The 59,367-nt window shown below is 31.9% G+C and overlaps 9 protein-coding genes across 11 annotated transcripts; 4 read left to right on the top strand and 5 right to left on the bottom strand.

Moving 5' to 3' along the window:
* Nucleotides 1-365: 365 nt before the first annotated feature.
* LOC115709273 (uncharacterized) lies at nucleotides 366-2,567 on the bottom strand. Its single transcript, XM_030637334.2, has 6 exons — nucleotides 2,273-2,567; nucleotides 2,117-2,170; nucleotides 1,582-1,662; nucleotides 1,412-1,481; nucleotides 1,198-1,286; nucleotides 366-748 (listed from the first exon to the last, which is right to left on the bottom strand). The coding sequence occupies exons 1-6, from the start codon at nucleotides 2,477-2,479 to the stop codon at nucleotides 614-616; spliced, it is 636 nt and encodes a 211-aa protein (XP_030493194.2). The 5' UTR covers nucleotides 2,480-2,567; the 3' UTR covers nucleotides 366-613.
* Nucleotides 2,568-4,756: 2,189 nt separating this feature from the next.
* On the top strand, nucleotides 4,757-7,811 carry LOC115709255 (organic cation/carnitine transporter 7). Its single transcript, XM_030637311.2, has 3 exons — nucleotides 4,757-5,376; nucleotides 6,445-7,230; nucleotides 7,324-7,811. Exons 1-3 carry the CDS (start codon nucleotides 4,825-4,827, stop codon nucleotides 7,576-7,578), a joined length of 1,593 nt encoding a protein of 530 aa, XP_030493171.2. The 5' UTR covers nucleotides 4,757-4,824; the 3' UTR covers nucleotides 7,579-7,811.
* Nucleotides 7,812-8,286: 475 nt separating this feature from the next.
* Nucleotides 8,287-16,785, bottom strand: LOC115709245 (uncharacterized). Its single transcript, XM_030637293.2, has 25 exons — nucleotides 16,641-16,785; nucleotides 16,420-16,564; nucleotides 16,268-16,327; nucleotides 16,069-16,170; nucleotides 15,819-15,987; nucleotides 15,623-15,724; nucleotides 15,006-15,155; nucleotides 14,796-14,835; nucleotides 14,169-14,226; nucleotides 13,905-13,987; nucleotides 13,315-13,413; nucleotides 13,102-13,214; nucleotides 12,898-13,016; nucleotides 12,544-12,614; nucleotides 12,175-12,280; nucleotides 11,669-11,808; nucleotides 11,268-11,426; nucleotides 11,051-11,154; nucleotides 10,797-10,972; nucleotides 10,306-10,495; nucleotides 9,842-9,941; nucleotides 9,424-9,592; nucleotides 9,103-9,185; nucleotides 8,938-9,014; nucleotides 8,287-8,844 (listed from the first exon to the last, which is right to left on the bottom strand). Exons 1-25 carry the CDS (start codon nucleotides 16,767-16,769, stop codon nucleotides 8,673-8,675), a joined length of 2,916 nt encoding a protein of 971 aa, XP_030493153.2. The 5' UTR covers nucleotides 16,770-16,785; the 3' UTR covers nucleotides 8,287-8,672.
* An 11,693-nt stretch (nucleotides 16,786-28,478) lies between these two features.
* On the bottom strand, nucleotides 28,479-29,227 carry LOC115709276 (uncharacterized). Its single transcript, XM_030637339.2, has 2 exons — nucleotides 28,951-29,227; nucleotides 28,479-28,864 (listed from the first exon to the last, which is right to left on the bottom strand). Exons 1-2 carry the CDS (start codon nucleotides 29,130-29,132, stop codon nucleotides 28,660-28,662), a joined length of 387 nt encoding a protein of 128 aa, XP_030493199.2. The 5' UTR covers nucleotides 29,133-29,227; the 3' UTR covers nucleotides 28,479-28,659.
* A 37-nt stretch (nucleotides 29,228-29,264) lies between these two features.
* LOC115709265 (serine/threonine-protein kinase STY13) lies at nucleotides 29,265-34,857 on the top strand. Its single transcript, XM_030637325.2, has 3 exons — nucleotides 29,265-31,260; nucleotides 31,622-32,673; nucleotides 33,923-34,857. Exons 2-3 carry the CDS (start codon nucleotides 31,757-31,759, stop codon nucleotides 34,260-34,262), a joined length of 1,257 nt encoding a protein of 418 aa, XP_030493185.2. The 5' UTR covers nucleotides 29,265-31,260; nucleotides 31,622-31,756; the 3' UTR covers nucleotides 34,263-34,857.
* A 131-nt stretch (nucleotides 34,858-34,988) lies between these two features.
* Nucleotides 34,989-42,021, top strand: LOC115709252 (uncharacterized). Of its 2 annotated transcripts, none has more exons than XM_030637307.2 (14): nucleotides 34,989-36,446; nucleotides 36,537-36,635; nucleotides 36,738-36,790; nucleotides 37,484-37,541; nucleotides 37,638-37,720; nucleotides 38,242-38,319; nucleotides 38,915-38,994; nucleotides 39,123-39,304; nucleotides 39,466-39,540; nucleotides 40,294-40,334; nucleotides 40,484-40,589; nucleotides 40,961-41,043; nucleotides 41,123-41,196; nucleotides 41,732-42,021. In XM_030637307.2, exons 1-14 carry the CDS (start codon nucleotides 35,775-35,777, stop codon nucleotides 41,845-41,847), a joined length of 1,800 nt encoding a protein of 599 aa, XP_030493167.2. In that variant the 5' UTR covers nucleotides 34,989-35,774; the 3' UTR covers nucleotides 41,848-42,021. The 2 variants fall into 2 exon arrangements, with proteins under 2 accessions (XP_030493167.2, XP_060967089.1); XM_061111106.1 differs by having other exon boundaries at nucleotides 39,466-39,594.
* On the bottom strand, nucleotides 42,010-46,748 carry LOC115709250 (YTH domain-containing protein ECT4). The gene is made up of 8 exons (XM_030637304.2): nucleotides 46,452-46,748; nucleotides 45,683-45,720; nucleotides 45,369-45,549; nucleotides 45,138-45,223; nucleotides 44,633-45,043; nucleotides 43,629-44,159; nucleotides 43,028-43,240; nucleotides 42,010-42,881 (listed from the first exon to the last, which is right to left on the bottom strand). The coding sequence occupies exons 1-8, from the start codon at nucleotides 46,498-46,500 to the stop codon at nucleotides 42,492-42,494; spliced, it is 1,899 nt and encodes a 632-aa protein (XP_030493164.2). The 5' UTR covers nucleotides 46,501-46,748; the 3' UTR covers nucleotides 42,010-42,491.
* Nucleotides 46,749-51,126: 4,378 nt separating this feature from the next.
* Nucleotides 51,127-54,274, top strand: LOC115709269 (uncharacterized protein At1g01500). Its single transcript, XM_030637328.2, has 4 exons — nucleotides 51,127-51,285; nucleotides 51,408-51,475; nucleotides 52,172-52,951; nucleotides 53,763-54,274. Exons 3-4 carry the CDS (start codon nucleotides 52,250-52,252, stop codon nucleotides 53,982-53,984), a joined length of 924 nt encoding a protein of 307 aa, XP_030493188.1. The 5' UTR covers nucleotides 51,127-51,285; nucleotides 51,408-51,475; nucleotides 52,172-52,249; the 3' UTR covers nucleotides 53,985-54,274.
* Nucleotides 54,275-55,079: 805 nt separating this feature from the next.
* On the bottom strand, nucleotides 55,080-58,740 carry LOC115709261 (chloroplast envelope membrane protein). Of its 2 annotated transcripts, XM_030637320.2 has the most exons (7): nucleotides 57,941-58,740; nucleotides 57,746-57,831; nucleotides 57,136-57,309; nucleotides 56,926-57,040; nucleotides 56,539-56,636; nucleotides 56,314-56,449; nucleotides 55,080-55,403 (listed from the first exon to the last, which is right to left on the bottom strand). In XM_030637320.2, exons 1-7 carry the CDS (start codon nucleotides 58,601-58,603, stop codon nucleotides 55,335-55,337), a joined length of 1,341 nt encoding a protein of 446 aa, XP_030493180.2. In that variant the 5' UTR covers nucleotides 58,604-58,740; the 3' UTR covers nucleotides 55,080-55,334. The 2 variants fall into 2 exon arrangements, with proteins under 2 accessions (XP_030493180.2, XP_060967868.1); XM_061111885.1 differs by lacking the exon at nucleotides 56,539-56,636 and having other exon boundaries at nucleotides 55,166-55,403; nucleotides 57,941-58,725.
* Between the last annotated feature and the right edge of the window lie 627 nt (nucleotides 58,741-59,367).

Below are 59,367 nucleotides of genomic sequence, written 5' to 3'. Positions count from 1 at the left end.
CTTGAATGCCATTGATAATCTTTGTAATAGTTTTAAAGAGTTTGTTTTTTGCAATGTTCTATAGATTTTAATGTTGTAGCTCACACTAAATTCGCTTTAACAAAAGTGTTTTGTAGCACTGTTTGGTATTGGTGAAATCTCACCCCACCTTTTCTGAGTTTTTTTACTCTTGGTGTTGATGGTTAAAACTTTTTTTCGCAAAAAAAAAAAAATACCTAACAAATAAAAATAAATTACATTTTATATACTACGACAAAAAAATTGCAATAAAAAATTATATAAATTCTATTAAAAAAAATTATGAAAATAAAATTAAAATAAGTAATAAAATTAGAGATTAGACAATAAATATATGCATGTAATACTTTTTGTTGAGTTAACAAGCTTGAAGAGTAAATTAAATAAATAAACTGAAGAACAAAGTATGCATATCATCATCATATCTTAAGAAGTGAAATGCAAATACAATGACTTAATCTGAGCTTAAATAGAAACATATAATGATGGTAAGGTAAATTTGAGACCAGAGACAAAAGAAACCAACAACATCAATCAAAGCCATTTAAGTTTGAAGATGTGAACAAGTGAAGTGATTCAAATTCAGAATCTATTTCTATCTATCTTTTAGTTCTTGCTCAAATTGCAGCAGCTTCTCACGCACAGGTTGCAAAAATTGTTTCAAATCTTGCTTGATTTGCATCTTGTCTTGATGAGAAAAATCCTTTTCTTCACTCAATTTCACTTCCACCTGCAAATTTTTCATCATAATAGTAAACAAACTTGTCCTGTTTTTTTGGTTTTGTTTTCATTCATCGAAAAACACCACTTTGAACCATATGTTTTGTAAAAGTCACTAATCGGCCACTCTGTTTCGTTCAATGACAATTTGGACCTGTACTTTGCAAAAAAGAAGATAATGATACTCTGAATTTGATTTTGGTCGAACTACTTTTCATTCTAACTCTAAAATTATGTTTTCCTAACCCTAAAACTTCCTAATCTATTCTATTTCTAACCCAAAAATTGTCCGACCAAAATCCGACTCAGGGTATCATTAGGTTCGTTTTTGCAAATTACAAGATTCAAATTGTCATTTAACAAAACAAAGAGATCAATAAAAGATACAAAATAGTATCTACCATTCATTCATTGATTGTGTATTTAGAATTGAATATGATACAATAGAATAGAATATACCTGCAACTCATCTAGCTCACCAAATGAGAACTCTGGGATTTCCAAATACCCTTTAATTGTTTTTTTCTCCTCACCCACAATCCACTCTCCTAATTCACATTCATGCAAACAAAAATTTGATCTTTAACTTAAACAAACATAAAAAAGAAAATGGTTTATAATGAAAAACAAAGACAAAGAGAGTAACATAAGCAAGTCTTAGTATTAGTATTACCTTTAACATTTAAGGTTATCTCATAAGTATAGCCAACACGTTTCTTATTCCGAACAGTGACCAAAAAGGCCTAGTAAATGAAAACAAGATTAAAATGAGATATCAAAGAAAGAAAAATATGATTTTTAATAATGATTGAAAGTAGAAAAATAAAAATGAAACTCACTCACATCACCAGCACACTTTGATAAATCTGATATCTGTGCTTTCCCAGCTGACAATTCTAAAGAATCAACTGTCATAACCAACTCCTGCCCATTCATACAAATTATTAATAAAAACAAACAAACCAATATAACAATAAGAATATAAATAGAATCAAATTCAAAATACATAATAAAAAGCTCATCTTTGCATTGGAATTGTAAAATCATTTTAATGCAAAAACTATAAAATGCAACCAAAAAAAAGCAATGGGATAAAAATCAATTCTTTACTATTTCATTCCACCATTGTAAAAAAAGGCTTTATCAAATTTTCAATTAACAAAATTACACCATGAAATTAAACATTGCTACCATAAACGATCATTATGATCGCAAAACGACTATAGATTTACACTGATGTAAAATGAGTTTACTTTACAAACTTTAGTATTTCACATGATAAGTTTGGCAAATTTCACTTTCACCACAGTATTATATATATATATATATATATAATTATATATGTATAATAGGGAAAAGGGTATAAGAAAAAAGAAACCTTTATTCTTTGGGTTGCCCAGCTATTAAGATTCTTCTCCTCCCAAGTTCCAGCCTAAACCAAAGAAAGATCCAACAAATGAAAGATAAGATTTTTATTATTATAAACACAGTAATACAAATTGGTGTGTGTATATAAATATATATAAATATATACCCGATTCCAGACGGAACCCAGTTGGGTTGTGGGCTGAGCAGAGTTAGAAGAGAGAATGTCGTTAGAGGTGAGCTTGCGAGGAGCGGGAAGAGGAACGGCGTCGTTTGTGACACCTCTTACCCAATAGGTATAGGAAGATGGTGCTTCCTGTTGGGTCTTCTTCTCCGAAGACGACGACGACGACAATGGTTGTCCTTCTTCTTCCATGGAGTGGCGGCTGATCTCCTTCGTTCTCTCTCTGTGTGTTTCCTACTCTTCCGGAAGTTTCTTCTTTTGTTTAGATCCCAAATGGAGAAGTGTTGTATTAGTTACCGCTTTTCATGGTTTTGGTCAATTGGGCCGAGTAATCATTAGTTGACTTTAGTTGGGCTCAGTATGCTCACTAGTTCGGCCTTTTGGGCTTGTATTGTAAAAAAATAGAGATTATTTCACAAATACACACAAACAACAAAAAAATTACAAAAATACAGTTTCACAGAATTTTGAATATTTTTTACAATTTTTTTATTTTATTTACAAAAAATACGACTTTTTTATGCTGTACTCATGTTAATTTGTTGTTGATTTTTTATTATCTGTATGTTATTTTTTGTTGTTGTTTTGATGTTATTTAGATGATATTTACATGTTACTTTTTTGTAATTTTCTTGTTGTTTTCATGTTGTTTCTATGAAAAACCGTAAAAATGTAAAAAAAAAAATTCTTTAAACGTTAAAATATAATTTTTTTTTTATAAAAAACGGTGTCTTATATAATTATCCCTAAAAAATACTGCCGTAAGGAAATTTTTTAAAAAATAATGTTTTTTTATAAAACAACCGTAAAATACAAAGTAGAACAATTAAAAATAATAGTAGAACAACAGATGAGACTTAACATAGTATAAAAAATATATTGTATTTTTAAAGAAAAAATATACAATATTTTTTTTAAAAAAAAAATCTGCTAAAAATTTCAAAACTCAAACTCATACTACACAAGCAGCAAGAACATGACTCGAAACTCTAATGAAATAAATGAGTTTAGATTTGGTTAGTATTTAGTCATTTCATTCATTTTTGGTAGTTAACTGTTACATTGACTTTTTATGTGTACATAGAATATTATCCACATAGATACATTGTACACATCGCATAATATCATTAGAACATGTAAATATTTATTGTGTCATGTGTACAAATTCTATGTGCGCATGAATAGCCAACGTGACAGTTAACTGCTAAAAATAGATTGAAATGACTAAATGCTAACAGAATGCAAGAGTTTTACTGTTAAAATTTAGATTTTAGGGTTAATTGCTAACAAAATGAAAGTATTAAGAATTATGCCGCAATTAACTCAAATATATATAAATAGGTTATACGGGTATAAGTAGATTGGGTTTGGATTATAGTTTTCAACACGATTAATAAATGAGTCGATTTTAAGTTTAACATTTTCTTGTAATATTTAAGATTCAACACGATACGAACACGACCCATGAAAATAAATTGCCACCCGCAGTACACGACATCGTTTTGTTAGTACTTATTTAGTTTTTATGCTTAGCTTGCTTGACTAAAACATTACTATTAGGTTATTCGATAGGAATATGTGGTACTTTAGGAGTGATTAATGATTTTTTATTAATTGGTTATGGTTAGATCACTCGGGTTTGGATAGTAATGACAATTGCTCTGTATAGATTTGTTTTCACTATGGTTCTAGGGTTTTATGCAATTAAAATAGGGTAAATATCATTTTGGACCCTTTGTTTTACAAAAGTTACCAATTGGACCCTGTGTTTTGTTAAATGACAAAATGGATCCTGTATTTTCTAAAATAGTACAAATAGGACCCTGAATTGATTTTTTGTCAAAATAAAGTTTAATTATAATCCGATCTAAAAGTGCTATGACAAAACTGTTTACATTTTTTGTATCTATTCGTATTAAGCATTGTCTTCAAGTTGGTTGTATTAAAAAAAAATTGTCAAAAATTAAGTTCAGGGTCCTATTTTTCCTATTTTAGAAAATACATGGTCCATTTTGTCATTTAACAAAACATAGGGTCCAAACTGTAACTTTTACAAAACACAGGGTCCAAAATGGTATTTACCCATTAAAATATTGTAAAAAAATAATACTTTCACTCTGTATTGTTGTAAAAAAAATTATATTTTCTGCAGCACCAACATCAAAACAAAATTATTTTACAAACAAGGAAAAAACAACACTCTATATTTTTCTTAAATAAAAAATTAAAATCCGTAAAAAAGTAAAAAAATAATAATAAACAAAACTGTAAATCCGTAAAATTGTAAGAATTTTATCATTTTTGTATATTTATGACATAATTCCCATCATAAATCAAATATTTTTGACAATTTGGCCGACTGAGCCCAAACTGAAGGCCCTTTTGGATTTGGTCAAAGTCAAACCCCAACGACGTCGTTTCGAAAGCAAAGTGAAAAAAAATAATAATATATTTATCACATAATTAACGTGGGGAGTTAGTTAGTTAGTTATTTTTGATTATCACCTTAATTAAAGGTTTTGCTTAGGTTTCGAAAAATGGCTATGGCTGACTCTGAAATGGAAGAAGAAGAAGAAGAAGAAGAAGTGGTCAACGGCCATGGCTACACAGTAGACGAAGGTCTTTCTTCAGTAGGTTTCGGAAAATTCCAAATCAGAATGCTTTGTTACGCAGGTCTAGGCTACTTCGCTGACGCCTCAGAATTAATGCTCCTCTCATTCATAGGTCCAGCTCTTCAATCTCAATGGTTACTTTCCTCATCTCAACAGACTCTCTTATCAACCGTCGTATTCGCCGGAATGCTTGTCGGAGCATCTTTCTGGGGTCTTGTTTCAGATCAATTCGGAAGGAGGGTTTCGTTTTTAGGCATTTCGATTCTTATTACTCTTTCTTCATTTTTAAGCTCTTTTTCTCCTAATTACACGGTTTTGTTGATTCTTCGTACTCTCGTTGGCGCTGGCTTGGGCGGTGCTCCTGTGTTCTCGTGTTGGTTTTTGGAGTTTGTTCCTGTTTCGGATCGAGGGAAATGGATGGTTGTCTTCTCAACTTTTTGGACTTTTGGTACCATTTTTGAGGCTGCGCTGGCTTGGGTAAGAAATATTAGAATTCTATAAGATTTTATCGTTTTAATTCTCAGTGATTAGAATTTTTTGGAGTATTTTGAAGTAGAGAAAGTGGTAAGTTTGTGAAAAGAGCTTTCTTTTCTTTAGCAATGGCCAAAAGAAATATTCTTAGAATGGATTAATTGGCATTGATTAGAATTGAAATTTCATAAGATTTTACAATTGAAATATTAGAGTTCTGTAAGATTTTTTCGTTTTAATTCTCACTGATTAGAATTTTTTGAGTATTTAGAAGTAGAGAAAGTGGTAAGTTTGTGAAAAGAGCTTTCTTTTAGCAATGGCCAAGAGAAATATTCTTAGAATGGATTAATTTCTTAGAATAGTGATTGAGATTGATGAAATTGTATTATTTTCTCTCTGTTTATTACTAATTAGCCAATCAAATTGTGCTACTGCTTATTATTTTGAAGTTTCTGTTAAGATTTATCATTTTAATTCAAATGAACGACTGTATAATTCTTAGAATTTGGAGTTTTTAGAAGTTGAGAAAGTAATGAGCTTGTGAAAAGAGCTTGCTTTATCAATGACCAAACGAAGTATTCTTAATAGAGATTGATGAGATAGTCTTCTTTTTCATTACTATCATTAACCAATCAAACTAAAATGATGAGATTATTATATCTTTTTCATTACAACACCATAATTCTTAGAATTTAGAATCCTTTTTAGTAGAAAAAGTAATAAGCTTGTGAAAAGAGCTTGCTTTATCAATGGCCAAACGAAATATTCTTAATAGAGATTGATGAGTGTTAAGGCCAAGTGTTAGTTAGTTGAGCAGAGTGTTAGGTTGTTAGTTAGTAGTTACAAGTCTTTACTGGTATTCTGTTAATTGGTTTGTTACTACTGTTAACAGCTAAGAGTTACAGCTTGTGTATTCTATATAAAGCACTCTTGTATCATTTGCTACACTTAATGAAATCATTCAATTCATTCACTTTCTCTCTCTAAGACTGAATCATCACAATGAGAAAGTCTTCTTTTTCATTACTATAATTAACGACCAATCAAATTGATCTTATTATTATTATGTTACAGATTGTGATGCCGAGACTGAATTGGAGATGGCTTCTTGCTCTATCTTCCTTACCATCATTCGGATTAGTTCTGTTCTACCCACTAATTCCAGAGTCTCCAAGATATTTGTGTGCAAAACACAGACTTGCTGATGCACAACATATAATGGAGAATATAGCTTCGCTCAACCAAGCAAAACTCCCTCCTGGAACCTTGATTACCGACTTACAACAACACATAGTCCATGGGAATGAAGAAGCAGAAGTAGAAGATGGAATTGAAAGCAAAGTTGATTATGCAAATTCCAACACAACCCCATTACTCAAAAATAATCAACCACCACAACCGCCATCGTCCTTGTCTCTCCTTTTCTCCCAAAAATATATTAGAACCACAATCCTGCTCTGGGTCTTGTACTTTGGAAATTCATTTTCCTACTATGGTATTATATTGCTGACTTCAGAGCTAAGTGCTGGCCAAATCAAATGTCACCACTCGGTCTCGATTTCGAGTTCAGAAAGTGAAAGTGGTAGTGGTGGTGACGGTTCTTCTTCTAGCCTGTATGTTGATGTATTCATCACAAGCTTAGCTGAAGTTCCAGGGATTGTTTTGTCAGCCATCATTGTTGACAGAATTGGACGAAAGGTGTCAATGATTATCATGTTCTTCATGGCTAGTGTTTTCCTCTTACCAATGGCATTCAACTTCAACTTCAACTCTGCTAATTTATTAACAACTGGGTTGTTATTTGGAGCTCGAATGTGCACTCTAGGGACCTTCACAGTTGCTTGTATATACGCTCCAGAGGTACCTCCATCATCATCATTGTTCAGTTCTTCCTTTCTTTCTTGTTTATAACAAATCATTATTATTCATTATGATATCTGTTATGTTATGTAGTTGTATCCAACTCCAATGAGGGCAACTGGGAGCGGAGTGGCTAGCGCAATGGGGCGAATAGGAGGAATAGTATGTCCTATGGTGGCAGTGGGACTTGTGGCGGGTTGCCACCAAACGGCTGCCGTAGTTCTGTTTTTGCTGGTATTACTTATCTCTGCGCTCTCTGTTATGCTCTTTCCATATGAAACTAAGGGCCAAAGTTTACAAGACACACTCTCTGCCTCTGCCTCTAGTTCTAGCTCTACCATTCCCTAGCCCCCTCTATCACTTTGCTATTTTTTCCACACCCTATCTTGTTTTGCAATTCAACTCATACTTATTTTAATTTAAACTAAAATAGATGAGAGTTGATATTGAATTGCACAACTAATAATATGCTAAACTAAAGATAAGGTTACAAGAAGCTTAATTTGTGCCTTTGTTGCATATAATCATAAAACGTTTTCTATTTTCGGTAAGTGAAGAAATAATAATTTAATTTTTTTAAATGACAACGTACATTATAGTTATAGCATACATTTGGATAGTTTGCAAAAAAGAATTTTAATAATTTATATTATCAAAAATATAATTCAAAACAATTAGTTTTGTTTATTTATTTATTTTATATGCATCCAACTAACTATTTTTTAATTTTGTTTTTAACAGTATAAATTATTTAGAATTTTTTGCAAACTAACTAAATGCATGCTATAACTATAGTATACTTTGTCATATAAAAAAATTAAATTATAATTTCTTCACTTGCCAAATAGAAAACGTCCACCCTAGTTAGGAAATTTTTATGATTATATGCAACAAACAAGCTATTATTATTATACAAATTTTATATTTAAAGTAGATGTATTATTTGTTTTGTTGTAAAGAAATTAAATTATCCATCTTGTATTGTGATGAATAAAAACTTCATAGATAATTTTTATTTTTAAGATTTTGTGCTTTATTAAATTCTTGCAACTCAACTAATAAGAAATCATAGTAGATTGTAATAAAAATGAATGAAGTGTGTGTAAGTGAATAATTTAAGTTGCAAACTAAGTAGACAAAATCCATGTAAACACTCGAGTGGTGTTTGTTGCTTAGTGATTACATAAAGGCATTTCCTTTAGTTGCATTGTAAGAATTCTAACTGAGCAAAAATGTTAGTGTTTTTTCCTTTTTAGCTGGAAATTGCAAAGTGACACTAATTTGGGAAATATGAGCTCTTTCACTTCACTTCATCCAACCCAATTTCCATCTCTACAAACACCACAACTCTTGCAGGCTGCAGCTGCTGATGAAACTGTTACCGAATCCAAATATATTATCATCCAAATCCAGTTGGATATTTCGTCTTCGATTAAAACCAATCAATTGATTTTTGGCTTCGGTCGTCTTGGCCTTAACAAGATATATAGGACTCCTAAGACAACTAGAAAAGCAGGAATTGTCGTCGTATCAAACACTACTTCAACTTTTCTTTCTTTTGTGCAGTGAATAGGGTGGAGAAGAGCTTTAGTTTGATTTACTAGACCGTAGAATCTGCATGCAAATAACCGAACGAACCATAATAATAGTAATTAGATTTAAGTTTGTTTCTGTGGAAATTTCTCAGGTCCAGTTTTGATTACTAACCCTTTGGATGCGTCTTCAAGGGTATGTAAAAGTCTTATGGCATCCACATAATGCAATTCTCCCGAAACAGTTGAAATCTGAAGAAGAAGAAAAAAAAAACAACCACAATATCAAATTGAAAGTTAAAACAGTTAGAAGCGTGAAAGAAAGAATTAGTTTACTCACTCTTCTCCATAGGCTAACAACATAATTGTACTTGTTGACTAGCTCGCGCTCTTGAGACAAGAAGAGCTTGAAGGATTTTTCGGCTGGCTCAGTTAAGTCTTCCAACAATATGTAAAATCACAGAAAGAGAAAAGAAAATACAGATAATTCACAATATATGCAGAAGTGTATGTGTGAATTAAAAAGGTAAAGAAGTGGAAGACTTGTCAACTTCACCAATTATATGAGCAATTACTTCATTTTATGTATGTGTTCAGGTGCTTGGAATTGAATGCATAAAAAAATTAAATAATTGAATGGTCACCGTATGGGCAAGGATACTTGTACGTTCCATGATAAGAAGATGGATGGCTGAATTGACCATCTCTATAGACTCTTCGAGAGTTGTTATGATGTAACTACGAGCAATTGTATCGGATTGAAATTGCGAAATGTGCCAGCCTTGAGAAGTGATGGAGTAAGGATTGCATCCCACCGACCACATCCAATCCTGTCATTATTATACCAGATGATATTCCATATGATACAAAGATAAAGAAAACACAGTGGTAGAGAAAGACTGCCGACCCCCGAATTGGAATTTTGTTTGTATAGCTCAAAAGGTGCCATTGTTTAGAAAATAACCAAAAGTTAATTCTCATATCAAAATTGTGTCTTTTTCAATGAACTACTAATCTGAACACAGGAAGCTCGTAAATCGAGACCAATAATTGGGGAATTCGGATTCTAGGTTACTTACCTCCATTGCAGTTTCGTGGGCTTGACTGTAAACAAGATGTAGAGGTATCAGACCAGCCAAATGTTCAGAAGCAGCAGCCAGTGCAGCTTTTATTGGCCTCCTATATATGGGGACAGTAAAAATAAAAAATCAATTCATGATTCGAGATGCTTTTCCCAAGTGCTTAAAAAGTGTTACAGAAAGATATAACATCCCAAAGCCACATCAAACACGTTATTTTTAAACACCAATTTCAAAGAGTCAGTGAAACACGAAAACTAAATGTGTTTGCAACAATATTCCACCCATAACCAATAGATCATTCCTGATAAAAAAGGTCAATCAATATATATATATATATATATATATAATTAGCTTTTGGAAAACAGGGCCGACCGAATGAAATGAAGAGAATTGAAGATGGTTCAGTCGCTTCCAAGCCCACACCGAAAGAAAAGAAAAGACTGAAATTTAAAATCGCTTACCTTAGATCCATCAAAAGTGAACGTCCATTACACTGTAGATGGCTCTCCCAGGTTGAGGTCTCTGACTGGGCAACAATAATCATGTCTGAAAGTGCCTTAGCCTGATAATGTTTGTCAACAAACAGTGGTTCGCCATGGATGAACCAAAAGATTGGAACCTCGAGTGTGGACCTGCTATGAGCATGCATACCTGCACAGTCCAGAAAGTGTGACCACACTATGCAAAACAAAAAATCTGAACTTCAAACATCTAAGTTCATCTATAACAATAATAATAATAAATACTAGAAATAGCAACCAGCCAACCATTGCATTACTAATCTCATATCCCCATGTGTGCCTAGATCTAAAGATTCAAAGTTATTACATAACAGTTTATTGGTAATTGCTAGGCATCAATACAATTAGTTCTCTTGATGTTGGCCTGCCAAAGGAAATAAAGTTCACACACAAGAATAGATAGGATGCAAAAAGAAAAGAAAGTGAAGAACCTTTGAGAGAGCCATGATCGTTCAACCTCTGTAGTTGATACTGAAGAATGGAGGAATCAAGATATGTGTGAATATTTTTTCTATATGTTCCATTAACAAGCAATAGTGGGACAGCAGCTGCTCGCCGTGCCACAGAAAATGCCATTGCCAAAGCAGGATCCTCTGAAAGTGGTAACCTAACAAAATAATGTTACAGCATTTATCTAATAATTGATATTAATCGACAAAACAAAAGAAGGATAATGATTGCATACATATGGGGACTGAAAGACAACTTCTGAGAAGATAGCAACAAAGACTGGAGCCCTATCTTCAGAGCGTCAAGATCCACTGGTAATTGATCAAAACGCTTGAATTTCTGCAGGAATTAGCAGTATGTACTTGGTAATATGGCACGAATTATAATAAAAATAATTAAATTACAATTCAGCTGCGTGCTGAAGATTCTCTATCTAATATATTATTAAATACCTCTTGTGTGATGAAAAATAACTGAAATGATATCTTTTCATAATAATGAAATGCCCCCTCAGCAATGGAAGGTGATATGATGTGTCGCATTGACCCCCATAATGTTGCACCCAAATCTGCTAGAAAAGTATCACGAGCCACTGTGTAATTTTGGTGCTCCTGCACATGATCAAACAATCAGCACAGACAAAATAAATGAAATAAAAAAATGACTAAAGATAAAATAATCAATAATATTTTTCTTAAGAAAGCATATTCTTCTGTGGTTGTACACTTCTTATAAATATGAGATTCAAGTTCGAATCCCCGTCTCCCAATATAAAAAAAAATGTAAAACATGTTTTCGTAAACATAGAAATAGCAGACAAGGCATGCAAATTATCATTACACCAATCACAAACCTCATGAGTATCACTAAACAAGTTCCAATTCTCCATTCGTTTCAATGCCTCTATGGCTTTTGTTTTATGGGCTTCATCATATTCTTCCCCTTCAAATGACTGTAGCTCATTTTTCAAATCCCGCATTCTCTCATCAAGCTCTAAAACCAATGAATAACAAAGGTAGAAAAATTAGCTTTAAAAGTAAATAACAATCACAAACAGCATAATTCTGATATGACTTTATGGACCTAACAAGGACAAAGGCATCAAAACCGAGGACTAACAAGAAAGAAAAAACATGATTTATTGCTTTGCTTCCCACTAAAAACAATGAATAAGTAAATAAAATTGATGGATAATCTAAGATAATATCCCCCTGCAACAAAGGTCCAAAGCCAACCGGAAGGCTAAAATGGAAAACCAATCCACCTGTTGGCAACATACATACGAACAAATTTAATAATTACTATTACTAACGATCTAAGAATGCAATCAAATAAGAGAAAAAGAAAGAAAAGGATTACCTTCACAAAGAGCCAGCTTAACTCTCCTCCCCTTGCAATGTTTGAAAGCAAAAAGTTCATATATATCAATCTCTGCTAGGAGAATATCAATTGCTTGATGATCTTTCTGCAATTAGTCAAGGACATTAAATTAAGCCAAGAAATGCTCATTTTGACAGTAACCTCCCCTAAAGGCTAAAGAAACACTGTCCAAACCAAAAAAAGCAAAAATAATGAGTAATCATTGGTTTCATAAATGATTGCTAACCCCATAAAAAAAATAAATTTCTTTAAATAGCAAGACTCGGTTTTCCTTTACTCCTTTTCAAATGTAACAGAGAAAGGAGAAAAAGTGTTCTATAATTGACAATAATATATAAAAGCACATACATCCCCAAAAACAGCAAACTTTTCCTGAATAGCTTCTTGCAAGCGATCTTCAGCTTCATCTTCTGAAAGCTCTGCACAATAACAATAAAGATCACAATCATAAGAAAAATGTAAAAGAAACTTACAAAACCCTACACACAAAAAAATTAACTTTAATGAAACAAGTGCAAGAGCATGCAAGTGCAGCGGCATCATCTCGTTAACTAGAATCTTCAGCAATTTTAATTTTTCCAATATGTAATTCACTCTAAACATGTATGTATCTGAGTCAATATCATCCAATTATATTCTAAAAAAAATTAACGGTTAATGAAAATCACTACATCATAACTGAGGAGAAGACAGCAAGAGTACCTGAAACTGAGCCAATTGTTTTCTCTACATTTGGTAAACTCAGTTCTGTCCGCACACCTTCTCCACCAACTGCTGGGCCCCATGAGAAAGGACCCGCACTCAAATCAATAAAGGCCCATCTGAAAACAGAACATATAAGCATCAAATCAATGGTGCTATAGTATCTGTGATATCAATTTTGTGCATAAAAGAAAGAGCTCTTACCTGTCTTTTCCAATCCACGTATCTGTAAGACATTCTGCTTGAGCACTATAATCTCCAGATCTTAATTCCTTTTCAAAAACAAGCTTCATATCTTCATTCTTCCCTTTCAATAACTTAGATTTCGGAAAAAAAAAACAAGAGGAGGGAAACAAATTATGTTTGTTGAAAGCATTAGTTTGATAAATCTGAATCTAGTAAACAAGATATATATACCTGCAACACTTTGTTCTGAATGATGGAAGCAGTATCCTTCCCATGAGATAACTTGTCAATGTTATTCAGGGCTTCCAGGCACATATTGTACCACTCTACCTAGAAACGATGATTGAACATAACCTTTTTAGTTAGATTACTAACTAATAAAATTGATACTCTTATACTTCCAATTAAGTAGATTTACGGACTAGCAAATGTCAGATGTTTAGTAAAAACAATTAAATATACTATAATACTAGCACACACAACTTTTACACTCAAATAAGAGATTATAAAAGATGGTCATCTTCTATGTTGATTTTTTTGAAAACAAAGCTGTCAAAAATCTTTATAGCTCCCATCATAAAAAAGGGGCTTTATGAATGTATCTCTCTTCCAAGTTCCAAAATAGAGACAACCTTGTCTCGTCTCATCCAAAAAGACATTAGGTGCGTGTTAAATTATTTCCTTTGCAAATATTTCTTTCACTATATTTGAACATCAAGGTATGTTCGACTCTGTATCAGCGTAGACGTAATTAAGACAGTTGTTTGAAACAAGGCTCGTCATCGACTATTACCCACAGAAGAAAGGTATGGTGTACTAACCGTCTCACTGTCTTCAGCTATCCTCAAAGAGAACTCTACCCCAGGATGTTTTTCGTACACAGGCTTCTTAATCTTATCCAATGCTGTAAACATTATATTTTTAGAAATTAGAGTGTTCCAAATTCAGAGGCCACATTATTTTGTCTCCAAAGGAAACTGAAAGTGAATAAATTACAATTGAAAGATCTCTTTGATGTAAAACAAAACAAAATAAGAACAGAAATCTTCCTCATGAAATACAGCTAAAAAATGAGGAAAACATACCAAGAACAGCTTCGGGAGTGCCTCCTGACTGACGAATCATTGTTTGTAAGGTCTTGTTCTATACAAAATAAACCTATCAGTACGTATTCATTTTCAAAATTAACAAGGCAACATAAAATCTAAAAAAAAGAAGCAAAAGCTAATCTGTTTGCAAAGATTTGTGCTGTTCAATAACATAAAAAATATGACAAATAGCAATAGTTTTAGCTTTTATTAATACTATTAATAGGTTACAAAACAAAGGGAGTGAAGAAATCCCCAGAAAAAAACAACATCAAATTTTATTTTTCTAAAAACAAATAACTGGTCTAGTCTAACAGTTCCCAAGTCCTTAGTGACAGAAAAGGGAAAAAACACAACAACTCCTTATTTCCTCCTCTAAAGAAATCACATTTTCAAAGATACATTAGTTTTTTAAAAAAAGAAAAAAAAGATACATTAGTTTTATATCCCAACAGCCAACAAAATTCTTGTTCTATACAAAATAAAACACTCAGAATAATAGAAGACTTGGTATTTACTACGTATTAACAAATAAAATAGCAAACATTAATCATCCTAAGATGCAGAATATATATTGAAGAAATAGGAAAAGGAACACAGAATCCAATAATAAAATAAACGTACCTCTTTGAGAAAACTTAATTCGGAATCTGATAAACCTCTTCTGCAGAATATTTATAGCAGTAACTCAAGACGTTAAATTCATAATGCAAGCAACTTAAAATATCTAGCAAAGTAGGTCCTTTGCAGTATGGCTTTACTGCTATACTAGTATCTCTAATAGCTTAAAATCTTTTAGCTTGTCAGGGATTTCCAATGCTAAAAAGTACGTACCTGTATCCATATTTAGGTCGCTTTGCATCACGCTTTGGATTCAAAATGAAAACATTATATGTATTTTCAAGTTGAAGATATTCAACAAGGCTAGTGAAAATGACTTCCATAGCATCTAAATCTACTTGAAAAAATGCATCCACATTATCCCTGGAAAAGACAGAAAGTATGAATAAGTAATATGGAGAAAAGTTTTTAATTTGTTTCTTGTGTGGTTTCTATTCCACATTTTCACTCATTATTACAAATTTTGTTCTTATAAAAAAATGAAGTAGAGAATGAACCAAACAAGTATCATGGAGTCTAAATTATGATTGCTTTGTGTACATATTAAAAGGAAATGTAACAAATAAATAAATCTGAAATCATATCTTCTTTCCTACAGAAACAAAGATATTCCACTTCACCCCAGCCAAATGTACTACAATTCTTATCCAAATAAATATTTTTTAGTAACTTCACTGGTATTGTATGGCAACTTTAATGAACTGCATTATGGGTAATGAATTATAAATCTCAAGAACCAGATGTTATAGAAAATAGAGCTAAATGAAACTAGAAAATGGCAAACTGAAAAGACTCTAAAAATATGAGATTTTGTGAATAATGCAACATACCCTTTAGCAGCAGAAACATCATCATCGCGAGATAAAACACGTAATGCTTGCTCAAATATGGAGGTAACCTTTTCTCCCATCACTATTGCATGAACAGAAAAGCTGCAAAAGGCACAATGATGAGCTGAGTGTTTTCATATGTAGAAAAAAGTAAACCTCCATTCCAACTAATGAAGTGGGAAAGTGAATTGATTACTTGTAATTTACATGGCTGACTATAGGAAGATGGTGACGCAGTTCTTTTTCAACACTAATCTTGTAAAATGGGTCCAAAACTTGTCCAATTTGGGGAATCCGAGCATGTTCAAATATGTGATCAATTTTTGTGAACCAACGCTCAAGTTCTTCGGATTGTAGCTTAAATTCTATGAAGAAAAAGACAAGTGTTAAGGATAACAGAGAGATGATTAGGAAGATAAAACAGAAAATGAATGATATATATTTACCTTGATTTCCTTTGCCTTCAAATCCTACGAAGATGAAATTGACAGGAACTTGAAGGTAAATAGAGTCAACTTCGAGTAGCTTTAAATAATTCGCAATGTTGCCTGGAATTTAATGAAAATTTCAATAAAAATTCAAATCTTATTCAAAATTCAGAGAAAAAATGAGTGAGATTGGCGCAATTTGTACAATTTCACTCACCTGCCTTAGTGTAGTTGAGAAGACCAAGCTTAGAGGTGGAAGTTTCCAAATCATCAAATTCTGAGAAAGTAAAAAACGAACAAGAATGATTGAAATTGAAACTGAAATCAAAATTTGCAGCGATTAGAGATTAGAGAATGAAGTAGATATACCACCGGAACGAATAACAGACTCGCTCCAGAATTTGCTCCTCTGTTTGAGATTAAACAAGGAGAAAACCGAAGATGTACGAGTTTGAGGTCGAGCTCTTCCACCGGGAGACGAAGATCCATGAGAGTTGATCGGCAACAACAATAACTGAAAATTATCGTAATTGTTAGTAACAAAAGAATCGATAAAGAGAGAAATAGGTTAAGTGAGTAGCAACAGTAACCAGTAAGAGAGCGAATAAGAGGAAGAATGGAGATTGAATAGATCTTAGTGATGGTGTTGTTGAAGGTCTGTTAATGGATTCCATGGAGTCCAAACCAGTCTTCTTCTCCAAAATCTTCACTCTTCTCATTTTCTATGGAATTGCAGTGATTTTATTTTTATTATTCTTTATAGTTTTATTTTAGGACATTTTCAATGTGCCACGTGGACATGACGTGTAATCATTCTATTGGCTCTTCTCTTGAAAATGTGCCACGTGGACATGACATGTAACCACTCTTGAAAATTATGATGGGGTGTAATTTTTTGTTAAGACAAAATTAAATCCTTCTTTAGGAAAAAGAATTATAATCTCCTTCCAAATTTTAGAAAAAATGGTATTAAGGGTAGGCTAATTAGGATTTTCGCCTCCTAACATGTATCAAATCATGCCTTTGAATTTTTCAGGCCGTTAAAAATTTATCCTGAACTATTGAAATTGTTAGATTTAAGGATTTTTATCTAATTTCATTTAATTTTACTATTTCAGTGATTTTTTATGTATTAAATCATACTCCCCAAACTTTGATATCTACCCAATCATGCCCCTCAAACTTTGACACGTACTAATTCATGCCCTTTGAATTTTTATCCATGTTAGATTTTTTTTATTAAAATTAGACAAAATTCTTTAAATCCAACAATCATAATAGTTTATGGAGTATTTTTAACGGCCTTAAAAGTTCAGATGACATAATTTGGTACATGTCAAAGTTGAGGGGACAAAAATCCTAATTAGCCTTAAGAATATTTTGGTTTAGGAAATACTCATGTATGTTAAAATATTGTACATATAGTCGGAAAATGTATTGATATAAATTCAGCTAATTTTGTTAACTAATGTTAAAAGCATTATTACTAAGGCTTTGAACTTGATTGTTATAAAGGACTTTTATATATAACTCAATGATTATATAAAAGGTTAATTAGAATTTTTGCATTTTAAATAAATTTTGACATGTATCAAATTATGTTTCTTAAATTATTTTGGCTGTTAAAAATTTCCAATGAAGTATTAAAATTGTTGAATTTAATGATTTTTGTCCAATTACATTCAATTTTACTAATTCACTGATGATTTATGTACTAAATCATACTCCCTAAACTTAGATATCTACCAAATCACGTCTTTCGAACTTTGACATGTACCAAATTATGTCCCTTTAACTCTCATCCATATTAGAATTTTCTTACTAAAATTGGACAAAAATCCTTAAATCTAACAATCTCAATAGTTAAAGAGAGATTTTTAACAACCTTAAAAATTCAGAGGGCATAATTTTATACTTATCAAAGTTAAGGGACAAAAATTCTAATTAGCCTATTTTAAATGTTGCTCTGATACCACATTAAATGATTTACCTAACTTAATTTGCCTCGAAAGTTAAGTCACATAAAAGTACAAGCACTAATTACACATGTTTTGGTCTATTGATATGTTATCAAATATGTGTCTCTTACAAAAATAAAGATGCATCGATGTAAGTTATTTCTTAAATTGAATCTCAGATCTTATGTGTCTTTTCTTGAATTTATATGTATTTATTGGGATTAAACTCACTCAATCTGTTAAAGTCAGTAGGTCCATCTTTTCACTCAAAGGATGAATCTATAGAAAGTTGTTGTTAGTTATAACTGTTGGCTTTGTCACCAACTTAAAGAGAATCTCACCAACATCTACAAATATACGTGCATATACTCTCTCAAGATAATCTCCAATGCTCATACTTCTGATTTTAGAGTCAAGTTTAGAGAGAGGGAGAGAGAGAGAGAGAGAGAGAGAGAGAGAGATAGATAGATAGATAGATAGATAGAGAGAGAGAGAGTAAGAGAGAGAGAGAGAGAGTCCAAGATCACAATGAGTGTGTGGGTGGAGGGATGTAATGGGAGTATCACTCTTGAGGTGATTTTCCTCATTGTGAGATATTTCTTTGTAATTGTTCATTGTGTTGAGTTGTATTCTTTGACATATCTCATTGTGTACTAATGATTATTCAATCAATAAAGATCCATGATTTATTCATTCTCGAGCTAAGTTTATTCTTGTCTAATTTCATCTAAGTTCTAGTTTTTTATTTTGTGATTGGTTCTAATTTGAATTGTGTTTTCTTGAATATTGTTACTACTATAACAATCAAGTTTTGAGGGTGATCATTCACAACAAATGGTATCAGAGTTCATGGTTTAGAGTTCATGAATCACATTCAACCAATCAAGATTCATCTTTAATATTTCAAAAATCAAACTCAAACTTTCAAGAATTAGATTCAAGCAACAAATAACCTGGTTTGGATGGCTAGTTCAAATGATTTTAGCCTATGGAGCATCAAATGAAGGCTTTTTTAGTTATCTAATGGATCTATCAGGCACTTGATGCTGATGTTGGGTTTTGTGCCCTAAATAAAACACATTACAATCTGATTAGTTATCAATACAAGAAATTTGAAGTGATTTATGTTTGCATGAATTTTACATGCTTATGGTTTAATATGTTTTAATGTTTATACACAAAATCTGTTAAGTCCAGATCATATGTTTATTCACAATTACAGTATTGTCAACACAGTGGAATGTGATTGTGATTATATGATTCAAAAGACTAAATCCATGTTTCATCAGTGTTTTGGATTTACACTGATGTGATAATCAGCGATGATGTGTACTTACACTTGGAGTAAGTGTTATGTTCTTTCCAGGACATTGGTAAAGTATACTAGTTTCGAATGTATGGAGTATACATTGGACTGGACCGATATTGAACTTAGTTAAGATATTATAAATTTACCGTTGTATCTTTCCAAGTCAATATCAGTAGTTGATCTTAAGATTAAAAGAATCTAAATCCTGATATGCTTAGGCTCAACTCAGGAGTACTATTCATGTTCTTTGATTTATTAGTTAAGCCTACTTTTGGGTCAGGGTGATACGTATATTTTGGGAACATGATAGTTGCTGGAAATTTTTTTACCAGGATCTTAGATCTACTCACAAGTATGTTGTTTAAACACCCTAAATATCAACTTTCTAAAACGATAAATTAAACACATATAAAGTTAAGAAAACCTTACATTGATGCAGCGGAATTAATGTCTCCTTCCACTCAGATCTCTAACCCTTGTATCCTTTCTGTAGCAGAGTATAATCAAGATCTGAGCCCGAATGTCCTTCTTCTGCAAGTTTGATCCTTCACAGTCTTCCAATCTATGATTGAGTTACTGCTTGCTGTGTGTGGGCACTTACTCTTTCACTAGGGTCGAAAAAGATGAAGGAGAAAAGAGGAGAGAGGGTTTCGGCCAGGTACAGAAAGTGGGGAAGGCTCAGTTTTTCTGAAGAGAGAAATTTCTGTCAGATTACTAATGAAAAGCATTGTAAAAGCATGTTATGTGACTGAGCCATCACTTTCTATTTATAGGCAACTACTAGGTTTAGGTTAGGAATTATTTGGCATTAAAATAATGAAAATATTAATTTGAAAAAACAACATTAAGTGGTCGGCCATGGTGTTGTATTGGGCCTCACTTGATTTTGCAGTTTTATCAAATTTTATCTCTATTTTGTCAAAAACGCCAATTTTCCAATTCTAACCTTTTAAATGCCAAAACTAATTATTTAATAACTAAAATAGATTATTAAATAATATTGTCATTTAATTTAATTATTAATTAGACATATAAAGTCCATTAATAAATAAATAAACCTAGAATCTCTTTTATTTACAATTTCACCCCTGCTTAGTGAAAATTCATAAAATTAGACATAGTCTAACTTTAGAATTATAATTGATCAATCACGAATCAATTAATGAGTCTTACAAGCAGAATGTTCTTAACTAGAATGGGGACCATGGATCTATATGCTGAGCTTCCAATAAGTGAACCAAATTTACCAAGTAAATTCCTACTTATTAATTCTTCGTTGAATCCACTCTTAGAACTTAGAATTGCACTCTCAGACTTATATAGAGCATATTGTATGTTCCACGATATCAATATACTATCTCATTTAACCATTGTTATAATCTTATTGTGATTTAAAGATCCTCTATATAGATGATCTACATCGAGATGAGATTTCTTTACCGTTCTCACCCCTCAATGTATTTTGCCCCTTAAAACACTTAGCTACCTGTAAATGGTGTTTAGTGATCTAATAATTAGTCAGTTAAACAAGAGCTCATCCATTTACTTCTATTTGCTAAGCTCGAAGGGAATCATCACTTGACTTCTATACACCAAATAGGCTTTATAGATTCCATATTTATGTTCAGCACTCCCACTCAATCATACTATCATGTTCCCAAAATATACGTATCACCTTGACCCAAAAGTAGGCTTAACTAATAAATCAAAGAACATGAATAGCACTCCTGAGTTGAGCCCAAGCATATCAGGATTTAGATTCTTTTAATCTTAAGATCAACTACTGATATTGACTTGGAAAGATATATATAACGGTAAGTTTGTAATATCTTAACTTAGTTGCAATATCGATCCAGTCCAATGTATACTCCATACATTCAAAACTAGTATACTTTACTAATGTCCTGGAAAGAACATAACACTTACTCCAAGTGTAAGTACACATCATCGTTGATTATCACATTAGTGTAAATCCAATAACACTGATGAAACAGGGACCAAAACTTTTGATTCATATGATCACAATCACATTCCACTGTGTTGACGATACTGTAATTGTGAATAAACATATGATCTGGATTTAACTGATTTTGTGTGTATGAATGTAATAAACATATTAAACATATTAAACCATTAGCATGTAAAATTCATGCAAACATCAATCACTTCAAATTTCTTATATTGATAACTAATCAGATTATAAAGAGTTTTATTTAGGGCATAAAACCCAACAATAGTATGATTGAGTGGGAGTGTTGAACATAAATATAGATACTATAGCTTCTACTAGTGTATAGAAGTCAAGTGATGATTGTTGGAAATTATTTTACCAGGATCTTAGATCACTCACGAGTATGTTGATTAACACCCTAAATATGAACTTCTAAAACGATTATGAAATAAACACATATAAAGTTTAGGAAACCTTACATTGGGTGCAGCAGAATTAAATGTCTCCTTCCGTTCAGATATCTAGCCCTTGATTCCTTTATGTAGCAGAGCATTATCAATATCTGAACCTGGATCTCTTTCTCTCCTTATTTAGTGCTGAAACTCCTTCTTGTTGAATGTCTTTCTTCACGATCTTCCTCACTATGATTGAGGTATCACTTGTTGTGTGTGGGCCCTACTCCAACACTAAGAAATTTCGAAATTGAAGAGGGAAGAAAGAGAAGAAGGTGGCGGCTAGGTATAGAGAGAGAAGGCTTAGGTTTTTCTCTGAAGGAAAAAGTAGAAAATTTAGTGTAAATTTCCTGAAGCCTTCACTATCTATTTATAGCATTCCACTAGGGTTAGGTTTGAATTATTTGGCATTAAAATAATGAAAATATCAGTTTGAAAAACCATCCCAAGTGGCCGGCCATGTTATGTAATGGGCCTTACTTGGATTTGGTAGTTTTCACAAATTTTATTTCTATTTTCTCAAAAACACCAATTTTTAAATTCAACCATTTAAATACCAATTCTAACTATTTAATAACTATAAATAATTATTAAATAATATTTTCATTTATCATATTTATTAATTGAACCATACAAAGTATCATAATTAACAAATATGCCCCTAAAACTCTTTCTTTACAATTTCGCTCTTACTTAGTGAAAAATTCACAAATAGACATAGTCTAATTTGAGAATTATAATTGATTAATCAAAACCAATTATATGAGTCTTACAAGCAATATTATCTCAACTAGTGGGGGGACCATGAGTCTATATAATTGAGCTTCTAATAAGCAGATCAAGAATTTATAGCCTAAATTTCTGACTTATTAATTCTTCGTTGAATCCACGCATAGAACTTAGAATTGCACTCTCAGTATATAGAATGCTTTATATGTTCCACCATATAGACACATCATTAGTTATCTATTGTTATAATCCTAATTTGATCAATGATCATCCATATGAATGATCTACACTGTAAAGGGATTAGATTGCCGTTACACCCTACAATGTATTTTATCCTTAAAACACTTAACCCCGTATAAATGATATTTCAGCTTATGTGAAATGAGTACTCCACCATTTATTTTCGTTTGGTCAAGCTCGAAGGAGATCATCCTTTACTTACTATTCGCCAGATAGAAGCTATAGATTTCATGTTTATGTTAGCGGTCCCACTCAATTGCACTACCGTGTTCCCAAAATGTACGTATCACCCTGACCCAAAAGTAGGCTTAACTAACAAATCAAAGAACACGAATAGCCTCTTGAGATTGAGCCTAATCATAACAGGATTAAGATCATTTAATCTAGGATCAACTAGGCGATATTGACTTGAATAGATATTACGGTAAGTTTAATAAATCTAAGTCAAAGTTCAATATCGGTCCCTTCCGATGCATACTCCATGCACCCAACCTGAGCTTTACTTTAACCAATGCTCTAGAAAGAACATAGCATTTCTCCAAATACAAGTAAACTCTGTTGTAGATTATCATATCAGTAAAACCCTGTGTCTGATAAATCTAGGAAACTTTATTCACATAGTCATGTTTACTTTCCAATAGGTTGACAACACAATAAACATGATCAAGTATGTGAAAAGGGTTTCAGATGAATTCATACATTATGTACATATAATCATGAAATAAATCATGTAAACCATGCAACATTAAATGTTATTTATGATCTATATTAATAAGTAAATCTAATTATATTGAAATGATTTTTATTTAGGGCATAAAACCCAATAATGATTCCCTTCGAGCTTAGCAAAATAGAAGTAAATGGATGCGCTCTTGTTTAAGTGACTATTCCTTAGATCACTAGACATCATTTACAGGTAGCTAAGTGTTTTAAGGGGCCAAATACGTTGAGGGGTGAAAACGGTAAAATTATCCCATCTCGATGTAAATCATCTATATAAAGGATCTTTGATCACAATAAGATTATAACAATGGTTAAATGAGATAGCATATCTATATCGTGAAACATATAATATGCTCTATATAAGTCTGATAGTGCAATTCTAAGTTCTAAGAGTGGATTCAACGAGGAATTAATAAGTAGGGATTTACTTAGTAAATTCAGTTCACTTATTGGAAGCTCAGCATATAGATCCATGGTCCCCATTCTAGTTGAGACTATGCTGCTTGTAAGACTCAATAATTGATTTGTAATTAATCAATTATAATTCTAAAGTTAGACTATGTCTAATTTGTGAATTTTCACTAAGCAGTGGTGAAATTGTAAAACAAAGATATTCTAGGTTTATTTATTAATTAAGAGGCTCTATATGTCTAATTAATAATTAAATTAAATGATAATATTATTTAATAATCTATTTTAGTTATTAAATAATTAGTTTTGGCATTTAAATGGTTAGAATTGGAAAATTGGCGTTTTTGAGAAAATAGAAATAAAAATTGTGAAAAACTGCAAAATCCAAGTGAGGCCCAATAACACCTGTGGCCGGCCACTTAGTGAGCTTTTTCCAATTAATATTTTTATTATTTTAATGCCAAATAATTACTAACTTAAACCTAGTAGTTGCCTATAAATAGAAAGTGTTGGCTCAGTCAAAATACAAGTTTTCAACAAGTTTTCTTCTGATAGCTTTTTCAGAAAAACTGAGCCTTCCACTTCTCTCTCTATAGCCGACCCTATACCTCTCTCTTTTCCTCTTCACAATTTCGAAACCTTAGTGATAGAGTAGTGCCCACACACAGCAAGTGGTACCTCAATCATAGATTGGAAGACTGTGAAGGATCACACACAAAGAGAAGGACATTCGGGCTCAAATCTTGATAATACTCTGCGACAGAAAGGATACAAGGGTTAGAGATCTGAGTGGAAGGAGACATTATTCCGCTGCAACCAATATAAGGTTTTCTTAACTTTATATGTGTTTAATTATCGTTTTAGAAAGTTCATATTTAGGGTGTTAAACAACATACTTGTGAGTAGATCTAAGATCCTGGTAAAATAAATTCCAACAGCTGAAGCCATGGAATTTATTGAATATAAGAAAAAGAAACTTGAGATTGAAGCCAAGGCACACAGTGCCATTCTCCTCAGTCTTGGTGATGAGGTTTTGAGAGAAGTTTCATATAAGGACAAGGCCTTGGGTCTCTGGAACAAGCTGGCTTCATTCTACATGAAAAAATCTCTTGCAAACAAGTTGTATCTCAAGAAAAAGTTGTACACACTTCGAATGGATGGGTCAAAGGAATTGAGAGAGCATCTAGATGATTATAACAAAATCATTCTCGATCTGAATAAGCTTGGGTCTCTGGAACAAGGTGGCTTCATTCTACATGAAGAAATCTCTTGCAAACAAGTTGTATCTCAAGAAGAAGTTGTACACACTTCGAATGGATGGATCAAAGGAATTGAGAGAGCATCTAGATGATTATAACAGAATCATTCTTGATCTGAATAATCTTGGTATAAAAATTGATGATGAAAACCACGCTATAATCTTGTTGAGTTCACTTCCCAAGATGTATCGCTTTTGATACAATTTTGTATGGCAAAGAAACTCTGACCATGACAGAGGTTAAGGCTTGATTGAATTCTAAAGAAATTCAAAAGAAAGGAGATCAGAAAGAAGAGACTAATGGGGAAGGATTACTCATTATTAAGGGAAAATTTCCTAATAAGGAATACAAGGAAAATCAGTACTCAAATGGCTACAAAGCTAACCATTCAATATCCAATTCTAGAAACTCCACAGGAGGGCCAAACTCTAATGGAGTTGTAGGAAATCAATGACATTACTGCAAGAAGGATGGCCACTTAAGAGATGGTTGTTTGTCTTTAAAGGCTAAATTAAAGATAGAAAATTATCACAAGTCCAAAAGGCATGGAGTTGTTGATGTTGCAGATGGTTATGAGTCACTTGATGCACTTGTGATGTCTATATCAGATTTAACTGGAGATTAGATTCTAGACTAAGGTGTTCATTTCATATGACATCAAATAAAAAACTGTTTAGGACTCTTTCAGAGAGTCAAGAGCACAATTCTTCTTGCGAACAACAAAGTGTGTGAGATCAAAGATGTGGCAACAATCTTGTTAAAGAATCATGATGGAGTCATGAAAATCTTGCAGCAGGTCAGGTATGTTTTAGATCTCAAAAGAAATCTTCTCTCTATTGGTATGTTTGATAAACTATATGTTGTCAAAGTTGAGGATGGTGTAATGAATATTGCACATGCACAAGGCACTAAAACTGTGATGAGAGGAAGGATAAGTAATGGAATGTATTTCCTAGATGAAAAGGCAATTATTTGATTTTGAATTGTAACTATAATGAGAATCCTTATGATTTTGTTAAAGGTAGTTATGTCAACTCCACAAAAAATGGTAGGTAAAAAAAAAACAAAATGACACTTTTGTTAAACACATGTCTCAAAAGTATTGATCGATAATAAAGATTTATAAACGTAAGTTATTTCTTCTCGTAAAAAGCCATAATTGTATTTTCTTAAATTTATGCTAACTTATTCGTAAATTTTTGTACCTCAATTAATATATAACACGTTATTAATGACAAACTACATCTAGATAGATACTTTTGTTTTTGGTTGAATCTAGATAGATATATTGTAACGTATTATTAATTAATAGAATGAAACGATAACGGTATTGGTGGAAAAAAAAATCTAAAAATAATAACATTCTAATAACGAGTATGGTAAAGTAATATTAAATCTAAAAAAAAAGTAAAATCAAACGAAATATAATATTTTTATAATATTTCATAACGGTAAAGTAATGATAATATTCTACTTAATAGTTAGAATCAAGATTAATTACTTTGCAATAAAATAATAAGCATTGTATTTACAATTTTTGCTCACTATGACACAATAATTTAGAAATAAGAGTGAGTAGAAAAGTGAGATAGCAATTTTAATTATTTTATTTATAATCTTATTTTAGAAATAAAAATAATTTATAGAGAAAGAGTTATAGAATAATTTTTTTTTTTTTTTTGAACAATGAACTTGAAAGAATAATCTTATGCTAAGCAAAACAATATGTTTGATATCGTATAATAATTAGTTATTTATTAGTTATTTATGACCAAATTGTAAAATTTATTTTGAGTTGACATTTCATGCTAGCTATACCTTAAAATAACAATAATAAAAATCATGCCATACAATGTAATATGAGCATTGCTATTAAGCAACAGTGGTGCTTAACACTTTCTCAATATGTCGCGTTGCGATTGGCTAGCGATATTCCCTAAAAGCTATTATATTAAACTATATGAGACCTAATACTTAGTTGGATCAATAGCGATATTGACACATAAGAGGGTGTTAGACACCGCTAGTGCCCTTTAGCATTTCTCATGTAATATATGTAATTTTTTATACACCACAAAATCGTTAATTAATATAATTTGTAACAATCACATTATTTAATGTCAAAATATGGTTAAATTGTTTCATATGTAGGTTCAAGTGTTTAGGCTTTGTTTGGTTATTTTGTTGTATAACTATGTTTGAACTACTAAGTGTCTAGTTTCATCTCTTGTTTGCTGTAGTTTACTAAGTATATGTCACCTCTCTTAGGTTGATAAACATGTTAAATATGTTTAGTTGTCTTGTTTAGTATGTTAGTTAGTGATTATGGTTTATATAAATAGTTTAATATTGTTAACCTTTTTTTAATTTTAATAGTTTGTTACACGAGAAAACACATTTCGTTATTTCTCTTCTTTGTTTTCTTTCTTTCTTCTCTTTGTTACTGATTCACCATTGTTGCATGGGAGGTTCTCGTGCAGAGCTAGTGTGAGATCTGATCTAATTCAAAGGGAGTTAGAATTTTGCTAGTGAAAGAATTCAACTGGTATGTACTCAAGGGGATCTAGAGTCTTGAATCGAGGGATTCGAGTTTAAAAGAGAGTTGGAGGTACTTTTTAATTGAATTGTTACTCATGATCTGGGTAATTTGTAATCTTGTAATCGATTGATGTTGTTTGAGTTTTAGAATCTGTTACTATAATTAACATTTTGATTTCATTAGTAAGAGTTACACTTTACCCAACCCAAACACTTGTCGGTTGGAATGTGTCTTTAGTGCAAATGAAACTTGTAAAATTCTGGCGTAAATTTTTACTTTACTTTCTCGTGATTAATTCATTTTAGTTTACTCTAAAAAGAACCAACGTTTTAAGAATAACACTTTCATAATCTTTTCTACATAATATATCTTCATTAATATTTAAAATATAAATATAATAAATAAGTTCATCAATTATCATGACATTACACTAAATTTTAAAAAATTATAAATAATTTACCATATAAAAAATATAATGCAATCAACTCATTTCATATGTATTTGTTCTTATTTTTTTTTATATATATATAAGTGTGTAAAATAAATTAAATTGTTCAAAGAATTTACCAAAAAATTATTATTTATACTAATATAATATCGCATTATAATTTATACAAATACCGAAAATAGAAATTCCTCTTCGAGGAGGACGCATACGATACTCATACCGAACATTAACAGTCATCCTGCCAAGATTTATTTGGTGTGTATCATATTACATCGTATTATATTAAATTATTTTTTATATCACATTTTTAAATATAATATTATATTCATTTAAATTAAAATATTGTATATTTATATCCATACAAGTCAAAACTAAACATAACTCTATATCAAAGTATAACATAATATAATTTAATATAATACTATACAATATAATATAAATAATTAAACAAATCCCTAATAACACACATGAGAGATAATAATAATAATAATAATAATAATAGGAAAAGAGGGGTAAGTAGATTGGTAGATAGGTAGGCAGGTAGGCATAGGTACTAACTAGAGGTGTTGTAACTTGTAACTTGTAACTTGTTAGGCAAATTTGTAGTGTTTGTCAACAGTGAGAGAGACATCCCAAGTGCAACTCATCCCTTTGGGAAATTCCACCAAATCTCCAGCCTCAATCTCTACACACTCCTTAGCTCCCTCAGGAGTCACCTTAACTTTCCCTTGTAGCAAATAACATGTTTCTTTTGCTTCATATGTCCATGGAAATTTGCTTGGAGGACAACCCCATCTACATTATTCATTAATATATTATAAGAAAGGAATACTAATACACTCTAATTAACACAAAATAACAACAACAAAAAAAATACTTACTTGGGCCAATTTCTTACTCCCATTTGTGTAAGTTTCGACTCGGGAGGATTCTTTTCGATTTTGATACCTAATTTTTCTGTAGTCATAGACATGGCTATACGAGAACTGCAACTACCACCGCCACCACCACCACGACTTGCTACTATTAAGGTAGCACTACTCACTCCTAATAAGCTTGCCATTTTCTTCTTCTTCTTGTAACTTTACTATATGTATTGATTTTTCTTCACAACAAGTACAAGTTCTACTACAACCACTTGTTATTCAATTTATAATTATAATAATATAGTAATGATAATAATAATAATATGTGATGAAAATTACTGTCAAGTGTCAACCTCTCACACCTCATCTCATCCTCTCTTGTTTCATTTTTCCAATTTACAATTATACCCCTTTCATATATAAGACAAAAATGAAAAAGAACTTATTACTTTGGTGGAGTAATTGGTATTTTGCTTGGCTGTTGCCCACTTGTTCTATTGTAGGGTTGTTTTGGTGGGATTTTATTTAATTAATAATTACTTCACAAAATAAATAAAAAATAAATAAATTTATCTTCAACTCTTCAAACACTTTATAATTAACTCTCTTTACCTTTTTATTTTTGGTAAAATGAAAATGTGATATTATGACTCAATTATGATGACTTGACTACCCAACATCATCCTACTACATATAATTTTCTCATTAATTATAATAATATCATATGAAAACAAATAATGATTAAAATGAATTATATGTATATATGTTAATATTATTGCTTAATTAACATTCTTGAGTCTTCACACACTCCATATGACCCTACCTCACTACCCAACTTGATTCAAAAATTTGGAATTTTTATGAAATGAATTTTGAATTAATTTTTTATAATTAATCTTAAATTTTTTTCATGAGGAGAAAAGGGTCAAACATATAATAATGAAAATTTTTATAATGCATTCCATTAAAAGAAATATGCTAATGTAACTGATGTATTTTTATCTGTTTTAGTATCCGAAATAATTTTTTAGTCATATTTTTTTTTGTAGTCATTTACATTATAATTATTTAAGACATCATGTAAAATTTTAAAAACTTTAAACAAATTTAACACACCAAAAACATAATTTAAACAGTATGTTGCACGCATGACGATTTTATTTTGTATGCATGTAAGATAGGTTGTTTGAACATTATTTTCTATATTGTAAATTATTCTAAAATTTTTAAAATTTTGTAGGATATCTTACATAACTATAACGTATACGAATATAAAAAAATTGGACTAATTTTTTTTTCTATATGTTGAAATAGGTAGAGGGTGCATCAGTGCATTCTTTTTAAGGGTACATAGAATCACTTTATAACTATTATTAGAGTATTGCTATTGGCCATTAGTGGTACCCCACTTTTTATAGGTGTCGCTCTACGATTTGTTATCGATATTTTCTAAAAGTTATTTTCTTTAATAACATGAGTCTCGATACTTAATTACACCAATAACAATATGACACCGAGGAAGGTACTGAACACTAATTATTATTATTATTAGAGCATTGTTATTAACTACCAATAGTGTCCAAAATCTTTTATAAGTGACGCTCTATGATTAATTAGTGATGTATTTTTTAAAAATTATTTCTTAAGTTATATAAAATCCGATACTTAATTACACTAATAGCGATATGGACACCAAATTCTCTAATTATTATTATTTATGTAAAAAAGAGAAAAAAAGACTAAGAGCCCAATAGTCTTGACTAGTTCAGTCAACTGGAGCTGCTGGTTGGTTGTCTCTCTTTCTCTCTCTAAATAAAAATAGAATCAAAAATGTGCTTAAGCACTACTACTACCCCTACAGCTGACGTGTCACATTTCGATTGGGTAATACCCGACACGCAAGCTCTACTTTTTCGTATTCCAACAATTCAAAGACCGTAGGGGGGTGGAGGTCACGTGGATATAACGCAAGGGGTGTACAGTAGTAATCCTGTACTGCGTCACACGTGATAATTACTTCTCCTCATTACAAAAATCCAAAACCCAAAACGAAATATACGAAACGAGAAAAATAAAAAGGAGAAAAATATATATTATAATTAATAAATAAATAAATAAATAAAAAAGGAAAAATAGAAAGGAGATGAAAATGTGTAAACGAAGACCAGAAGACTTAGAAGACTAAAGAGGAAGAAGAAGACGAAGAAGAAGAGGTGTAAATCGTTTAAATCCTTAGCTTTGAAGCTCGATCTCTTCAGCTGCTGTGTTTGAAAGATTCTGAGGACTTGTTTTTCGGAATCGCGCACCAGACCCATCTCCATCAAGGTCCGTTTTCTTCAGTTTTGTAACTCCGATCCTTTTTTGTTTTTTTACTTTCTATTTTTATTTTTCGTACTGTGGAATTTTGTGGATGTAGATTTGGCTTTCTAATTTGTTTTTGGATAAGTTTAGGCTTTGTTTAGTTTTTTTTTTTTTGGGGTAATTAAAAAAGGGAATTTTGATTTTGGAGTAATATTTTTGTTGTTCGTTAGGTTTTGTATCAGGAATTAAAAAAATTTGAATTTTTATTGTTGGGATTATTCTATTTTTGTTTTTATTAAAGGGGAAAATAAGAAAAATAACATTTTTAGGAAATTTGTCTAAATATAGAAAGGAAATAATTGGTTTTGTGGATTTATTTTTGCAGAGTTTTGGGGGTTTGATTGAACTTCAAGTCTGTGATGCTGTTGAGGAAATAAGGGATTCTCTTGAAGAGCTTTTGGTTTTGATTTTTGTTGTTTATATATTTATATAAATATATCAGAAGAAGAAGAAGAAAAAAATGTTGGAGGGTGGTCAAAAGTTTCCTGGAATTATAGGTATGAGTAATCAGGACAACAACTACTGTGATTTGTCCCAAGGGTTTTATTATAAGCTCGATGAAGGGACCAATATGTCTGTTGATAGTTTTGGGAGCTTGCAAACTAGCAATGATGGAGGATCTGTTGCTATGTCTATAGATAACAGCAGTGTGGGTTCTAATACTAATGATTCCCACACTCGTATCTTGAATCACCAAGGCCTTAGACGACGTGCAAATGATAATTACTCTGTCCAACAGAGTGTTAACCGTAGAGGAAGAGTTATGCATGTTCTGAGTGATGATGCCCTTGCTCGAGCTTTAATGGACAGTAATTCCACGACAGAAGGTCTTGAGGATTATGAGAACTGGACCATTGATTTAAGGAAGCTAAACATGGGGGAGGCCTTTGCTCAAGGGGCTTTCGGAAAGCTATATAGAGGAACTTATAAGGGTGAGGATGTTGCCATTAAGATTTTGGAGAGGCCAGAAAACGACCCCGAAAAGGCTCAGCTAATGGAGCAACAGTTTCAGCAGGAAGTTAAGATGCTGGCTACACTGAGGCATCCCAACATTGTTCGGTTTATTGGGGCTTGCCGCAAACCAATGGTCTGGTGCATTGTCACTGAATATGCTAAGGGTGGTTCTGTTAGGCAATTCTTAATGAAGCGTCAAAGTCGCTCGGTTCCCTTGAAATTAGCAGTCAAGCAAGCTTTGGATGTTGCAAGGGGAATGGCATATGTTCACGAGCTCGGGTTGATCCACCGAGATCTTAAGTCTGACAACCTTTTAATCTTCTCCGACAAATCCATAAAAATTGCTGATTTTGGGGTTGCCCGGATTGAGGTGCAGACAGAAGGAATGACACCAGAAACAGGGACATATCGCTGGATGGCTCCGTAAGATTTTCAACTCAACTGCAAGATATTTTCTCACCTTTATCTTTTTTTGGGGGAATTCCATTTTATGGACTCCTTCGTTTTGCACTTACTGTCGTTTTATTTCTACATTATTTTTTTGTGTCATGTTTTTACTTTATTGTTTGCTGTTAGTTCCTGAATAGTTTCTGCTTGTGTGAGTCCAGTCTATCACTGTCAGTCTTTATATGTCATAGATAGTTTGCTTTCATATGGTTGCTTCGCCAGACACTAACTGCAGCTGGTTTTGGACTTCGAACTCTTTCTAGTATGGAATCATAAATTGTTCCAGCAACCATATTTATGAATAGTCCTCAGTGTGATTCTCTTAAATGGGCTTTCATAGTGCATTTTACTTGCAGCTTTTCAAAATAGCTATCTGTATAATCTTCCTTCCAATTCTAGGCCAAGGTGTTAATCTCTATCCTTCTTTGATTTTTAACTTTGTCCTTAAATGGTTATTAGTTTTCATATGATCATACTAGCATCTAGGGTCTCTTTTCCTGTGAGTTCATCCCATTTTCTGTGATTTTTTTTATAATATTCTGTGGCTCATATTCATCCTGGGATGGTTCAATATTTGGTGAACAGAATATTCTTTGATGTCCGAAGTGAAGATCATGCACAAGAGCACATGTTAATAGGGCCCCCCCTTTTTCTTTTTTATTAACAAAGAAACTAAAATATTTTATCTGCTTTTGGAATAAGGCTACTGGTTTCTAGTGACTACAACTTTCGTGATTAATGCAGAATTCTCATTTGATCTTATCTTTCTTTCTATCGTTTCTTAACAAATATGACAGCATAAAGGTCTTAACTTCTTTTGTCTTATCTTGTGATTGTTTTGTGGATAGTATATGCTCCACTTTCTAGTGGGTACCCAGGTTAATTGTATATTCATGTTCATGGTTGAGCAAGTCTTTGAGACTTGTAGGTGTGTTAGTTCAATCTACAAGTAAGTGTCTGATGGTTTCGATCTTAATGACAGCTATTAGTGTGGTTATTACAACAAACATGCATCTGAATCACATTGTGCAGGAGTTTATGTCTCACTTTTTCTTATAGTTTTCACATAAGACCAGTTCAGAAGATTCGGTGGTGAAACATTTTTTTGTGCAATGACTTTTCCGAGAAAGTTTGATTTTTTATTTTGATTTTATGTTGTTAACTTGTTTTTTTTTCCAATGTGGTGATTTTTTTCTCCCTCTTTTTGGAAAATTCGGCTCTGCAGTGAGATGATCCAGCATAGGCCGTATACGCAGAAAGTGGATGTTTACAGTTTTGGAATAGTTCTTTGGGAGCTTATCACGGGGATGCTCCCATTTCAGAACATGACAGCAGTGCAGGCCGCGTTTGCAGTTGTCAACAAAGGTGTCCGTCCTATCGTTCCCAATGATTGCTTACCTGTTCTGGGTGAGATAATGACTCGATGCTGGGACGCCAATCCTGATGTGAGGCCACCCTTCACCGACGTGGTTAGAATGCTTGAAAACGCGGAGACAGAGATCATGACAACTGTGCGGAAGGCTCGTTTCAGGTGTTGCATGACCCAACCGATGACAGCAGACTGACCGACCAACCAAACCTCTGGAGAAAAAGGGAAAAAAGAGAAAAATGTTACAAGAAAAAGAAAGAGAAAAAGAAGAAACTTGGAAAAAAAAAAAAACGAAAAGGATAAAAAGAAAAAAGAAAAGAGAGAGAGAGAAAGAGAGAGAGAGAGAGAGAGGCAAGAGAAGGTCATTATATTGTTGTAGCTTTTGTGTATTTATCAGGTTAATTATTATCTTTGGTTAAGATAGAAAAAAAAAGGAAAAGTGATGAAAGGAATATTTGGTTTTGGGGGTTCTTCCTTCTTCTGTTATTAATAGATTCGGTTGCTGCTGCTGAGTTAGTAAAATAGGATATTTGTGTGTGTGTATATACATATACATATACATATATATCCTTGTTTAGTTCTGTTTTGGGGTTTCTGTTGTCTCTTTGCTATGTATTAACACCTCCCTTGTTTAGTTCTGTTGTATTGACATAACGCAAGATGTTGGGTTCTCCATCCACCAAATATATGTCAAGCACGCAATTGTTGTATTTTTTTTTTCTTTTTCTTTTAGGGGGGAAAGACTAAACATATATATATATATAATATAATATAATATGTCAATTTTTATACAGCTAAGTATACAATAGATATAATTGCTCAAATACAGGGCATGGATGCATGTATCTGTTTTGTTGTGTGTTAATAATTTGGAAATGAAATGTTCTGACTTTACCAAAATCTATTGGGGCTGGTGGTGAGTGAGCATGACACTCCTATAGTCCTAGTCTTATGGCCACTGCTGCTATTCTCGAATTCTAATCCCGAGTCAAGTGGTAGCATTGGTCGAAAGTGCTGCAAAGCTACTTTGCAGCAATCTCGACCAGCCTCCTTCACATAACTCGGGATAGAACTTTTTTGTTCTTATAGAGTAAGATTGTTTATAGATTGATTTGGTTCGGATATCTAATACTATTCATATGCTTAAAGACTGTTTTTTTGAACCAAATTAGTATTGTAATTTTGTAAAGCTTTAGAATTAAACTAGACTGATTAAATAATTTGAATCAAATCAAACCAATCGACTACAAATTTGGTTGGTTTGGTTAGAATTAATTTAGTTGGGTTAATAGCCACAAATTATATGTCATCACTCATGAGTGCCATCTTATGTCTTATGTTAGTAAAAAAACACCAAACAGGCAAATATTCTATTCAATTATGAGGAAAGTGACACTCATACTTTTTCAATCATTCAATGATTTCAAATGAAAGAAGAAAAGATTACTAAACTAGAGAGCTAAGCAACATAGAAAATTTGAGAAAAATTATTAAAAAAAAAGTGACTTCACTTCAAAATTCAATATCATTACTGTGTGTGTGTGTGTGTGCTTCTTCCTTCTTCTAGGGCTTACAAATTGTACAATAAGAAAAAGACAAATCTGATGGAAAAAGGGTTAGACATGAAATTCTCTTAAAGGAGAGTATATTCCACTACTGTACTACTCCACTCTCTCTTTTATCAAATTTGTTTATTGTTGGGTTGGAAATGGCAAAAGAAGGAGGCTTTTTCATAATGCAATTACAGATACACTCTGTATTCATTCCCAAGCTAAAGCCAAAGTTTTTATTCAATCTTAAACACAAAAAGATTGAATCTTTTTGCTCCACCTCCACTCTAATCCTAAATTCCTACAAACCCAATAAACCTCAACTCGTTTGGCCCTCTCCCACAGATGAGATTCCATTTTGGAACAAGGAGTTTCCTTGTTCTGATCACATGGGTGTTGATGAATATGATGCTGATGCTGATGCTGATGCTGATGTGGTTAGCAACCATGATCATCATCAGCTCATGCACATCACTCATGTCACAGCTGAAATGGCACCCATAGCTAAAGTGGGTGGTCTTGGTGATGTTGTCACTGGACTTGCTCGTGCCTCTTTATCTTGTGGCCACACCGTTGATATAATGCTCCCTTTTTATGAGTGTATCCCAAGGCATCAAATCACTGACTTGGCTTTAATCACCACCTTTAACTCATACCATGATGGAGTTTGGATCCCAACTGAAGCCTATAAAGGATTGGTTTCTTCTATCCCTGTTATTTTCATTCAACCCTCAAACCATTTCTTTAAGGGGAAACATGTGTATGGTGGCTCTTATAATGAGCTTGATGCTTATGTCTTCTTTAGCCGTGCTTGTCTTGAATGGATGCAGGTCTTTCTTCTTCTTCTTTTTGATATTTGGTCACAACCCAATATGCATAGGCTTGCTTACTCTTTTTAGCTTTAATTTATTCAATCACAGGTAACTGGAACCCAACCAGATATTATTCATGTTCATGAGTGGCAGACATCAGTTTTGCCTTTGCTTTATTGGGATATGTATCATAATCTTTCTCTAAAGGTATTCACTTTATATTTATTACTCTTGTTTTGTTTGGAAAAAGTTATCTTTTTTGAAAAAAATAAATAAAAGACATATTCTTATTCACTTTCTGCTTTGTAGAAACCAAGAATAGTCCTATCAATCCATAACATGGAGCATTTTGGAGAGTGTAGGTAAGTACATGTATGATGATTATAGTTAGAGAAATACTAAAAAAGGCACCACTGGTAGCCTAGCACCCTCTAACATGTCATATCATTGTTAGTGTACGTGTAATTAAGTATCAGATTTTATATAGTTTAATATAATAATTTTTCTAGAATATCGGTAACCAATTGCAAGACGCTATCTTTAAATGGTATCAGGCACCACTAGTACCTTATAGCAATACTCTTATAGATATTGGGATTATGCTTGCCTTTTATGATCATTATACATGAAAGTTTGGTTAGAAAATCCTTCATTATGTATGAAATTGTAGATTTTTAATACACAATAGTTTCTATCCAAATCTTGAAAGAATTAGAGAATAAGTATTTTATTGATATCAAAGGGAAAAGAATCACATGGTTACAAACTTTTCGAGACAGTTTGGTAACAAAACAAATTTTCCTCCTCTTATAATTGATCAGCCTTCCCTTATGTTGATTTTGTAGGATAACAGATTTATGCAAATTTGACTACTAAGCATCTAAAATCCTATATTGAGACTAATATAAAGGCGTAACAGATTGATGTATGCAAGTCTTCTGTATATCTATGCAGATGAGATTAATTATTAAAAGACAAATCAATTGTTGAACTATTCTATGAGTTCATTAATGTCCATTTAAGTCCTTTTCATGCATGTTATCTTATATTGGCAGTGAACAACAACTTAGCAAGTCTGGTCTTGATGGTTCTCTATATGCAACTATTGACAAGGTGAGAGCTTTTATCTATTGACAAGAAGTACAGCTAGTATTAGAGGAAAAGCTTATCTTTTGCTAAATCAAAGTGTTTCTCTTCTCAACATGGCAGGCAGTTGATGAACGAACTATTGGCCATAATCCCGAAAGATTGAGCTTATTGAAAGGTGGAATCGTCTACAGCAATGCAGTTGTGTAAGTTGCAGCATTGTGCATATTTAATTTCTGCCTATATGATTCTTTGGAATATCTAAAAACACTTTAGCAATTAATATCTGAAACTCATCTCATGAATAAATTTGAAAAATTACTTTGATTAGTATCAATAAGTATGTTGGCGGTTAAGGATTACTAACAGAAACAGGATGAGTATAGGTACATCTGTCTTAGCTCTTCAAATGTTTTTTTCAAGAAGAAATTAAAGATTGCTGTTTCAACATAAGAATTAAAGATATAGACTTATATGTTTATTAAAACATTGAATTATTGATTTGAATACTCATAGTTCTTAGATTATGCATTATTGCTTTGGAAAATACTTCTTAGATTATTGAAAGTCTGTTGATAGCTTGAATTTGAGTCCTCCATAAGACTCTACCTGGATTAGGAAGACATAGAAACTTCGTCAACCTGTTGACGGGTACATTTACACTGTTTCATGACCATGCATTGCATTATCAACAACCGATTTTTTCTTTCTTTTAATTCATTTTCAGCACAGTCTCCCCAACATATCTTAAAGAAACCATGTGTTCAGGATGGCTTTCAAGCACTTTAGTGAGCAATCGACATAAGTAAGTTACAAGTTGCTTTCTTTCTCTCTATCTTTATGTTTTTGTACTTGGTTTATATGATTTTTTGGACCTTTGTAAAAGGGTGTTTTCTTTCTCCACCAACCATGTCATGTAAACATTCTCTTTAAGTATTTACAATATTCGGTAATGTATTTAATCAAGAAAACAAATGAAAGATAATGGAACATCCTTATGCTCCTTAGATTTGTTTCATCAAGGAAACACATCAGTCATAATCCCGGGGAACACTTTTTAACACCTAAACCAGAGCCAACATTACTCCAAATGATATTCTTTTCTCGGATTGCATTCATCACAAAATTCCTTCTATTCCCTTTTTGTTAAAATATTCAACAACTTTGATTTCATTGCTCAATGAAGACAGCCATGCAATTATTCTCGAAACAAAGTAGTAGAGTCCAATGTTCATAATCTTACATCTGAAGCACTCTTTTCTTTAACCTATCCCATCAAGTAAGAGATAAAGAGAAGTGAACTCTACTAATTTAAGCTAACATATGATTTCCTGATTATAAATGAAGAAGCTTTTGTATTACTTTTCAATTCAATAATCATTTTTTATCATGTATTTTAGGTACTTCGGTATATTAAATGGGATCGACACAGCGATATGGAACCCTGCGTTGGATATTTTCTTGCCTGCAAAATTCCATGGTGAATTTATGCCTCTTTTATTAAATTAAAAATCTGATATTATCATGAACACTTGAAAATTAGCTGTGGATTAACATTTTGAACTTAATAGTGTGAAATATCTTGAATTGATTCGGTACATATTGCAGCTGAGAATCTTGAGGGGAAAAAGTTATGCAAGTACTTTGTCCAGAGAGGCCTTGGTTTGGCCTCTAGTGATAGTGCATTGGATATGCAAACCAAGGTGCCATTGGTTGTTTGTATTACACGACTCGTCGCTCAGAAGGGTCTTCATTTAATTATTCACGCAATGAAGCGTGTTGAACAACTTGTAAGTCTATCAACTGACAATGTTGAATGTGTACCTACCTAATCTAACATTTTTGTACTAAAACCATGGACTTTCTATTTCTTAAGCATACTTGACGAGCGAGTTTCAGCATAAGATTCTGACTAGTTTGATATTTTTCTTAATTGTTGAGTCATTTCTAGGGTGGACAAATGATTATACTGGGAAAAGCTCCAGATGGTAACATTCAAAGAGAATTTGAAGGACTTGCCAATTTGGTAACAGATTTCATCTTCCTCTCTTTTGGTAACAGATTTATTCTTGCGAATTTGGTAACAGATTTCATCTTTTTGATATGTTGCATCTACTGCTGATGTTAAATGTTGAAGTAGCAATGTTAGTGGAACAAGATTAGTGTAATATAAGGTAATTTCATAGAATTGCTAACAAAAAAAATATAAAATTACTTTGTGTTGAGAAAGGGAGCAAAAAGAGGCATTTTATCAGAACATCCATAACAAATCCTTGCATATCCTCTCCTCTCTAACAATTCAGATTTATAGAACATGTTTAAGTTCTTTTTCTTTTGCTTTTTTAAAGAACCCGAAAGATTCTCATCTTTAAGTCTCAAATTTTCTGTTTTATAACCTCTCTATTACATCATACATAATTGTGTGTTGTATTTATATATTTCCATAGAAACATATGAAATGGGTTTTTAACATTGGTATGATATTATCTGCTTTTGGCCTAAAATACGGATTTGTTTTTGAGCACCTTCCCAAAAGGCCTCATACCAATAGAGATATTGTTTGAACTTATATACTCACGATCATTCTCATTTCTAGCTAATGTGGGGCTTTGGTTGCACACCCAACAAAAGTTTTTTTAAAGAATAAGAAAAGATGATACTGAAGTTCATATGAGATACATGAATCCCTGCAAGAAACCCAAGTAGTCTTAGCATTGTTCTCAGTTTTATGTTTCAGCCGAACTGATGGCCATTCATACTTTTTCTCCCCATGTTGCAGCATAATGAAGGTCCTAGCATTCGAATCTTATTGATGTATAGGTAACTAGTCTTTGTATACACTGCAGAATATACAACTTTATACTTCATAACCTTTGCTAGAGATCTTCCTTCAAATTCAAAATAAGAATTTGACTTACGCTTCGTTAACAACATGTTGATTCGGGTTTTTTGTTTCGTTTGTTATGAAGTGAGGAGCTGTCTCATATGCTTTATGCTGCAGCAGACATGGTGTTTGTTCCTTCCATGTATGAACCATGTGGACTTGCACAAATGATTGGCATGCGTTATGGGGCGGTATGTAATTTTGTTTTTCGAATGAAGAACTCCCATTTTTATGTTTATTCTTTTAGTTATGTAGTACAAAACTTGTGCCGATGGCCATGTTCCACTGTCCTTTAAATCAGCCTAAGCCTTTCGGTGCCAAATACTACTACGGGAAATGTTAAGGGGCACCTTAAAATGTCAAGTACTATAAAATTTGTGCATTTTAATATCAGATTCCACTGATTTAATAATAATTATAGAAAACCGTTAACTGTTTATAGAACGTCACATCATAGTAGTGTTGAGCATTATAGTGACTATTAACAATGCTCATTTGATAATTTATTTTGTTATGAATATTGATATGAAGGTTCTGTTTTTGTTTATTGAATGATTTTCAGGTTCCTGTGGTTAGAAAGACTGGTGGTCTTGCAGATACAGTCTTCGACATGGACGATCCGCAAAACCAAGAGAAAGCCAATGGGTAACCTTTATGTGCTTTTGGATACAAGCTCTTGATTTTGTTTTGGTTTAAAGCTTTTAAACCAATTTGTTTTGTTCAGGTTTGTTTTCGAGGGAATCGACGAAACATCTCTAGACGGGGCACTCGATCGCGCATTTTCCTACTTTAAAGACAGTAAGATGGTTTTATTGAACAACCTTGGTGATGTCATGCTATTACCGTCAATATACGGAGTATTACCGTTAATCTCTTATTATAATTTCCATGCTTAAAAATACATGTTGAAATATTTTTTTTCAAATTTTTTTTATGACAATGTTCGTTATAGTCACAATGTCATCCTTGTAAAGTTTTAAAAAATTTCGAATAGTTTACAGTACTGAAAATAAGTTTAAAGATTTTTAAACACACGTGATAAATTAGAATATCAAGAACTCTATTTTTAGTACTGTAAATTATTCAAAAAATTTCAAAAATTTACAAAGATGATATTGTAACTATAAATAATACTGTTACGAAAAAAAAAAGAAAAAATAAAATAAATTCTAACATATAATTTCGAGCGTGAAAGTTAACTAAAAGATTGTAATTAGCACTATCTAAGTGCGCAAAATTAGTACTCTTGTGAATGTTAAATTTGTCTGAATTAAAAGACCAACCAATTAACACTACTAACTAATACTATTTACTTGTCTTTTTGTTTTTACAGATCCTAATAAATGGAACAACATAGTGAAGAAGATTATGGAAATTGACAATAGTTGGAACAACACAGCTGGGAAATATATTGAGCTGTATAGCTCAATCAAAGCAAATGTTAACTAATACTAAAAACACAACAAAGGCCTTCAATTTCAACTCTCATTTTGGCTATACTTTCTCAGAATATGATCATCATCTTGGTCATTTAGAGTATGGTACCTGCAAAAATGTATTAGGCTATTGTGTACATATAATAATAATAATAATAATAACAAGATTTTGAAATTTCTTTAGACATTTTGAATTTCTTTATTGATTTGCCCTTTCTCCCATAATAACTTTACAAAACCTTGCTCGCCGGACCGAAGAAAACCAGCAAAGAATTCGACAGACACTTACTACTTTAGGTATTAGGCATCAGCATAGTATACATAGTTCACTCTCTCCCCACCCCCATTCGACTACTTCAGCGAAAAGCCTAAAAACCGACTACTTTAAGAAACGAAAAATTTAAAGAAGAAAAATGAAAACGAAAAATAAAAGACGAGTATGTAAGTAAGATATCAAACACCCTCCCTCTCCTTGAGGAGCAGGACCCGGCGTAATACCTAACTGCACCGAACCACACAAGAGATGCCCAAAATACCACCCCTAATGTGGTCAGCAAATGAAATGAAGAAAAATGAAAACAAAGGTAAGAGAAGTCCACTAGGTCAAAGCAAAGGACCCCGAAGGATATGGTGTCTAAAACGCAGCTCGAAGCTAGCTTACTTAACAGTTGCTTCCTTGTCAATGGATTCATTACCACCCGAACTAGATCCCACTACTTCTTTGTCACTCTCCTCCTTTCCTAAACCTTGGGATAAGGATTCTGAAACATCTTTTCTTGTACTAGCACCACCAACTTCGGATGCTAGTGCCTGGTTGCTACTCTCTTTCAGATTCAGCGCTTGAGAAAAAGTAGTTGACACGTCATGAACAACGCTATCAGTCAATGAATCAGTACCGTCTGAAGTTGAGCAAGCTTGGTGTCTGGCCTTCCTATCCCTCGAGAGTTTTTCCCGATCATCATAAAAGTAAAAATCGTCTAGGATAGATGTTCGTGCATCGTGATCCTTGAAAATTTTCAACATCTCAATACCCTGTATAAATCCTACCTGGTTTTTTTTAGCAACAAGAAATAATTGTAAGAAACCTTGCCAAGCCATACAAACCCAAAATAAATGCATAAAAGCCAATATAAATTAATTAATCTCAAATTCATGCACACATGGAAGACAATGAAATAACATGTAATCGTTACCTCTTGAGAATCGCGACTGTGAGTAACAGGCTTGTTATCATTGTTCTCAAGTAGAATATGGCGGAATCGAATGTTGGGAACATCCTTAACAATATGCCATTGAACCGGGAATTGTCCACTCCATCTGTCTTGCTGCCAGTAATCTGCATCCTTATCAAAATCAACAGGTCCAACCATTTCTGCTACTCCACAGAACTGCCCACTTGCGTTAACCTATCAAAACAATATTTACAAGAAAATTAATAACGTGTTATGCACCACCAAAAATATTGAAAATGCCTTCCCCAAAGAGAAAATGTTTCTTATTTAAGTATCTGTTGTATCATATCATGTAGCATACTAGCAAGAACATACTTTTCAATAAAGCAAATAGAAGGCTAAAACTAATCCCCGTATACAAAATTGAATCCTTTTAATTCATGCAGTTGTATGAAATGGGGTAGTTCAAATCAACTAAAATTTTATCTAATTAGCGGAAACCAAGTGTGTGTTCTGTGTGTTTCCAAAATGTAAATGCATTTGGTGATGAGTTCAGTTCTTAAGAGAATTTTCCTTCAAAAGCCACTAGCAAGGGAGATTAACTTTGAGCTGTCAAACATACCGAAAAAAAAAGGAAGACTGGGCAGCGTGAATTTTTCTCCTTTGCCTCATGATAAGCAACATCGAGTTTCTTGTTTCCATGGGGTGTACTAGCCCAAACATTGTATTTAATACTCTTGTGAACATTGTCTTCACTGAAAGACTTGATGATAAAGAATTTTGCATTCTCATAATCGGTGACAAAATCCAACCGGTTGTATGAATCAAGAAGAATTCCAGAAGCAGATAAGTTGTTTTTGGTAGCACCAGATGAAGAACCTTGTTCAGTGGCACTCTTTCCCTTCTGCTTTGATGCCCTTGGCCCCCGATTACGATCATTAAAGATGTCACGGGAATCAATAGAAACACTACTTGAGTCTTGGTCTCTCTCTCTTCTTCTGCCTTTGTCAAGAGGTAATTGATTCAGACCATTAGGAACCGAGTAAGGAAACGAAGCACCACCATAGCCAGAGCTCTGATATGAACTGCCATGATGATAATGAGAACCAGGCGCCAAACCATATCCATGGGTTGGTCTCTGTTGGGGAGAAAGCTGAAAAAAAGACCCTGTCTCGTAAGCAAAAATATTTATATAAATATATTTATAAGGCTTATCCATCACCATATTCATAATGGCAATAACAAATAAGGCTAAGATACTAGTTTTAGTCCTAAGTACAGTATAATTTTTCACATCTAAACATAGTTCAAGGAACTAATCCCTTGGGTTTTACATGGAGGGTGAAGGCCTAAAGAATGGAGTGAAAAGACTTAATAGACAAAATAATGAGATGCTATATTACCTAAGAGGAGCAATAACATTCTTTTGCCCAAATTCAAAAGATGCACGATGACTCTTTTTCGCTGGTCTATATATGACTTAAGAACAATCTACTTATCATTTTCGTTCTTTTTGCCATCCCCAAGTTCAAAACTTTTCATTTTTTCGTGATAAAATTTTCTATTCAGTAATTTTGTGTCATCCAAAGACCTATTCAAATTCCAATAAAATTGATGAAAACAAACCTGCCCAAAATTGTTCTCGTACGACCCAAGAATGCCCATTGGTTGGGGATAAACTGTTGGCGATGTCACTGGACTATTATGAATATTACCAGAAAGGTTTCCTCCGCCTAACGATCCAAAATTGACTAGGTAACCTGATCCTGGCCCAAAAAACATGTTATCAATAGTACTACTTTCTGGTGTCATCAATTCAGTTGGTGAAACTTGAAGACCCGAAGTAATATGAGGCAGATTTGGCGCTGTTTGGTGAAAATAGGATGGAGAGAAAGGAAGCTGCTGCGGAGAGAATAGTTGACCATCTACCATAAGAGGCATAGGTGTAGCAACTGGAGAATATTGTCCATATGCTATTTCAGGATTGAAGCCATAACCAGAATGGAAGACAAGAGAGGAATTATCATTGTAGACAACCTATTACACAATAAGCGAAAAAAAATTAAAAGTGTAAATATAGACTTTAAACAAATTCTACACACATCATTATAAAAAAACAATTACTACTCACCGGCGATAAAACATGCAAGCCATCAGTATAAACATTTTGTGAGTATGCATTCCAAGAGCCAGTGTTGCTACCATAACCCGAACTACCTAAAGTTTAGATAAATGAAGCCATTAATAGGTATGATATGATTGTGAAAAAGATCCGTTTATATATTCTTACAAATTAAAGCTCAAACAGATGTTTTTAATTCCTTCAATCACCAAAAGAACGCGAGAAGCTCAAGAAACTAACCAGCATATGAAATGTTCTGTTCATTAGGAGTGTAAGCTTTATAATGGTGGGAAGTGCCATAGTCTCTTCCACCTGCATCAAGAGAACCCCGTTGTCCTGTGACATTGCTTGAGTGCCCTATAATGAGTGGATCTGGAGAAGCATTCGCAGAAACAATCCTTTCATCTCTGGGTGGAAGTGGCTGATAATCAAACAGAAAATGAAGTACTAATAAGAAGATTTCTTCTTCTATTTAATGGGGGGGAAAACAAAACGAAAAACATAGACAAATCAAACTGAAACAAAGTTCCACAGAGATTTGCACCAGCTACTACCTGCTCAGTCAAAACATCCGGCTTCTCGGGTCTCTCACCTGCATCATCAAAAAGGACATTCAAATATAATAAGAGTGTGACTATTGTTATCACTTCTCAAACATTTAGGTACTAAGGTTGCTTGGAAACCCTTTCATATTTTCTGCTGAAAATCTCTTATCATTCTCCCATTGTTTTTATTAGTTTCTTTTTCCAATAAAGTTTCAGATTATTTTCAGGGCAGGACTCAACAAGAATACTTGGCCAAAGTTTAAATCCACCTCTAATCTAGTTTTTAATCATAAAAGGTCCAGCTATAATTAACCTAAGAAGAGAGTTGACTATCTTGTCAATATAACCAAACCCAATCCAACCCAACCCAACCCAACCCAAAGCTTTCTTATAAATTCCTACCAGTAAAGTTGTATGCCTTATGGAAGAACTAAGAAGGGCAGAAGCACTCTATTATAAATTTCTACAAAAAGAGATGAATCTAACTAAAAATGTTCTTCCACAATAGAAAGGGGAAACCCACACAAACCCTAGAAATCTATGAATTTCAAATTATAATGCAAGCAAAAACACACTGCATTTCACACTTAGCATGCTAAAGTCTAGGGTTTGAGCCCCAAAGGCATTGACCCAAAAGAGTAGTTGTTATATAATCGATGAAATTGAAGTTTAAAGCTACGAACTTTACAATATTACACAAAAGAAAAAAAAAAGAGAGAGAAGATGATTTGGGAAAAGCCCAGATGAAAATAGATAAAAATACATTATATATACGTACCAGAAGAAGAGCAGACAACTCGATCTCGGTCGTGGCGAGCCTTGTCCATATCACTCTCTAAGATCTAATTCCACAAACGAATTGAATGAGCAAAACCCAGAAAATATTGGATTAGAAAAAGGGGAGAAATTGAAACAATAATAATTGATAAAAAGCAAAAGGGGGGAAATGGGGTTGGGATTGGGAATGAAAGGGGTTTGCTTTATGATTCTTCTTCTTCTTCTTCAGCTGGGTCTAGCTATGATTCTGGTTTTGAATGGGAGAAAAAGAAAGGGTTTTAGGCATTACATTACTTACATGTATTTGTATCTATCTTAATAATAATAATAATAATAATAATAATAATAATAATAATAATAATTTGTTCAAATAATAAAAATATAATAATAGGGGCTAATTAGAATTTTTATTAATTTTTATTTATGAAAAAATTAACATAATAATTTGATCTATTTAGTAAATATTAAAGTATTTAGTATAAAAATGATTACTGAATTAATAAAATTAAATGAAATTAGATAAAAATAAATAAATTTAACAATTTATTTAATTAGCTTAATAATAATGATAAAGAAAACAAATTATTTTTTAATACATTTTGAGGTCATAGGCTTGTAACTCACACCAAATGTTTCATTTGCATTGACTTTTGACTTTGCTCATACAATTTTCTTACATGTGATGTCACCATCTTTGAAGGCATATTTGAAAAGAAAAACGATTTTGTGATATATTTGTATAAATTTTTAGTATAAAGTTTTATTAAAACTATCATTAATTTTATTATGTAAAATAGAAAATATATAAATTGTCTACTATAGCTAATATTCTAATAAAAAAAAAATGCATAAAAAAGTAGTATTTTATATGATTCAAATTTGTCACAGTATTTATTATGTGTCTAATTTACATCATTTCTTAACACAATCTTGAACTACATTTTTTGTTAAGTGCTCTTGCAACTTGCAAGTAATTTAGAGCATGTTTTGTATTGTTTTCTGTTTTTTGTTTTCAAAAAATTATTTTTAGAAATGAGAACAAAAAATAGTTTTTGAAGTTTTTAAAAACAAGTCATGTTTGGTTAGTATTTTTTAAAAACAATATTAACCAAAAGTGAATTGGTTTTTAAAACAGAAAACAACATTTTGTTGTTTTCAAAATTCGTGTTTTTTGTAACTTTGTTTTCTGAAACTGTTTTCAAAAAACAAGGCCAAACAAGCTAAATTGTTTTCAAAAAATAATTTTCTATTTTAAAAAATAAAAAACAGTTTTTAGTTATGATGTCAAACATGCATTTAATCGTTCCTTTTTTATTATTATTATTTACTAATAATGTGTTTGAAAGTAACTCTCTATGTACTTAGATCATCTTCAATAAAAAAAATATGTACTATGTTTGCACAAAAATTACTTTGTGATATATTTATATCAATTTAACCATTGTGCTCTAATTCATAAATTGCAAAACATGAAGTAAAATTTAATGTTTAGTTAATATTTTTATTAAAAATATAAAAAATAATAATTAATATTATTTTATTATATAAAATAATAAATATATTTAAATAATTTATAATTTATTGTTGTAGCTAAATATAATAATGAAATAATAAAAATTATATGAAAGTAAAGAGTAAATACCATTTTGGACCATGTGTTTTGCAAAAGTTATCGATTGGACTTTGTGTTTTGTTAAATGACAAAATAGACCCTATATTTTCCAAAATAGTAAAAATAGGACCCTGAGCTTAATTTTTGATAACTTTTTTTTTAATATAACCAACTTGAAGACAATTCCTAATACGAACAGATACAGAAAATATAAACAGTTTTGTCATAACACTTTTAGATCGGATTATAATTAAATTTTATTTTGACAAAAAATTAATTCAGGGTCCTATTTGTACTATTTTAGAAAATACAGGGTCTATTTTGTCATTTAACAAAACAGATAGTCCAATTAATAACTTTTGCAAAACACAGGGTCCAAAATGGTATTTACCCGAAAGTAAATAAAAATAATACATTTAGAGTGATGTAAATTTTGTATTTAAGGCAAATACAATATTTGTTATGCACCAATTCGCATCTTTAACACAACATTTGAACTTTTTTTTTTTTTGCTAAATGAACTCTTATAAGAGATTTAGTCTTTCTTATTTTTATTTACTAATAATGTGTTTAGAAGTAACTGTGTAGTTATTAGATAGTGTAATTATAAGGTGTGTTGGAATATGAGGTGATAATTATAACTGTATAGTTACTAGATAGTGTAATTATAAAGGTGTGTTGAAATAGAGGTGATAATTACATATGAATTCACAATATTATGTTTAACAAAATAACTATTAATGAAAAATAATATCTCTTTCAGTAATTAATATTTAAAATTGAAAGCTTTTGGTTATTATACAGTCTAATTACATTCAATTCGCATGGAAACTATAAGAATTAGAGAGTGAAATTATAACCCGTCAATTACCTCTATTTGTAGTGTAATTGTATGGTCAGACAAACATATTAAAATGTGTAATTATCTCTAATTACATCACGATTTTCCAAATACGCCATAAATGAAAAAGCTTAGAGGTTGTTATGTCGTATTTTCAGTTTTTAAAATTGAGAACGAGAAATAATTTTTTCTCAATTTAAAAATATAATGGTGTTTGACTATTATTTTTTTAAATTTATTTTTAGATGTTTTTATTAAAAAAATATTCAATAGTCCACACCACACCAAATCACGACACGAATGCGACCCCCACCATATCTTAGCACGAACTTCGGAACTAGACCCAGACTCGGTCCCAACCCTAGCCCTGACCTCGTCCTTGGACCCAAACCTTGGACCGCAGACTTAAGACCTAGACTCGAATCCTAAACCTAAACCCGAACCATGGTCCTAGGACTCTAGACCTTGGACCCGAACCTTGACCACAGACCCAAACCCAGACCACGGACCTTGGTCCTAACCTAAACCATGGCCCCTAGACCTAGACTCGAACTCAAACTCGGACCTCAGACCTGAACTCAAAATCGGACTTGGCTCCAGGACCCGAGACTTGTACCCGAACCTCGAACTTTAGACTCGCACCCTAGATCTGACCCGACCCGACCCATATTTTTACTATAATATTCTAACTACATTAAAAATGTGTAATGTTAATTCCTTAAAAAAAAAAGGTGAAACTCAAATATTTCGGTTAGTTATATTAAGGTAACTAAAATTTATTTAAATAATAAATTTAAATAAAATAAAATAAAATATTAGGATTATAAAAAAAAATCATATATTTCTCTTTGGTTTGGTATTATTTTTTTTAGATACCAGTATGTATAAATAGAAGTAATAACAGATAAATGCAGATGTCTATGTACATAAACAAATTTTACTACTACTATTACTAATAATAATAATAATATAGCTAGATTATGATGATATAATAAATAGTTATTTTTATAAAATAATATATATATATTCATTTTTATATTTTAAAACAATTTTTTTATTTTGTATTTTTATAGAAATTTACATAGTAACCACGAGAGCAACTTAAACTGTAAAAATAAAATTAAAAAAATGTTATGTGAGGTGATTCTCCTAATATATAAAATTCTCGTTCTCATGTATAATTAAACAAATTTTATTTGGTACGTTGTATTATATTGTGTTCGATTGTATTGTATTGTATTTGTATTATTTAATGTAATACTATATTGGCATTAACTAGTATTAATAGATTGTGTAAAATTATACTATATTTTCAATAAATTCGACCCCAACACCGACTATGGGTCAGGTCCGAGTCCGGGCCTCGAGTCTGGGTCTGGGTTCGAATTTCGGGTATAGCTCTGGAGGCCAGGTCTAGCTCCGGGTCCCAGGTCTCAAGTCTAAGTCTGGTCTTGAGTATTGAGTTCGGGTCTTGGGTCTCAGGTCTAAGTCTAATTTTGGGTCCAGGTCTCGAGTTCAAGTTCGGGTCCCGGGTCTCAGGTCTGGGCTTGGGTCTCGGGTTCGGGTCTTAGGTTTGGTTTCGGGTTCAGGTCTGAGTCCCAAGTCCAGGTTGGGGTCTTGGGTCCGGGTTTGGGTCAAGAACCTGGGTGCGAGTCGGGATCTCGTGTCTGGGTTGGGGTCCTGAGTGGAGTTCGAGTCCGTGTCTAGGTCTGGGTCCAAATCCGGGTCCCTAAATCCAGTTAAGAGTTTGGGGTTGATCCAAAATCTTTTGTAAATAATATAATACAAGTTAATACAAACCATTTGTTATATATTAAATAATATAACTTACATTGTATTAAGATTTTTGGTCGTTAATATATTACTTTATTCAAATATAATATTATTTATTATTTAATAGAATAGGATCTTATCCTGCCAACTAAAAGAGCACTTATAAATTTATAAATAACTATATTCTCCAAAAAAAAAAAAATAATAATAATTTTAATAATTATACTATTGTGAGCTAAGAAGTTTTTTTCTAAAAAGTAAAAACAATTTTTGAATTACGAAGTCAAACTATTATTATTATTATTTGGTTGAAAGGAACTAACTTTTTGTTATTGGAACAATGGTAATTAAGAAAAAAAGGTTTGATTTTTGGTTAAATTATTAATTAAAAAAAAAAGGGTTAGATTTTTTGTTAAATTATTAATTAAAAAAAAAAGGTTAGATTTTTTGTTAAATTATTAATTAAAAAAAAAGGTTTGATTTTTGGTGTTACGAATAAAGAAATGACTCATCATCGTTATCCTACAATACTCTCTCTCTCTCTCTCTCTCTCTCTAGCTCTGCCTCTCTAAACCACGGAATCATCTAACCTCAATTCCTAAATCAAAGGTTGTTTTTTTCTTCTTCTTCATTCCCCTTTCTCTCTCACTGCTTTGTTTGTTCTAAGAGTTTAGGTTACCTTTGGGGGCTTTTTATCCATGGAAAGCTCATTGATTTATGTTAATTTTCAGTTTCGAAGATTCGTTTGGACGCTGGAAACAACTGGTTTCCCCGACTGCCTAATTCTTTTCATCGATTTGTGAGTTTTTCTTTTTTAGTTGAATTTAATTCAATTGACTTCAGTTGGGATATTTTTTTATTAGAGAATTAGATTTAAATTCAAATTTGTATTACCATTATTTTAATTATATGATAATTATCAAATATTTGCTGAGTTCAACCTAATTAAGGGGTTATTATTAGTAGGAGAGAATTTGAGAATTAAGAACTTCTTTGTTGTGACATTGTCCATTGAAATGGGTGGTGGTAAGGATAGTATTAGAATTTATATATTATGATAATTCTTTGGTGAGAACATCAATTTTGCTTAGAGAAAAATTATAAATCAAAATTTTTTATATGATGGTGTACGTTATGATTTCCAATTTGTTTTTGGAAAATTCTGAACAATTTAGATTGTCGAAAATAGGGTTCAAACAATCAGTTGTGTGTATGCTTATTTTGTTTTAAGTGTTACTGTAAAGTATTAAAATTTCTTAAAAACAGAGAATGAGTATTACAACTACAATATACAACATCATATAAAAAATTTGGGGTATAAAGTATGAAAAAATAGAAAGCACCCTTACAGTAAGAGCAAAATTGATGTACTCACCTGAGAAACTCGCTATATATGTATGAATATACGTATGAATATTTGGAGAACCTCTTTGTTATTTAGTGTCTAAATTGCATTGTATCTAGATGCAATTTGATTTCATTGACTTTGATGTAGGATTGAGCCCTATTGTAATGGTATGGTATATAATTTATGTCATCAACTTGATTGAGGTGGAAGGAAGTTGTTGAGATTATGGAAAATTCACATGAAAGTTCAGATGGACACAGACCATCTGATAATGGATTCTTGCCTGATAGTCATCACCCTTATAAACACAAGGTATCATTACCGTGGCTCGACTTAAAAGTTTTTTATGTTAGAATCAGCAGATGTGTACTCGATGATTCTACTCCCGAGCACCTCACTTTAAATCATGTTCCTTTGGATCCTGATACTCTGCTTGAAGTTAATGGTGTTAGGACTGGTATCTATTCAGATGGGGAAACGACCCTTCTTCGAAGGGATCGGTTAGATAAGAAATCTGAAGAAGTGACATTTGTAAGTACCGATAATATAAGGATCACTGGAAGTGTGAAATTTGAGGTCATTGATAAGGATGTCCTTTTGTTGTCCGGAGTTTTAGACTTGTGTAATAGTAATGGTTTCACTAAGGAATCAAATCATCACGGCCAAAGATGGATAATGGATTGCGAATCAAATATAATTGTTGGGACTAGCTTTCTCAAAGGGAAGCAATTGATGGCTGCAGACACTGCTTCACCGACAATTGAGGTATATATCGCTGGGTCATTTTTTCGAACTCCACTTATCTTAACAAAGACTTTGCAACTTTGTTCTAAGAAGAAGCACACAAGAATGGCATTGTTAGATTCAATACCCGAGTACGAGGCAACACAAGACCAGAAAGAAGCTCCTTCCAGGCTAGCATTGCAGGTTTTATTCTCACTTGAACATTATTTTTCACATATTTACTTTGCTTTGGAGTATAATATTTGTTAATCCACTCAATTTTGAAACATAAATCTTGCAAATAATTTTTGATGATTAGCTACGCTTCATGGGGTCGATGACATAAAAATAAAGTTTAGCTCTCGCGGTGGAACTAAGATGGTACCTCTTTATAATAATTGTCCTATCAATTCTAAGAGAACCTTGATCTGTTTGTGTGTTGTTATTATTTCATGTAAATTGAAGGTATAAATCATCTGTTTCTTTTGGCAAAGATTTGTAAGGAACTTGAACCCGATAATATAATTGTCCAATAGGGATGTTTTTAGCTTAGTTTTTGCCAAAACACTTAACTGTTCTGTAATTATTTAGTAGTGTCAATTAAAATGATCAAACCAGCAATTGTGTTGTAGATTGAGTTGATTGATCCATACAATTAGAGAGGAGGTGACAAAATAAGTGTGAGATGGTTAGAAGATAGAAGTTTCGGAGGCTTACCATTTCGGTTTCAAATTGTTGCTTTACTGTAATTAAACTGACCAAAAATCCCGAGCCACCTTACCGTTGTCATGACTGAAGTTCCATCTTTATTCCAAAATCTTGTGTCTTGATGAAAATGTTTTTGAGATACTGATCTTCCATACATAAAAGTTTGGTTATTCAGCTTAGTAATATTATGTACTGATTAAGATTAGAAGATCTAAGTAGCTCTTAGTTAAGGTCTTTCATATATGAATGGTGTATTAGGATTAGAAGACAAATTGATATTCTTATTTTCATGTGTCAAAATACTCAGGTGGCAGAATATCCACACGAAAAGCCAAAGACCGAAGACTATAGCATGTACTCGGGGGGAGCATACTTGGAAGGTGAAGATGGAGAACTTTCATGGTTCAATGCCGGTGTGAGAGTAGGCGTCGGCATTGGCCTCAGTGTATGTCTAGGAATTGGAATTGGAGTTGGCTTATTGGTTCGTACGTACCAAGGAACCACCAGAAACTTTAGAAGACGTCTATAGTAACCCGCAAATTTTCTTGTTTGTCATTGTAGCAGGGAATGTCTCTTAATGATCCGAATTTCGACATCAAAAATCGTTTTTGTGATATAGCATTTACTATTCAGAGCTCATATTTGCTGGTAGCTGCAAGCAGTTGATGCTTCCAACTTACTTTTATTCTTTCTTTTTTTACCTTTTTGATGGGGTTTGGTTATATAATAAGTAGCTTGTGTTTAAAGTGTATAGTGATGAAAGCAGAAACATTTGCTGGACTTGATTTTCAAAGGGAATATGAGTTTTTTAAGTTACAAGTTACTGGTTACATGTTGCTACTACTAATTTATACTAGTTTATGTATGGTAATTGTTAGGGATATTTGCGGCGAAATCCCGTTAACATTTACAATTGTTATACATATGATTCTAATTAAAAAAATTGGCGGTGAAAGTATTTTATTTTTCAATTTTGTTGCAGTCTTATTCTTTTTTAGTTGTTAAATGTTAATTAAGCTCGTTAAGTGCCAACTCAAAAATGCATGACAACATTTCTTTAGCTTATTTAATATATAGTCCAATAATATGTCCTCAAGTGTTTTTGAGTTGACACTTAATGGCTAAAAAATAGTACGATTGTAACAAAATTGTAAAATAAGATACTTTTGACGTCACTTTTTTTATTAAGGTCATATGTGTAATAATTGTAAATATTAAGAAATTTTCGCTCCTAATATCCCTAATTGTTAAGGCTACTAATGCAATTTTACTTTTCATTCAAAATATTAATTGTAACTTTCTATTATAATTTTTTTCTTAATTTTTGTGTGCAAAAATACTTATTAGAATATTTCTGTAAATTTTTAAAAAATATCAAAGTTTATTAAAACTAAGTTAGAATAAAAAGAATTATGTTATCGATACTATAAATTGTTTAAAATTATTTGAAAATTTACAAACTTAATAATATAATTATAATAAATATTACCATTAAACAAATATTTTAACAATGTGTTTTCAAATGTAAAAATTGAAAAGAAAACTAAAATAAGAGATTAACGGTAACATCTCTTTTCTTTCTTTCCTTTTACTAAAATTTTACATACAAAAAATGAAAGAAAGATAGAAAAATGCATCATTTTTATTTATTTCTCTCAATAAAAAAATCTTCTCCAAAACAAGAAGATCAAATAATTATAACAATAAGAATAGAATTTTTTTTTTTTCTTCTTTATAAATGGAGAAAGAAGCAACATTGCTTTTTGACTATATATATGTGTATATATTTATAAAATAAAACAATGTTACAAAGAGTGGAAATAATAATAGTAGTGAAGTGGTGTGAGTGAGTCCATACTTCAAATTCCAAACTAATCTTTTAGTGACGCTTCATTTCCCTGAATAAGTTTGAAACTTTGGGAGATAATCTTGGAAGGAACTTAAATAACTGTACACAAAAACAACAACAATAATCACAAATCATTTCATTATTACAAGGGCAATTTTCATTTTTTTTTACTGAGTTTTAAAATATAAGTTTGTAAGAATATGATTTTTTCGAAAAAAATTATTGGGTGCTTATATAATGCACTCTCATAAAAGGGGTGTCCGTTATCTATTTCGGTATTTGAAAGAATTTTTTAGTTCATTGTCGGTTACGTTATAGTTATTTAAGATATCATGTAAAATTTCAAAAAAATCAGAATAATTTATAGAATAGAAATTAATGTTCAAACAGTATACTTAACGCACATATAAAATAAAAGAGTCACTCGTGCAACAAAAAATTTGAACCCTATTTTGACGTAGGAAATTTTTAAATATTTTACAAGATATCTTAAATAATTATAATATACATGACTATAAAAAAATTAGACTAAAAACTTCTTTCGGATACCCACATAGATAAGGGTATATAAGTACACTCATTTTTCAGAGGGGTGCCTTATAGAATTTTCTAAAATTATCTTATGGGAAATTTTTTGAAAAAAATGAAGAAATATGTGAAAAACAGTATAAGGTAACAAATTAACCAGTTGGTTACCCTAAAGATACTTGATTACCCATCTAGTAACTACTACTAGTTTTTCCATATTTTTCAACTTTTTATTCAATTTTTCCCACAAAATAACTTATTTGAAAAAAAGAAAACTATATTATTGTACCGAAAATCCATAAAATTTATAATATAAAGAAGAAGGCCTTGTTTAGCTGGGTTATGCTTCGTCTAAAATTTACTGGTTACCCAACGCAACAAAAGTGCTTTTAGAGCTTCAGAAGCCCGAAAACAGCTTTTAAAAACCCAACCAACCAAGACCGAATAATAATGAAGATGAAGATGAAGATGAAAATGGTACCCATAGTTTGACACAGGCATCAATGACAACAGGAACCAAGCAGATAAAAATGGTTATGGTAGCCTGATCCACCTCCACTCCATAATGTTCTACTATAATCTCTACCAATGTTTGCCAACCAGACTCTGAGTGATACCTAAATCAAACCATATAATGATTATATTAATCTTCACTTCTAATCTTACTTGTATAAATATAAAGTTTTATATGTACAATGTTATTTACCCCAAAAAAATATCTGTGATAAGTATAATTAGAAATGCCTTGCCAGTATCTGATATATTGTTTATTATCTTATAACCTGTAAATTTGAGCAAAGCTACCTGCAATTGCAGAATTAATATGTTTGATTAGAACGAATAAAAATATAGGAATAGAAGAAAATCAAATTTAAATTTGTACTGGAATAATTCTTTCTTCTATTTTAAAATGGAATACTCATTCTACCGAAATGATGGAAAAGTTGTTCCATTAGAATGACATTCCAATACTTTAAAATGCAACTAAACAAAACAACGAAATAAAAATGATTTCTTTTCCATTCTGTATTATAGCCTCCAACCAAACGCAACCTAAAGAATGTAAATAAAGAAAGAGAGCTAACTAACTTACCTGACTTTGATTGAAGTACAAAAGAATGAACACTGATATCCCAAAAGCCATGTCTGACCATATGTTGGCAAATGCTCCACGGTTTTCTAATCTCCTCTCTTCCCTTAACTCTAATCTATACATACATACATTCATGCATAAATATATATATGTATATATACTTGAAATTGAAAACAGAAACAAGAGAGCAAGAAGGGTTATTATGCTTACGCTTTGTCCCTTAATTCCCACCAAAGTTGATCATCATTGAGAGGAGGAGCTTTCCCAATCTCAACCTCAAGCTGCAGCCTGGCTTTCTCCATTTTGAGTTCTTCCACTATTTCAAGCTTTTGGGTTCTTCTCACATCAAGTATTTGTGCTGCCAATGGCACTTTCTCCACATATCTGTCCCCCATTCCAAATTCCCAAATCAAACACATACATACATTACATACTAATAATCACCATTATCAGATAGGAAAATTCTATATTGCATCCCAAAATGAATGTATCGATGCGTTCATTTCATGTTTTCGATATCCAAAAAATTGTACATTGCAGTTTTAAAGTATCGAAAACAAGGTTTAAATAGTTTGGTGCAAATGCGACTCTTTCATTTTATACGCATGGGAACTAGATCGTTTGACACTATTTTTCGTGTTGTAAATTATTCTAAATTTCTCAAAACTGTACAAAATGTCTTAAATAAACTATACTACAATACACACCATCATATAAAAAATTAAAATAATAACTATTCAGATATCAAAAACATGATAAGAGTGCATCTGTACACTAACACCCTATGAGATATTAGCTTCATAAAATCATACATACATACCTCTTTAAAAATGGCATAAGAACATAGTCATGCAACACAAAATCCAATGCCCAAGGCACAATGATCAACACTGCCAAAAACTTAGCCTATAAACATATACATAACAAAAACAATATATCAACAATCAAATCATCATACATAGCAATTCATAATAATAATAACAACAACAATAGAAGAAAGATTAGTGTGAGTTACTGAATTAATTGAAGCATAACGAAAGACTCTATCTTCATACAACAAATCATCATCATCACCAGCAAGAAAATTCCTAACAGACTTAACCAATCCCATTTCAGGAAACAACTCTTCCTCACCACCACCACCACCACCATTAGAAGGTGGAATTGAAGAACCCCCTGATCCAGTTCCACCATTGTTGTAATCCCAATCCAAATCTCTATCACTATCACCCCTTTGCTCCCCCAAATCAGTAGCTAACCAATCCTCCCAACTCCTAGAATCTTCATTCCTCCTATCTTCTTGGGCTTCACGCAATTCAACTATGGCTTCAGCTCTTCTCTTCCAAGCCTCAAATTTAGTATCATCATCAACATCATCTTCTTCTTCTTCAGCTTCTTCTTCAACTTCTTCTTCGAGTTCAAGCATATCGTTTTCCTTTAAACCAAGCCAATTTCCATCATCAGCCAAGAAAAATCTGTACCACCAACTCTTCTTCCTTCTGGCTTTTGCATTTGCAGCAAACCCACCACCAAGATTCCTCTTCCTTCTTCTCCACTTGTCTGAACTAATAAAGTTCAAACCTTTTGAGAAAGACAAGGAAGAAGAAGAAGAAGAAGTGGGTTTGGAGTTGGAAGTGAAAAGATTAAAGCTTTGGCATAAGACCATGGAAGAGGTCATTCCACATCTTAAAATCTCAGCTCTACCACTGCAATTTCGAAAGCTTTGGCATTTACCAGATAAACTCTAATCCTTACTGGGTTTATCTGTTTCTTTCTCTTTCTCTCTCTTCAAATTTTGATATTTTATTATATTTTAAGAGAAAAATAAAAACATTCTTTTCTTTTTTAATTATTAAAAATTCATGTTGATTTTTTCGTAAATTACAAAAATATCCCATTTTTCTTTTTTTATGAACAAATTCATCCCTAAGTATAAATATGCTTCAATGTTAACAAAAAAGGGTTAGTTAAAATTTTTGTCTATCGAATTTTGACATGTACTAAATTATGTCTTTTAAATTTTAAAAATCGTTAAAAATTTCTCATGAACTATTAAAATTTTTAGATTTAAGAACTTTTTAACGGTTAAAAAAATTCAATAGATATAATTTGATACATATTAAAGGAAAGTAAAAATTTTAATTAGTTAAAATATATATAATGTTTACATATATAGTATTGAAAAAAGAAACTCTTCTTTTTTCTTTTAATAAATTTATTAAAATAATTTTTAAATTACAAAAATATCCCATTTTTTTTTTATGATCAAATTCACCCCTAAATAAAAATATGCTTAATGTTAAATCAAAAAAAAAAAAAAAACCTATATGAAGTCTACATAGAGTTAGGTAATGATGAAGAAAAATCTCCTTTTTCTTTTTAAATTTATTAAAATATTTTTGGTGTGTTTTTATATATTTATTTTAATTTTATATGTTTCAA

Source organism: Cannabis sativa, chromosome 3 (assembly GCF_029168945.1).
Source record: "Cannabis sativa cultivar Pink pepper isolate KNU-18-1 chromosome 3, ASM2916894v1, whole genome shotgun sequence".
Classification (NCBI taxonomy): domain Eukaryota; kingdom Viridiplantae; phylum Streptophyta; class Magnoliopsida; order Rosales; family Cannabaceae; genus Cannabis; species Cannabis sativa.
Note: the sequence above shows the minus strand (reverse complement) of the source record. Positions and strands in the feature narration are given on the sequence as shown.

What these genes read in the sequence shown, in the direction of transcription:
- LOC115709265 (XM_030637325.2), top strand. Translation starts at nt 31,757, where the DNA reads ATGTTGGAGGGTGGTCAAAAGTTTCCTGGAATTATAGGTATGAGTAAT. An exon ending in ACATATCGCTGGATGGCTCC is followed by an intron (nt 32,674 to 33,922) that starts GTAAGATTTTCA and finishes TCGGCTCTGCAG; the next exon opens with TGAGATGATCCAGCATAGGC.
- LOC115709276 (XM_030637339.2), bottom strand. Translation starts at nt 29,132, where the DNA reads ATGGCAAGCTTATTAGGAGTGAGTAGTGCTACCTTAATAGTAGCAAGT. An exon ending in GGAGTAAGAAATTGGCCCAA is followed by an intron (nt 28,865 to 28,950) that starts GTAAGTATTTTT and finishes TGAATAATGTAG; the next exon opens with ATGGGGTTGTCCTCCAAGCA.
- LOC115709252 (XM_061111106.1), top strand. Translation starts at nt 35,775, where the DNA reads ATGGCAAAAGAAGGAGGCTTTTTCATAATGCAATTACAGATACACTCT. An exon ending in ATCATAATCTTTCTCTAAAG is followed by an intron (nt 36,636 to 36,737) that starts GTATTCACTTTA and finishes TCTGCTTTGTAG; the next exon opens with AAACCAAGAATAGTCCTATC. An exon ending in TTGGCATGCGTTATGGGGCG is followed by an intron (nt 40,590 to 40,960) that starts GTATGTAATTTT and finishes AATGATTTTCAG; the next exon opens with GTTCCTGTGGTTAGAAAGAC.
- LOC115709273 (XM_030637334.2), bottom strand. Translation starts at nt 2,479, where the DNA reads ATGGAAGAAGAAGGACAACCATTGTCGTCGTCGTCGTCTTCGGAGAAG. An exon ending in GGGCAACCCAAAGAATAAAG is followed by an intron (nt 1,663 to 2,116) that starts GTTTCTTTTTTC and finishes ATGAATGGGCAG; the next exon opens with GAGTTGGTTATGACAGTTGA. An exon ending in TATCAAAGTGTGCTGGTGAT is followed by an intron (nt 1,482 to 1,581) that starts GTGAGTGAGTTT and finishes TTCATTTACTAG; the next exon opens with GCCTTTTTGGTCACTGTTCG.
- LOC115709261 (XM_030637320.2), bottom strand. Translation starts at nt 58,603, where the DNA reads ATGACCTCTTCCATGGTCTTATGCCAAAGCTTTAATCTTTTCACTTCC. An exon ending in GTTATGCTTCAATTAATTCA is followed by an intron (nt 57,832 to 57,940) that starts GTAACTCACACT and finishes ATATGTTTATAG; the next exon opens with GCTAAGTTTTTGGCAGTGTT. An exon ending in ATGCCTGTGTCAAACTATGG is followed by an intron (nt 55,404 to 56,313) that starts GTACCATTTTCA and finishes TTTTGTGTACAG; the next exon opens with TTATTTAAGTTCCTTCCAAG.
- LOC115709269 (XM_030637328.2), top strand. Translation starts at nt 52,250, where the DNA reads ATGGAAAATTCACATGAAAGTTCAGATGGACACAGACCATCTGATAAT. An exon ending in CTTCCAGGCTAGCATTGCAG is followed by an intron (nt 52,952 to 53,762) that starts GTTTTATTCTCA and finishes CAAAATACTCAG; the next exon opens with GTGGCAGAATATCCACACGA.
- LOC115709250 (XM_030637304.2), bottom strand. Translation starts at nt 46,500, where the DNA reads ATGGACAAGGCTCGCCACGACCGAGATCGAGTTGTCTGCTCTTCTTCT. An exon ending in CGGATGTTTTGACTGAGCAG is followed by an intron (nt 45,550 to 45,682) that starts GTAGTAGCTGGT and finishes TTTGATTATCAG; the next exon opens with CCACTTCCACCCAGAGATGA. An exon ending in CAGTCTTCCTTTTTTTTTCG is followed by an intron (nt 43,241 to 43,628) that starts GTATGTTTGACA and finishes TTGTTTTGATAG; the next exon opens with GTTAACGCAAGTGGGCAGTT.
- LOC115709245 (XM_030637293.2), bottom strand. Translation starts at nt 16,769, where the DNA reads ATGAGAAGAGTGAAGATTTTGGAGAAGAAGACTGGTTTGGACTCCATG. An exon ending in TGAAGGCAAAGGAAATCAAG is followed by an intron (nt 15,988 to 16,068) that starts GTAAATATATAT and finishes TTTTCTTCATAG; the next exon opens with AATTTAAGCTACAATCCGAA. An exon ending in TTGTTAGCCTATGGAGAAGA is followed by an intron (nt 9,015 to 9,102) that starts GTGAGTAAACTA and finishes CTTCTTCTTCAG; the next exon opens with ATTTCAACTGTTTCGGGAGA.
- LOC115709255 (XM_030637311.2), top strand. Translation starts at nt 4,825, where the DNA reads ATGGCTATGGCTGACTCTGAAATGGAAGAAGAAGAAGAAGAAGAAGAA. An exon ending in TTGAGGCTGCGCTGGCTTGG is followed by an intron (nt 5,377 to 6,444) that starts GTAAGAAATATT and finishes ATTATGTTACAG; the next exon opens with ATTGTGATGCCGAGACTGAA. An exon ending in CTTGTATATACGCTCCAGAG is followed by an intron (nt 7,231 to 7,323) that starts GTACCTCCATCA and finishes TATGTTATGTAG; the next exon opens with TTGTATCCAACTCCAATGAG.